The sequence below is a fragment of the Vombatus ursinus genome, unplaced genomic scaffold (assembly GCF_900497805.2).
Source record: "Vombatus ursinus unplaced genomic scaffold, bare-nosed wombat genome assembly UNPS02008961.1, whole genome shotgun sequence".
Taxonomy (NCBI): domain Eukaryota; kingdom Metazoa; phylum Chordata; class Mammalia; order Diprotodontia; family Vombatidae; genus Vombatus; species Vombatus ursinus.
The window spans coordinates 11281137-11353225 of record NW_020948739.1 but is presented as its reverse complement, the minus strand read 5'-3'; the positions used below and the strand labels follow the sequence as shown (position 1 = coordinate 11353225).

The 72089-nt window shown below is 38.7% G+C and overlaps 1 protein-coding gene across 1 annotated transcript; it reads right to left on the bottom strand.

Moving 5' to 3' along the window:
• Positions 1 to 21518: 21518 nt before the first annotated feature.
• DCSTAMP (dendrocyte expressed seven transmembrane protein) lies at positions 21519 to 58778 on the bottom strand. The gene is made up of 4 exons (XM_027850034.1): positions 58718 to 58778; positions 33672 to 34737; positions 27897 to 28205; positions 21519 to 21939 (listed from the first exon to the last, which is right to left on the bottom strand). Exons 2-4 carry the CDS (start codon positions 34713 to 34715, stop codon positions 21865 to 21867), a joined length of 1428 nt encoding a protein of 475 aa, XP_027705835.1. The 5' UTR covers positions 34716 to 34737; positions 58718 to 58778; the 3' UTR covers positions 21519 to 21864.
• Positions 58779 to 72089: the final 13311 nt, after the last annotated feature.

The window sequence follows — 72089 nt, the reverse complement described above, 5'->3', positions numbered from 1 at the left end:
TGCCTTCCTTGGGCTCCACTATTTTTCATATATCATTGATGGTGGCTAAGTAGTCCCATCCTTTAGTTCTTTTACTAGGTGACTATACAGTTCACCTAGACTAGGTGTTCTAAAACTAATGAAAAGCAAATTTTTTTTTAAACTAACTCCTTATTCAATTTGGTATCCATTCCCTGTTAAAGTCCATGAAGGGAGAAAAGACTTCCTGTAAAAAAAGAGCTGTGAGTTTACCCTTTGATCATATTTCTTCTCAAAATGAGTCCATTATTCCCAGGGACCTGGTTTGTACAAGGAAGACTCTGCCCCCAGTTTGGGCACAGGTTTCTTTAAAAACCAGGGGAGGGTTGATAAATAATTAACAACTGCCTTTCCCCCCAAAAAAATCCCAAAGCAAACTTTTAATTTTAATCTGTATTATTAACATTTTACATCACTTTCTTAATTCTAGACAATCTACAAAACAATAAATCAATCCCAAATTTACAGTGTTTTGTTTTTTTTTTTAATTTCCAGGGTATAAGTGTTTACAATGAAAGTTTAATAATAGACCCTCTGAAAGTCAGGTTGAATTGATTCCAGTATACTCATGGTAACAACTATCCTTACTATACCTGCTTAGTAAATATTTTTCTAAAAACAAACTGTCTGATTGATAATCAGTGGAGAGCATATGAATGGGAACTCATAAGTGACATATTTGAAATCCCAGTTCCCTTGGGTTAGGTATAGAATACTTAGGGGAGAAACAATTAGCAACTCTCTAAGAAACCAGCCCCTCTGGCTCAAATAGAAGTTGGAGTATTAGCCCAGAAATATGATTACACTATTTTCCCTCTTCATGAGAATTATTTCTTTTTGTGTTCAGAATGTCATTCTTGAGAGTTTGGTATTTCTGCCTCCTTTCAAAACTCAACTTTCAAAAACTCAACTGTCTTCTTCTTTAAGAGAATTATTTTTTTTTTTTATTTCTCCTGGCTGCTACTGTTGCCTCATATTACCTTGTATTTATTTTGTATTTACTTATCTCTGTACATGTATCTTTTCAGTAGAATGGACTTGAAGGCAGATGCGCTTGTGTTTCTGTCTTTGTGTCTCTAGCACATAGCTTAAGGCCTGGTACACAGTAGGAACTTAATAAATGCTTATTAAATTGACTCTAAATGAGTCAAAAAGGACAGCTCATAACTATTTTAGGATTATAGATTTAGAGCTAGAAGGCAACCTAGAAGTCATCGAATCCAACCCTGTCATTTTATGGATGAGGAAACTGAGGCCCAGAGAAGTGAAATAAGTTCCATAGGGTCACAGAGGTCATAAATGTCTGAGATGGTATTCAAATCCCAGTCTTCTGGACTTAGATTCCATCTTCTCATTTTTATTCTCCTAATTTGATGCTGCTTTGGTTCTTTGCTTTAATAAATCAATAATGTGACAGAATACAAACATGTAATTCAGAAAATACCCTTAGCTTGGGAAATTGTTGTTTCCTGTTTGTTGAAATATATTTTATTTTCTTGTGAAGTTGTTTGCATGTCCAGTGTCTCCTGTTACTCTTCTTATAGGAAATATGCATCCAACCGATGTGTGAGGTCTTTGTATAGTCTATAAGCCTTTGGCTCCTTTCATTTCTTAGGCTCATGGGATCCTAGCTTTAGATCAGTAAGGATCCTGATAGGTCCTTTAGTCCAACACCTTTATTTCATGAAGATGAAGATACAAAGGTCCTGGTTGGTGAAATGGGATTAAAACTAAACCTCTTTGACTCCCAATACAGTTGCTTTTTCCATTTTATCCCCCTTGATTCTGAGCCATATTTTGTGAATTTTTTTTTACCATCCTCCTCCATGTTGATTTTTTCAATGAAGTCACCAATGAAATAGCTTTTCCCATTATTTTATATGTATGATAAAGCCAGCCCAGTCAACTCCTTTATTTATCTTTCCATGGAATATGTGCTGTGAGCTAATTTTTCATATTACAACTACTTTTTTGCCTTCTAGTTACATTTGTAACCAAAATGTCCAGATTTATATGATTTAGCTCCTCCAAAGGGGGGTCGGGGATTCACTTATTGTCCATTAGATGATGACTTCATGTTTAGGATACTAACAATTAAGATAATATTTATAGTATAAAAACTGTCAGTCATAGCACCTTCTCTTTCTTTTTAAAAAATTTTTTATTATCAACTTAAAAAAAAGTCGACAAGCGTGAACATTTCCATATACAAAGAATATGAAATGAAAGGATAGTACATAAAACCATAAATAGATATATACATATATGTGTGTGCATATATGTGCATGTATGTGTATATATGTGTGTGCATATACATACATACATATATATGTAACATGTTAGTTCCAAAGCTGTCCCATTTGTTTTTCTCCCTCCAAACCTCTTCCTGTTCTTCTCTATGAATTTTTAAAAAATATTTCATTTCTATTCTTTTCTTCTCTATTTTGTCATCATAATCATAATTCTTTTTCTCCCTCAATTTCCCCAGCCAGAAAATCCCCCTATTGAAACATGTAAACACAATCAAGCAAAATAAATCCACAAATTGGCCGTAACTGAACATGTATGTCTCATTCAACACCCCTAATACATCACCCCTTTTCCAAGAGCTGGGAAGCATGGTTCATCATTGATCTTCTAGTATTGTGCTTGGTCACTGCATTGATCAGAGTTCTTAAGTCTTTCAAAAATGGTGGATGAAGATAGAAATGAGGGCTAGTAGTCTAAGTGGGAAAAGCTAGACAAGCAGAAATGAATATCAATTTCATTAAGTGAGCCTCTACAAGGAACGAAAGGCTGGCAAAGTTCTATAGGAGTTGATAAGTTATTGAGCCAAAGGGAACTTGGAATATGGAACTCCCAGAGGAGGAAATTCCTCCCATCAATATAATCTAGCACCTTCTCTGTAACTTGCAAAGAGAAATTGTCACTTGTAGAGACTTATGACAATGAAGTTAAATGACCTGTCCAGTGTCACACTGATTACATTCAGACAATATTTGAATTACTGTTAGCAGTAGTTTTAAATACCATTTATGACATGAGTTCAAGGGCAGATGTGAGAGCTGAAGTATTTTTGATAGTGACTCATAAGGTAAGTTATTTCTATTTCCTTCCCAGCTTATAACATATGGATAAACCGGATGGGCCATTTAGCCTGCATCTCTGAGCCGAATGAAAAGTTAATACAAACCTAATGGAATATACCAGACTTATAGTTATGGCCCAATAACTTATCAACCCTCAAATAATTTTACCAGCCCTCTCTCCCCTATGAAGGCTCACTTAGAATAAAATTAATGAAATCAATATTCATCTCTCCCTGTCCATTTATTCTCCATGACACCTCCATGACACTACAGTCCTCATTACTACTTCTATCAACCATTCATTCATTCAACAAACATTTATTAGGTACATACAATGTGCACATAAAACTGAAAAACTAGTGAGGCAGCTAGAGGTGCAGAGGATAGATGGCGGGGTCTGGAGTCAGGAAGATCTGAGTTCTGATTTAGTCTCAGAAACTTACTAGTTGTGTAACCCTAGTTAAGTTACTTAACCTCTATTTGCCTCAGTTTCCTCAACTGTAAAATGGAGATAATAATAGCATTTATCTCCTAGGATTATTATGAGAATCAAATGAGATGTTATTTGTAAAAAAGAGCTTAGCACAATGCTTGACATACAGTTGTTCAATCATGTCTGAATCTTCATGATCCTGTGAACCATAGCGTCCATGGCATTTTCTTGGCTAAGGTACTGGGGTGGTTTGTCATTTCATCTCCAGTGGATTAAGGCAAGCAGAGGTATTTATAAAATGCCTACTATGTGATAGGAGACAAAAGTAAAACACTTCCTGACCTCAAGGAACTTACACTCTAATGAAGATCCAAGCAAGCATACACATCTGTAGGGATACGCAAAACACAAAGGAAATACAAGGAGACCTCATGGGGAGGCACAACAAAACAGAGGAGAATAGCTAGACTGGAAAGCCTCTCAAAAGAATAGGTGGGAGGAGAGGGAGGGGAAAGGTCTTGTTTACCCTGCCCCTTCTTTGGTGGTTACCCCAAGTTGGAAGCAGTTTTAATAGAGGCATATCTGAGTGCTTGCCCAGGATCACACAGCTAGTAAGTGTCCAAGGATAGATTTGAGCACAGGATTATCCTGACTCTAGGCTTAATGCTCTATCCACTGAGACACCTAGTTGCCTTCTGAGAAGAAGGCTATGTGGAACATTAACAGGGAAATTTCGTAGCTGACATATAGTAAATACTATATAAAGGTTTATTCTCTTCCACTTCCTTTCCCTTTGCCCTTCCCCCTTTCCCTTCTCCTTCTCCTTCTCCTTCCCCTTCCCTGGGGGGCACAAACTTGTAGAAAGCCTTGACTTTTAGGCAAAGAAATTAGAACTATGTAAGCAAAAAGAGCTATTGATATGAGGCGCTTGCCAGCCCAGCTCTTCTTTGCAATACTGTAATTATCTACTACCTGGAGGTAGGAAGATGGTGGTGGCAGGAAGAGATAGTAACATATCCTTCCCCACCCTCTTCAATTTTAGCCAGAACAATAGGCCTTAAGGAAATGGGCAGCAAAGAATCACATTGTTGTTGTGGAAGCTGGCTTTCATTGATATTCTTTTTTTGGGGAAAAAAAGAGTAATATCCCACGATGTGCTCTCTGATCTGGGTGTTTCCTTCAAAACTCTGAAGAACAGATTATAAGGACAGAATTTCTATTAGGAATAGAATACAATTTGGAATAAAAAGAATTTCTATTAGGGATAGAGAGGAAAGTAATTACACATAACCTAACACATGACCTAAGATAAATAGTGGGAGGGACTTTAAGAAGCCCAGGCCTTTAGTTGGGACTTCTTTTTTTTTTGGGGTGGGGAGGGAGTGCTTATTTTTTACTCTTGTCTAGTAGAGTAGAACAATAATTCTCCTCTCTATTTGCAGATGCAGCTATATCTGGCAGCAATGTACTCTTTTGTGTCTTGGGAGGGTAGAACTGCTCTTTCTCCTGTTTCTGTTTCTGTCTTTATCTCTCGCTCTGTCTCCTCAACTCCCATCTCTCGCTCTGTCTCCTCAACCCCCCTCTCTCCCTCTCTTCTCTCTTCTCTTTTTTCTCTCCTTTCCCCTTGCCCCTCTCTTCCGTCTCCCTCTCTCCTTTTCTCTCTCCCTCTCCCTATCTTCTGCCCTCCTTTTTCCTCTTTCCCCTCCCTTTCTCTCTGTTTTTCCCACTCTCTCCCTCATTTTCTCTCCCCTTCTCTTTCCCTCCATCTTTTCCCTTCTTCCCTTCCCTCTCACCCTGTGTTCTCCCCCCTCTCCCTATCTCTTTCTTCGTCTTTCTCCTTCTCTTCCTTTCTTCTCCTCTTCCTCTGCTTTTTCGGGAACGTCTAGGCCTACTTGGACCCAAGAGAGCTAATCGGGGTTGCTATTATGAATTATATCCACAATTTACAGAGGTTGTTCTGGATGAATTTGCCTTTGTAACAAAGCAGAGGGAAGGAGAAAGACACAGACTGATTCTGCCTCCTCCTCAGGCAGCAAGAGTGCTCTGGACCCACATAGACTTCTGAGATTTTGAGTTTTCACTCATCTCCTGAGTCAAGGAGAATAGCTAGACTGGAAAGCCTCTCAAAAGAATAGGTGGGAGGAGAGGGAGGGGAAAGGTCTTGTTTACCCTGCCCAATCTTTGGTGGTTACCCCAAGTCGGAAGCAGTTTTAATAGAGGCATATCTGAGGCTGGTGCCTGAAAAGTGGTAACTCTTCTTAGGCCATTGGAAGATGTATGAAAATGGTTCTATATCATGCACCTCGACAATGTGGGAAGTTCTGGTCAGGGAAGGTATATGTGAAAGAACTAACCTGCCTCTATTCAGCTCTCCTGCCCCTACCACAAGCACAGGGTCGCAGTTGGTCTTCATGTGCTCACCTCACTGTTTCTTCTATCTTGACTTTTGTTCTTTCCATTACACTGTTCAACTCAATCATTTGTATTTCCTTGTATCCCTTTGTTCTCAATATGAGATGGTGGGTGACAGCTCAGGTAGCTTTAGCCAATAGTAGAAACTTCTTCCTAGTTCTGGCATGGGACCCTAATCCCTGGTCCATTTTTTTTTTAGAGAATCTCTTTCTAAACAGAAGCAGATATTCTAAGTCATTTATCAAATATTTCCCTGTAACACTGTATACAGGTGCAGTGGATAGAGTGCTCAGGCCCAGAGTCAGGAAGAAGAGTTCAAACTTGGCCTCAGACACTAACTAGCTGTGTGGCCCTGGGCAAGACACTTAAACTCCATATGCCTCAGTTTTCTAAATTGAGGAAATAGGGACAAGATAACATCAGTAAAGAACAGTTAAATTCTTGTTTCATTCCTTCCTTTTTTTCCTTCCTACCTCCCAGGGTTATTAGTGAGATAATATTTGTAAAGATTGAGTGAGATAATATTTGTAAAGCACTAAAGACTGTGCCTCTCACATAGTAGGTATTCAATAAATGCTTAGTCCTTCTCTCCCCTTACCCTGAGCTCCCCAAAAAGAAACTTTAAAAGGGAACTCCAGGTCATTCCCTTACCTAGATATCAAGAATATATTTTAAAACTTTCATTATTATTATAACACCTAGTATTTATGCCTGGATGTCTTGTACTGAGCTAAGACTTTCTCCAAAAGTCTATATGAACTCAAAGTCTCTTTAAATATTTCCCTCTCTATTGGGCAAAATTATTTTTTTATTCAGTGGGCAAGTTGGCCAGCCTTTTATTCACATTCACTTAAGGATCCTTAGAGCTACTAGCTGGAGTGGGGTGGGTGAGGATGATAATTAGCCTGGAAATCCCTTTCCAGAACTCAGTGATCAGTAATCTGGATGAGAATGAAGGCAAAAAGATTTAACGCTTTTAACTCTGAAGATTGTTTCACCGAACCAATCAGTATTTATCAAATGCCTAATATGTGATAGGAGACAAAAGTAAAACACTTCCTGACCTCAAGGAACTTACACTCTAATGAAGATGCAAGCAAGCATACACATCTATAGGGATACACAAAACACAAAGAAAATACAAGGAGACCTCATGGGGAGGCACAAGCAGCTAGTAGGACCAGAAAAGAGCTAGCTCAAAAGGTAGTGTTTGAGTCAAGTCTCAAACAAACCAAGCATTTAAGAGAGAGAACTGAGGAGGGAGAATGTTATAAATATGGGGGTCAGTCAATATGATAACAGAGATGAGAGATGGTGTGAAGAACAGCAAGAAGGCCAATGTGGCTGGGACGCAGAGAATCAGGAGATAATAGTATCCACTAGAAAGGACATTGGATTAGGACTGAGAATCTGAGTCCAAATCCTGGCTCTGTTACTACTTTGGGCCTCTCTGGATCTCAGTTTCCTCATCTCAAAATGAGGGGTTTGAACTGGATGATCTCTGAGGTCTTCCTCCCCCCTCCCACTATTTTGTATTTCTCCTTCTTCACTAGACATCTTCTTTATGACTTTGACATGCTCCCAGATCAGAAACCACATCCTTTAATCTCTGGCACTTCCACCTTGCCACCTTGATTAGTGATTGTTCATCGTCTTCCCACTCTTCAAGCAGTACCCAGTCATGCTTCATTTTGCTCTCTACTCTTCCGCCATCTTCTTGACAGAATAAAATGACAGAAGTGCCTTACCAGCACTTCACTTCCCTCCTCATTCCAGTTTGAGGAAACCATGGACCCATTAAATAAATAAATGGACACAAATCAACTCAATCATTGTTCCCGGAAGGGTGTGCCAATCTATACCTATGGCCCTGATCCCTTTCCCTTTAACTTTCAGATCAAAATGGCCTTTCCCAATCCTCTTATATGCGTTGCCTTCCTTTCCCAGACTTGTAAGATCCTAATGAAGAGACTGTTTTTTGCTTTTGCATTTGTATCCCCAGCAATTTGGATAGTGCTTGACACAAAATGTTTTTATATAGTGCTTTAAGCATAGTTGTATAGTGCTTTAAGTTTTCATGTTTTTCAGTTATTTTTCACTCACATCTGACTCTTTGTCACCCAATTTGGGGCTTTCTTGGCAAAGATACTGGAGTGGTTTGCCATTTTCTTCTCCTGTTCATTTTACAGATGAGGAAACTGAGGCAAACAAGATTAAGTGACTTGCCCAGGGTCACACAGCTGTAAATGACTGAGGCCAGATTTGAACTCATGAAGATGAGTCTTCCTGATTACAAGGCTAATGCTCTATCCATTGTGCCACCTAGCTGCCTTAAGTTTTCAAAGAGCTTTACAAAAATTAAATCATATGATCCTCACAACAAACTTGTGAGATAACTGCTATTATCTTCATTTTACAAGTGAGGAAACTGAAGCATACAGAGGTTAAGTGATTTTTCCAAGGTCAAACAGCTACTAAGTGTCTGAGACTGGATTTGAGCTCAGATCTTCCTGATTCCAGGTCTTGTGCTCTACCACTGTGCTACCTAGCTACCTACATACTGGTTTTTGTTGTTGATGATGATGTTTTTTTTTCAGTTGTTTTTCAGTTATTCCTGACCTTTTGGAGGTTTTCTTGAAAAAGATACTTGAAGGGTTTGCCATTTCCTTCTCCAGCTCATTTTATAGATGAGGAAATGGAGGTAAACAGGGTTAAGTGACTTGCCCTAGGTCACACAATTATTAAGTGTCTGGGGTCAGATATGAACTCAAATCTTGCTGATTTCAGGCCACACACTCTATCCACTGTACCACCTGTCTTCCCCCAGTACATGCTTGATAAATGCTTTTTTAAAATTGATTCCCCCTACTTCTTGGTTTGAAACCTAAAGAATGAAACAGAATCTCAGAGCTTGAAGAGACCTCCAAAGGCAAGCTATAACTAAAAAGATGCTGCCAAAACAATACAAAAGAAATATTGTTTTGGTAGCAGTGTGATGTATGACTTGTAGACAGGGAAGAGAGTGGAGGCAGGGAGACCTTTAAGGAAGCTATTACAATTTATTCCAAGTGGATGTGGGGGACATTGCAGCAATGGAACTGACCAGACTAGGTAAGTGATTGGAGCTGAGAGAGGAAAAGGGAATAGTCAAAGATAACCCTAAAGTTACAAACTGCCTTGATTATAAAACCTGGGCCTTTCCTTGTTTTCCTAGGCATATTTGTGTCAGAGGTCACAGTCAAGAAAATAAGGAAAGACTCCAAAGGTGTTATCAAAAGGAAAGAATATTTTGTTGACCTTATGATAAAGTATGTTGACCTTGGGTCTCTTCTCTGTGCTGCAGATGGAATTCCTGTTCATGTGTGTTACAGGGGATTAGATGAAATCTGGGGATTTGCAGTTCAGAGAGACAAGATCTAAGCCAAAAGATGAACTTGAGTCATTCCCAGGAGCTTTTAAATGGGCTTTAATGGTCATGGTCAGTTGTCTTGACTTTTTACTTGCGCTCTGGAGGAGACAGTGAGGCTGACAACTTCATGCAGTTCTGCCTCACTTAAATCCAAATTATTCACAAGTCATGACACCAACCCATGATGCCCATTAGTCCTCTTGGAAAATGAAGGACAAACAACAATGGTCTGTGAGAGGAGAGCCTGAGAGGATGGATTAGAGCATCTCAACTCATGTAAGCATTGGAGAAGACAGCATCTCTAGCCCTACCTGGGATTTAATGACTAGAGATGGAAAAAAAAATTGGTGCAACACAATTCTTGTATCTTCCCTCTATTGAACACCCCCAAAACATCCTGTATTTGTTTGTACATAGTTGTTTGCTGTTGTCTGCCTCATTAGATTGTAAACTTCCTTGTGAGTAAGGACTGTCTTGCCTCTCCTCAAAACTTAGCACAGTGCCTGGCATACAGTGGGTATTTAATAAATTGTAAAGTCAAATAAATATTATTCTTACTGTCTAATGCTGGGTCAGTAAGGGAAAGGAGAAACTCAAAGGAAAACTAAATTTCAAAAGAAAAGGGAGATATTAAAGTGAGCTATCAAGTCCTCCCATCCCCTCCCCCCCCACATCTAAGAAAAGAAGATTCAGACTACCCTGCAATTTATTCTCACTTCTTTATGGACCGAAGGAAGTTCCAAAAGGCTTCTTCCCCACACCCCCACCCCCAAATTCCCTACTCTATTGCTGTCTAGGAAAAAACACTGTGATATATTCTACTTGCTACTTTTACCTAAGTGTTTCATATCTCTAGGACCCTGGATTTGGATAGGTAAGTGTTCACCTTATCTTATCTGGAACAGGGCCACATTCCAGTCATTTTCCAAACCATGTTGCTACATGCATACTCTCTCCTCTTTTTGGTTCTTTCTGTGTTGCCTTCCACTATTAGAATATAAACTCCTTGAGAGCAGGGACTGCCTTGCTTGCCTCTATTTGTATCACTTAGCATGGTGGGTGACACATATCAAGCACTTAGTAAATGTGTTTTCATTCATTCATTCATTCATTCATTCATTCATTCATTCATTCATTTTGGCTTAAATACATAGGAACTGTGCACAGGGTTAGCTGGAAATGCTCAGAGGGCAGAGAACCAAACACCAATCTGAATTCCAGGGATTTTCCTAACTGAACGTTTTGAGCTATTGTTATTGTATTAATAACCTTTCCTCTTATATCAAGTCTATAAAATAGCAAAGAAAGGCACCTTATAGCCATTATATATAGTGCAAAGTGAAAGTAAAGCTAAAAGTTCTAGGTGATTAAATCTAGTGAGTGAGGCAGGGAGAAGAGGGTGGTGATCAAAGAAAATGCCCTAAGCCTCTCATCAGGAGGAGATAGATGAGGAGATCTGCAAAGAATTCAGCTTTGCTCATTTCCAGAAGGGAGGAGGCAGAAGAAAGGATCAAATACCAGCCAACCAATTCCTCACCGCATGGAGGCACCCACCACTAATACATATGGTTTTAACTCCATAGCCTCTGAGCTCACTTTCAACTCTGAGATTCTGTGACAGAACCTTTATTGCCAAAACCTTTTGATGTTCTCTGTGCCCAAGACCTCAGGTAGCTTGCAGCATGGCCCGTAAGTAAAATTGCTTCACAGACATATACAATATAGGGGAAAATAAACACAGGTACCTAGAAATACCTGACTCTTGCCTCTGTACTGTATTGTCACAGAAAAGTCCCAACTGATTCTCTCCCTTTCTCTCCTGCAGAGATGACAAACTGTGAAAGCAATAGCAGGTCAGCACCACCCTACAGGTTTTGTCTCTCCCTGGTTTGATTTGCTACCTGAAAATAGCCTTAGGGTGGGAAAGAGTCTGGTGTAGAGCTCAGGGCTTCTACCCATAACTCTTGCTTTCTGGTTCCACAGTTCAGCTGCCCTGGCTTTCTTTATGTGATATTAATTGCACCAACAGACTATTTGCTATCCCTCTTATGTATTCTGAACCATTCTACCTGTGAACTTTTGCTCACACTAATTTCTGATTTCAGAATACCATTTTGGAGGGTCTCAACATCTTTGCCTATTAAAATATAACCCAACCTTTAAGGTCCAATTCAAAAGCTTACTCTTTATGAAATTTTCCCTGATTTAGTATCAATTCTTTCCTTCCAACCCACAGCCCCCTGGAACTCACATAGTGGTTGGTTTGTACCTTTCTTATACATATAACATGGACCATTTCATATTAGAGTTATGTATCCCCTTGCTAGATTGTAACTTCCATAGGACTATAGATCTAGTTCCATAAGAGACTGTAGAGGTCATATAGTCTTATGTTCTCATATAATATGAGATAATTGAGTCCCAAAGATATTGTGACTTGCCCAAGGTCAAATATATAGTATCAGAGATGCCATGGCATAGGAAGACCTGGGATTCAAGTGTTACTTCTGATATATACTGGCTATATGCCACTGGCTTATAGGGCAAGTCGTTTAACCTGTCTCAATTCTAGGCAACTCTCTAAGACTATCAGTTTCGGAGAAGGTGCCAACTTTGCATTGGTAGAAGGAATTTCCGCACATGGGAGTTCCTTATGAAATTACAAATCCAGTTTCCATCTCTACCCTTAAATGTGTGAATGGCAGACCTGGGATTCAAACTCATTTTCTCTGACTCTAAATCCAACACTCTCCCTACAGACAGGAGAGCAGGGACTATATGGCTTAGCTAAACTTTGTGTTTTCTCTCCTTCCACAAGATGTACTCAATAAATGTTTGCTGATTTTGTATGTTGTTTGTCTCATGTCTTCTCAAAAGAGGAAAAGACTTTGTGGTAAATTATATTTTTTATCTCTCCCAACATCTAACACTGTGCTCTGACCATAGGAGATAATAAGTATCTTTCAATTTGGTAAAAAGTCCTTGTCTTGAGTGGGAAGATGTCCTCATTTACAAGGTAGGGATACAGATCTCCTCTCTACTGCCTACTTAATAGAAGTCAGAAAGAAATAAAATGTATGTAAAGAATACAATAAATAAAAAATTATGATGGATAAGACAATAGAGAAAATGTGATTTAGAGAATCTGACAAGATCAGTTATTTTTCATCACTCCCATTAGAATAACTAGAACCTTACTATTATGAAGGGCTGAGAATAAGTGCCTAAGTCACTTCTAAAGAGAAAATCAACTAAGAGACAAATGCAGGGTTCAATAAGGATGCAGCTGTGACATTTGGGTTATGATAACTAAATATGGTCACCAAATTGTGATAAGTGGGATGAGAAATGGTGAGCTAGACTATAACATAATATACTTTTATAAGACATTAAAATTAGAGGTGGAAAGGAAAGATCTATTAAGTTATCCAGCATGGTCTTTCACTGCCAGTACAAGATTAATATAGCACCTTTCACAAAATGTGTCTCAAGGAATTTTACAACCCATTTTTATAAAGCTTAACGAGATAAGCTATAATTAAATAAGCACTTTATTGTCACAGGGCAGGGTTGATCTAGCCTAGCTGAGGCAAGGTTTTAAAGACCAAATTCTTCTTTTGTATCCACTCTGCCTCTCTGATCTGTCCTTTTTATAAAAAAAAAAGCGAGAGAAAGGAAGACAGTTTAAGATTAGAGGGAAAATGTTCCTAAAGAGGTCTTTATTGTAATCACCAAAGGTTTCCAAACACTTTAAAATGTCACTGAAAAATATAGATAATGTCACTTCAGAAAACTAGTTTTTATGTAAAAGAAAATAAAGAATTCTTCAAGAAATCCATTGATTCCTCTCCTTTTAGGGGGAAGGGAATGGATTTTTAATTTTAAAAAATTTTATGAAACAGAGTGTCAGGTCAAAAATCAGAACCCTTAGAAAGATCCTCCACATTAGTCATTTCAAGTTTACCTTATTCTGCTACCTTGTAACTCTCTTGTTTAGAATAATTCTATTAACTGTATCTCTTTTTCTGAATTCTTTGCTGCTCTACTAACTCTTGACTCTTCTCAGCTTTCTGGATGAACTGCATGGACCTGCCCTGAGTCTCTCAGTTCAGCTAACAACTAATTTATGGCTAGAAATTCATTATAGGATGTATCATATACCTGGCTGAGGTAAATTGCTCTAGGAACCCATTTTGTCAAACAGAAAAGGGATTAAGAGACACTGTTAAGGTATCTACTTCAACCCAGCAGCCACTCTGTTTTATGCAGAAAAGAAGAGGCTGTGTTACAAAAGAAAATTTGAAAAACTGTTCTGTCTGAAGTGGGAGGATTGAGGAGGCGACTCTTGGTCAAGTTTCCCCTCCAGACTGGGAGATGTTTAACAATTGGCTCTTGTGGTGTGGTGGGGGGGGGCCCACAAATTTGTGTGACATACTATAATTTTTAATCTGCACTAACGCTTTCTCCATCATTTTCTTAAGTCTAGGATAATCAACAAAACATTAAGTCAAGCCCTGATTTGTAACATTAGTCGATTTCTGAGCTGTAAATGCTCACACTGAATTTTTTTTTTGCAAGGCAATCAGGGTTAAGTGACTTGCCCAGGGTCACACAGCTAGTGAGTATCATGTGTTTGAGGCTGTATTTGAATTCAGATCCTCCTGACTCCAGAGCCAGTGTTCTTCACACTGAAGTTTTAACAATCCTATCTCAGAGCCAGCATGAACTGGCTCCATCACACTTCTATCCCCAGATTACTTGATTAAATTATAGGATATAAGAAGCAGGAAACAGTGACAATGAGGGAGTATGGTCTTAAAGGAAATGTAAAGAAATATTTTCAATATATTACTACTCTAGGAGGAGTGAAAAAGTTTTTTGATCAATCCCTTGATAGAATATTAGGATGACTAGGCATTGTCTGAATGAATCAGCCATATACCTGGAGGATTTTAAAAAGTAACACTCTCTGGGGCAGCTAGGTGGTGCAGTAGATAGAGCACCAGCCCCGAAGTCTAGAGGACCTGAGTCCAAAACTATACTCAGACCAAACACTTGACACGTACTAGCTGTGTGACCCTGGGCAAGTCACTTAACCTCAATTGCTTTAAAAAAAAATTAACACTCTCTAAGGCAAGGTTTTTAACCATTTTTATGTCATGGACCCCTTGGTAGTCTGGCAAAAGCCTATGAATCTTTTTCTCAGAATAATGTTTTTAAATGAATAAAACAAAATACATAGAATTCCAAAGGAAACCAATATGTTGAAAAGAAGTTATCAAAATATTTTCAAAAACAAGTACATGGACCCCAGGTTAAGAACCTTTCCTCTAAGGAGTAAGTCAAGACAGCCAGCTTTTCATACTATTCTCTCTCTCTCTTTTATTTTTTTCTTTCTCATGTTTTTTTCCCTTTTGTGCTGATTCTTCTTTCACAGCATTAATAATGTGGAAATATATTTAATATGATTGCACATGTACAGTCTATATCAGATTGCTTGCTGTCTTGAGGAGGGGAAAGGGGATGGGAAAGAAGAGAGAAAAAAATTTGGAACTCAAAATCTTATGAAAGTGAATATTGAAAACTATCTTTTCATGCAATTGGAAAAATATTATTAAGTAGAAAAAATAAATAAAATAAATAGCTGGTTTTTAGGATATAAGGGAAATTGGGGAGTGTCTTTCTCCTCCCCTTCTCCTACCACAATAGAATCCAGATAAGTAGAATTGAAATGTGAGTCAAGCAAGTTAAGAAGAGGAATTGAGAGAGCCCTGGGCATCAAGAATTGAACTGTGGAGAGAAGGCCCAGGGAGCCTAGCTGGGACCTGCCCAGCAGAGATGCTGCATCCAGGGAAGTACCACGATGACATAATTACAAGAGAAGGGAAAGCATTGGGAGAAAGAGTTGCTTTGGCCACCTTTTTCCTAAATGTGTGCCAATCTTCAAAAATGCTGTGTGTATCTGTGGGAGGGTACATTTCACATTTGGGAGGATGGGGAGGTTTTGTTACCACTGCTTATGCTATGACATTTCAATAAATGCTTTTCCTTTGAGTTAATTCTATGGCTGATTATTAAAGGTGAACTCACTGGTAGAGGCTCATGAGCAACTGTCTTAGAACAATAGATTCAACTTGAATCTAAAGTTGTCAACTTGTGGGAGACCCAACCTGTACATGCAAGTTGGGGTTATAATTATGCTGGCTAGAAATTGCAAGAAAAACAATTGACTTTTTTCTGACTTTATCAACATGTCACAATTTTCTGTCTCTCTGTAACTCTCTCTTTTTCTGTTTCTTACTGTCTCTGTCTCACCTTTTTTTTTTTATTTTTAGGCAGTTGGGGTTAAGTGACTTGCCCAGGGTCACACAGCTAGTAAGTGTTAAGTGTCTGGTCTGAGTCTGGATTTGAACTCAGGTCCTCCTGACTCCACTGTGCCACCTAGCTGCCCCACTCTCACCTTTCTTTATCAAAGCACTAGAGAGCAAGGCAATTTGGAGTCAGGAAGAGTTAAGGAGTAACAGGTAAGCAAAGCTGAAAGGAATTCAGAAGAAAAATAGTTAACAGAAAAATTCTAGGAAGAAGTCAAATGGCATAACTATAATCAATCATCCAACAAGTATTTATTAAGTACCTACTATGAACCAAGCACTGTTAGGCACTGGGGATACAAATGTAAAGAATGAACCAATTACTATTTGTGATAAGCTTACATTGTTAGGGAAAATACAAGTACACATGAAAATATGCATAATATAAATATAAAGTTTATATATAGGTATAATTGTATCATATATGTTTATATATTAACATGTATATACACACATATACATATACAACATTGTTAAATACAAGATATTTGGGGGACAGTAAAGCCTTAATACAAAAGATGGTGCCTGCATTGCATCTTATAGGAAAAGAGGGCCTCTGAGGCAGAGGTAAGGAGGGAGAAAGGCAATGAGATGAGAGATGGAATATCATGATTGAGAAACAGCAAAAAGCCTTGTTTGAATGGATCACAACATGCAGAAGAGGGAGGAATATCCAATGAGGCTGGAAAGTTAGGTTGGGATCTACATCCCAAGGCTTTAAAAACTAAACATATTTCTTGGTATAGCATGTCATTGCAATTGGTTAAGAAAACCAAATAGACTACGTAAAGTTTCATAGTTATTGGATGAGAATGCTGGCTTGAGAAGAGCCATGGGATTTCTAAGTCAATGAGAACATTACAAAGCACAACCCTTCACTCAATGCAGTTACAAGTAGCTCACCTCAGCTATGGATTGACTAATACCAAAAAGGGAGATGAATGGAAAAGTTAACAGGAAAGACAGAAGAGGCTTATTAATGAGAAAGAACAGGATTTTGAATATCTCAAAGGACCAAGTTGCATTCATTGATGTAGTACATTTTTTAAAATCCATATAGAAAATAGAGATAGTAGGATGGATGTTTTTATTTCAAAGTAAAAAAAAGTTTGTGTCTATTGATGTGCCTATCTGTTCTAGTATTAACCACAATATACCTTTCCCCATCCAAATTCTCACCCTACCAATTGAGGAAAATTGAGGAAATTGAGGGGACTAGGACAGCAAGGGGTTTATTGTGGGAATTGAGTGAACTACACTGATTCCGTCCTGTGACTCAATTCTGGAGCTAACTCAGTTTCATTTCTATTCAATTATAGGTCTAGTTCAATGAGAGAATGTGAGAAACTTTATTCAATTATGGGAACTAGGAAAAAACCTTATTGCATTTTTTGAACCTAGCCTTACATGGCTGGGAAACTGGAACACCTCTATCCATGGTTTAGAGACCCTTAACTAAGGACCTAGGTTATATTGACCAGAAACCTAATCAGACCCAAAGATTGATGCAATGAGTTTTCTTACAATTGTATAGCTTAAGCAACCCATATGTCTTATCTGAAAACTGGCCTTGTAGTGATCAATCAGTTACTGTTTCCATGCTCCTTTGATTGTTTACAGATACTTGGGGGAGTGGGCCACCTCCTTTTCTGAATTCAGAGAATTGTGCCTGTTTGCTGTTCCCCTCCCAACTTGGAAAGTCCCTAATCTTTCATCCAACTAGAAATTAGATTAACTAATGTTGTATTGTTTCCTTTTAATTAATTGGCCTTAATTGATTGTTTTTAATGTACAAAGGTCTGTCTACCCCAGTATTTGGGGTTCAGCTGAGGAGGTCTGGTCTCAGTTTGTTGGGCAATTGGCATGCATTGCTTTAATAAATTAATAAGCTCAGAAGATCAGACCTTAGGACCAGTCATCCTGAAATGACCTCAGTCATTTCATCTTTCACCTGCCACACAATGGAAGAGGGATGTGTCTTTTAAAAGCTGGTGAAAGAGTTGTAACCTGGCCTCCCTAGTAGCTGTTGTAAAGAATTTTACACAATCCTGAAAAGTCAAGTCAACAAGAATTATTAAACATCTGGTATTTGCCGAGCACTGTGTTAAGTATTGGTGGTTCAAAGGAAGGCAAAAGACAGTTCCTGCTCTCAAAGAGTTCATACTCTAAAGTGGGAAATAATGTGCAAATAAACATATACAGTGTATATAGAGATGTGCATATATATACACACATATATACACATTTACATAGAGATGTATATATGTATATATTTATATACATACATATACACATGTGTATTTAGATAGCTAGATATAGATGTATATATATTTACACATATACATACACACATGTGTGTTTAGGTAAATGATAGATAGATAGATAGATAGATAGATAGATAGATAGATAGATAATCAATAGAGGGAATGCAATTGAATTAAGAACAATTGATAAAGACTTCCTGTAGAGGGTGAGAACTTAGATGGGACTTCAAGAAAGCTGGTGAGGCCAGGAGAAGCAAATGAGGATGAGAATTCCAGGCATGGTGGGTGGGTGGGAATTCAGCCAGAAAAAAAAAATTCATAGAATAGGGAATTAGAGTTGATGAACAGAGAGCAATGGACAGTAATTGCTGAAATAGAAAGCAATGCATTGTGGGGAAATAAGTTGAACAGTTCAATCAGTTAAAGATAATGCAAGCTTTTGAAAATTCTCTATGCATGTGATCTTGTCACATATGCCCCCTGTTTGTGCATGTCTTCATATGGAAACACTTCCTTTATCTCCATGTGGAAATATCCCATATAAAATTCCTATGAGCTGGTATAGTGGATAAAGTGCTAGAATTGGAGTTATGTCTGCCTTTGTTATTACTGAGTATATCACCTGGCTGACTAGTGAAAAACAAAACACTTTGAAGGAAGCTTATGAGCTATGGTCTGGAAGATTCTGCCCTCCAAATTATCTAGAACCTGGGAAATGGGACACCAGAGGGCCACAAGGGGTCAACTGAAAGCTTCTTTTTTGTTTTTAAACATATGAGGGAGGTTTGGGCATTTTTGTGAGCAGTGTGGAAAAAGCCAGTGGATAAAGAGATACTGAAGATTAGAAAGAGAATGGGGATGATGAAAGAGGCAGACTACTTGAGGGTTCTTAGAAGTTTCAAGTGAGATACAAAGTTAGTAACCCATTTGTGACTTAATATAGAAGTTCTGAGGAGGTGCTTGAAGGTCAAAGAGAATAGATAACTTGCAAGTAGTTACATAGTTAGTAAGGGCCAGATTTGAACCCTGGTGTTGCAGATTCTAAGCCCAGCTCCCTGTCTGCTATACTATGTTGCCTCTAGAAATTGCTACTCATTGGATTTAATGGATCCATAGTGTTAAGAGGTAAAGGAAACTTAAAGAACATCTAGTCCAATTCATTAATTTTTACAGATAAAGCAACTGAGGATCAGGATGGCAAAGTTACAAAGGTGGTAAGTAGCAAAGTTAGGATCCCTGCTCAGGATTTGGTTTGTTACCTAATGCTTGTGTGTCTTTGGACATTAGTGTACTCATCTGTAAAATGTACAGGTGGGACAAGATGGCATAAAATGAAACATTCAGTTTCAAATCTATGGTCCTATGATATACTGACAAACCCAAAAAAAATTAATGTAAATTAAAAATGACTAATCATTTCTCATAGGCAGAGAATCACCACCCCCACCTCCACCTTGGTTGGGTAATGTTCAATCAAAAAGGTAAATGCAAACAATTTTACACAATTTTCTTTTATTAGCAATTTTCCTTTATTATTTATTACAAGTTTATTTCTTTGAAAACACATTAAAGTACAAGATAATTAAAATTATTGACTGACCTAGATTGCACAGACCATAATCTCCTTTTCAGGAGGTAGTGTGGTATAGTAGAGTAAGTATTAAACTTGGAGTCAGGAAGACCTAGGTTCCAATCACACCTCAGAAACTTACTAACCTTGTGGCCCTGGGTAAATCAGCTAAAATTTCTTAGCTTCAGTTTCCTTATCTATAAAGTCATAAGATCATTGATACAGATTTGGAAGGGCCTTCAGCACTCATGTATCAAAGAGCCCAAAAGCCTTCACTTCACAGATGAAGAAACTGAGATCCGAAGAAGTGGTCCCTTTTCCAAGGTCAGACAGACAGCGAATGGAAGACAGAGCAAGGATTGCGACCTGAGTTATTCGATTCCAGAACCAGAACCTCTTCCCTCCTCACCCTCCAAGCTGCCTCTATAGCACTTAGTCTCGAGGTTGTTGTAAGCATCAAATGAGATTAAGTGTCATGCAGATCTGGTGGATATGCAGACCCACTCGTTTTGCTCAGACCCCTATTTTATTACATGTGTAAAATAGTCCTGCAAACCTTGGAGCACCCCATAAATGTCAGTCACTATTTTAATTCCCACATTTTTATGTGCTCTTTTACTATCATGAATGGGACTAAAAATATTGTAATATGAACACATGACTTGCTATAGCGTTGGGCTCTTCTGCAAACAGCCTTGACGGGTTCCCATTACATTAAGCCAGGAGGCAATGTTTCTAGGGGAAGGTAGGTCACTAAGGCTTCATCTCAGGTTCTATAGATGTACCAACTCACTCATTTACTGACCCATTCATTGAGTTTGCAGGTTCCTTCCTCTCCTACTATGTTCAAGGCTATGGATAAAAAGATGAAAAGCAGTCCTTGCCCTCAAGGGGTTTACATTCCACAGGGTAGGAAACCACTTTCACACAGTTAAATAAGTGGAAGATCTTTTGTGGAGAATAGGAGCTCTAACACTTGGGGGCAGTGGGCGACTTATCTGTTGTTAGATTGGAGGCATTTAGCAAGTGAAAAATTTCACTCTCTCTGCTTTAAAAGAGCCTCTCAAACATAATGTTTTTCTGGCTGTTGCCTCCTGGGACATCTACTGCCACTTTTATAAGTTTGTTAAATGAATTATTTCTTTTTTGGCATTTCACCCTTAATTATGGTAATTTACCACCAGAAGAACAGCTATGCCTTGGTTATATGTCCAGAGTTGGAACAAGGCATGTGCTTTAATCCAAAAGTTTGACTCAAATCAAATGCCTTACTATTAATACCACAGACTACATTATTAATAATGATACCTGTCATTTATTTTTAGTGCTGAAGGTTTAAAAAGTGCTTTACATATACACTATTTCATTCGATCCTCAGAACAACCCTGTGAGTTAGGTTGTTGTTCAATCATATCCGATTCTCCATGACCTCATTTTGGGGTTTTCTTGGCAAAGATACTGGAGTGGTTTGCCATTTCCTTCTCTAGCTCATTTTACAAATAGGAATTGAGGCAGAGTTAGATGACTTGCCCAGGGTCACACAGCTAGTAAGCATCTGAGGCTGGATTTGAACTCATGAAGATGAGTCTTCCTGATTCCAAGGCCAGTGCTTTATCCATTGTGCTACCTAATATTGTCTATTTTGCAGATGAGAAAACTGAGGCAAAGTAACTTTCTGATAGCCTGTCTGATAGATGTCAAAGGCAGGATTTAGACCCAATTTTCTCCTGATTCCAAGTCCAGCTTGGAATCTACCAAGTAGCTAGGTGGCACAGTGGATAGAGCATTTAGCCTGTAGGCAGGATGCTTTCAAATCCATCCTCAGATACTTAACTGTGTGACCCTAGATAAATCACTTAACCTGCCTCAGTTTCCTCAACTATAAAATGAGGGTAACAACCTTTCAGGCTGTTGTAATAGGATCAAATAAGATCATATTTGTAAAAGGCTTAGCACAGTGCCTGACACATAGTAGGTGCTATATAAATGCTTATTTCCTTTTCTCCACATCACCATGCTCCTCATTACAAAGTTACAATCAGACTCCTCCTCTGCTTGACCCTCTCCCTTCTGCCAAACCAGTGGCAGCCCAGGCTAGTTGCACATAATATGTACCCTGGAGGAAATAAGCAGCCCCTAGAGTTCTGGAGTGCTGGCCCTGAAAATTCTAAGCCTATAAAATGAAAGCAAATGTCACATTTCCATACAGTTGAGAATGAACCATGACATGTGCCAACCATCCATAAATCTGAGGGGAGCTGCTGAGATAAATTTAGCTGAAGAGCTGCTTGGAATTTTTCAAGGATTGTTTTCATTTTCAGAGGATGCTTTGCTCTCCCCAAACATTTTCAGGATGGGAAACCAGAAATGTAGCTGAAAAAGACAGGAAAGGCAAATTGGAATCGAATTAGCCCCAAATATCAGGTATTTGTGTTAGCTACTTATTGCACAGTCCATGAACCTATAAGGAGTCTTTGAAGGCTCTTACTTTCCTTCTTGGGAGGGAAAGGGGCAGTAGAGGACAATTCAATTTAATTCTCTGAACATTTATTAAATTGTCAACTTAGTATAAGGCATTGTGGGAGGTGCTAAGAACACAAAGATTTATTTGTTTGGTTGTTTGTTTAAATAGCCTCTACCCGCAATGAACTTACATTTGGGGGGGAAGGGTAAAGGGAATGGAAAGGATATTCCTAAAGCAAATGCCCATCCTGGAGGTGGACTCATGCATCAACACCTCACTGATTGGGTTTTGTGGACTGGAATTGCCTTCTAATGATTTATTAACTAAAGCTCTGAAGATGTACTCTGGTATATCCTATCAGGGTACAGCTTCTCCTGTGAAAGTACCACAGTTTCCATTCTCACAGGATCAATCAAGAAACATTTACTAAGTCCATGATGTGTGCCAAGCACTGTGCTAAGTGCTAGAGATATAAAAAGAGGCAAAAAACAATCCTTGTCCTCAAGAAACTTACAATCTAATGGAGGAGACAACATGCAAACAAATGTGTACAAACCAGTTACCTACAGGATAAATAGGAAATGATTAACAGAGGGAAGGCACTGGAATTAAGAGGGGTTGGGGAAGGCTTCCTGTAGAAGGTGGGAATTTAAAGGAAGCCAGGGAGGTCAGTAGTCAGAATGGAGTAGGGAGAGCATTCCAGCCAAGGGGTACAGTCAGAGAAAATGCCCAGAGCCAATAGAGATGGAGTCTCTTGTTCCTGGAACAGCCAAGAGGCCAGTGTCACTATACTGAAAGTACATGTCCAGGGGGTAAGGTGTAAGACTGGAAAGGTAGGAGAGGGCTAGGTTATGAAGGGTTTTGAATGCCAAATGGATAATTTTGTATTTGATCCTGAAACCAAGAGGAAGTCACTACAAGTGTGGTTGGGGGTAGTGGAGGTAAGAGGGGTGGAGTGTGTGTGTGTGTGTGTGTGTGTGTGTGTGTGTGTGTGAGTGTGTGTGTGTGTGTGTGTGTGTGTGACATGATAAACTTGTGCTTTAGGAAAGTCTTTTGTGGCTGAATGGAGGGTGGATTGGAATGGTGAGAGATATGGGCCAGGAAGACCCACCAGCAGTCTTTTGCAATAATCCAGGAATGAGGTGTTGAAAGAATGGTGGCATTGTAAGAGAGAGAAGGAGGTGTATTTGAGAGATGTTGCAAAAGTGAAATTGGTAGGCCTTGGATATGGGGGGGTAAGAGATAGTGGGGAATCCAGGATGACTACTAGGTTTTGAGCCTGAAGGACTAGGAGGGTGGTGTTACCTTCTACAGTAATAGGGAAGGTAAGAGTGGGAGAATGTGGGGGAAAGGGGGATGATGATGAGTTCTGCTTTGGAGATATTGAGTTTATTGAGCCTATTGATATTGAGATATTGAGTCTATTGGACATTTGGTCTGAGGCAGTTGAAAATGTGAGATTGGAGGTCCAAGAGAGAAAGAGGCAGGAAAGGTAGATAAGAGAATCATTAGCATAGAGATGGTAATTAAATCCCTAGGAGTTGATGAGATCATCAAAGTGAAAAAGTACTACTGAATAGAGAAGAGAAAAGGTCCCTGGACAGAACACTGAGGGATACCTATCATTAGAGGGCATGATTTGAAGGAAGAGCCAGCAAATAAGACAGAGGCTAGATAAGATAGATAGGAAAAAAAATAAACCCAGGAAATAGTGATTTCCCAAACTTAGACAAGAGAGTATCAAAGATGACAGAATGATCAACAGTATCAAGGGCCACAGAGAAGTAAAGGAGAATGAGGATAGAGAAAAGGTCATTGGATCTGGCAAATAAGAAATCATTAGTAACTTTGGAGAGAGCAGTTTTGGTGGATTTATAAGGTCAGAAGCTAGATTGTAAGAGGTTAAGAAAAGAGGGAGAGGAGAGAAAGTGAAGGCACCTATTGTACACTGTCTTTCTGAGTTTAGCTACAATGGGTAGAAGAAATAGAAGATGATAATGGGAGTGGAAGGATCAAGTGGGGATTTTTTCAGAATAGGGGAAACATGGCCCTGTTTGTAGGCTGTAGGAAATGAGCCAGAAGAGAGGGAGAGATTGAAATTAAATGAAAGAGTGGGAATGACAGAGAGGGCAATTTGTATGAGGAGACAGATGGAATGGGATCAGAATATCATAGCTGTAAAGGACCTTAAAAATGATCAAATCCAACCTCATTTGACAGATGATGAATCTGAGGCTTTCCTGGTTCCTTCCTACATTTCTAGTCTTCTTACATCTTGTTCCCTTCTGGGTATTACACTCCTCTGAACTTGTCCACCATGCCCCCCAGTAACCTCTTCATCCTGAAAGATCACTTCAGCCCTGGAATTCACATGTCTACCCTCTACCCTTGTGGCTTTTTTCTCTGATTCCATGGCTCTTCTTAGAACCTCCATTTAAGTACGGCACCCAGGCCACAAATCTCTTCATTTCTCACCAACCTGAAATCCTCCAGAATTCTCTGTCATGCCCAAGCCTAGTAAAATCTTAATCTCCTCCGTCACCCCTCTTTTCAGCTTCCTTTTGTGTTTGTACTCCCTCATTAGAATGTAAGCTCCTTGTGGTTACTTTTTTGCTTGTATTTTTATCCCCAGGGCTTCATACATTATCTAGCACAAAGAAAGCACTTAATAAATAGTTGTTGACTGCCTGATATCCTGACTACCTTCTGATACAGAGGTGATTGACTCAGTGTAAAGAATAAGACACACAATTTTTGGACATAGACGATGCAGGAATTTGTTTTGTTTGACTTTGCATATTTGTTATGAGTTTCATTTGGCTTTTTTTTGAGGGGGGGTGGCATGGAAAGGAAAGAAAATAGATATTTGTATATTCAAAAATAATTTTAAAAATAATTCCTTTATATGGGGGAATTTTTTTCTCCCTTTGACTTCCAGGCAGCAGTATAGCAAGGAAGATTTCTAAATCTCTCTTCCCTTCTACACCCAGGGTTTCAGCTTACAGAAGAAGCACATGATGGTTAGTTCATGGACCTCCACCCCCTGGTTGCCTTCTGCCTTTCTGTTTCCTTTTCTGAGTGAAGGTCAAAGACTATCAGTCCTAGGAATAGATGTTTACAATTTGGGGGGTTACATTGTGGATAATTCTGAGTTCTAGAGACCCCATATTCTAGAGTCCCCAATGCATTAAAGTTTCTAATGTCTAGAGTCAGTCATTGGCCTTCAGAGGACTTCCCTGGAACTGAAGGACTACAGCCACATGATGAAAATCATGAAATATAGGCTTTTCAATCCTCCTTGATATTACTGTGAATTTGGACAGTACATGTGAAAGGTGGATGGGAAACATTTATTCAGCAGTCCCACAGAGTGTTTTTTGCCATCTGAAGTAAGAATCTAGTAGATTACTTGAATGCTTTATACTTCTATACTTGTACATAGACTCTTGGAAGTCCTTAGCATCTTATTCATTTTGCATGAGTTGTCCTGACCTATGTCTTGCCACTGGATTCAGATGACTCAGCTGCCCCACTAGGAACCCAACTAAAGTTCCAGTTCGGCAATGCTGCTATTCCTTCCTTCCTTCCTTCTTTCTCCCTCTGCCACATGGGGAATCATACCCTTACAGGTGGGTACTTTGTCCAAAGGAATATAAATTTTGATTGCTTAAACCTCACAAGGTATCTCAGGGTTTTGAGGGCTAGATGTTTTTTATTTTCTTCCCTACTTATTTATTCTATCTTTAAAAAAAAAAAAACTGTGACAACTCTTTTGTTTCATGTAGTTTCATTTATGATTTTTTGAAATAGAGCTCTGGAGCACCAGGCTTTGATAAAGTCTATTGGGATTCAAATAGAGTTACTTGACCATGCCTTTAAACCCAAATCACTCTAGATCTCACTGGTTGGCCAATAACAGGTCCCAGCCCAAGCCTCCTTTGCTCATTGCTTGGGTTTTGATGGCTCAGAAGTAAGAAACCCTGAGGACCTTCCCTTCCCAGATTGATTCTTTTGAGCAGGCAAACTAGGTCATCTTTTGCCTCAATTCTTATCTAGTCTTAAATCACTGAATGGGTGTTGCCTCAAACTGAGACCTGGAAAAGACCCTAGCTTAAAAAGGCCAAGGTCTGCCACAGCATCTAGGGCCATCTCCAGTCTTCCGAACCTTATATCTTGCCACTGGACTCAGATGACTCTAGAGGACAAAGTGAGGCTGATGACTTTGCACAGCCCTGCCTCACCTAAATCCAATTCACTTGCAAACCAAGACACCACCCTCCTGATGTCATTGGTCCTCTTTGAGAACAAAGGATGAATAACAACATTTTGCATGGTAAGTAAATAAAGACACCTCTATCTTACATCCATAGTGTACAATGAGTACCTATATGGGAGGTAAGAAACTTGTAACCCACATTTGGGGAGCTAGGTGGCCCGTTTGATAGAAATATTGGCCCTGGAGTCAGGAAGACTCATCTTCCCGAGTTCAAATCTGGCCTCACACTTACTAGCTGTGGGATGCCGGACAAGTTACTTAACCCTGTTTGCCTCAGTTCTTCATCTGTAAAATGAGTTAGAGAAGGAAATGGCAAACCACTCCAAATCTTTGCCAAGAAAACTGAAATAGAGTCACAGAGAGTCAGACACAACTGAAATGACTCAACAACAATAACAAGATAGAAGCTCTACCAAAGCTTGAGTCAGATTTCCCATGAGCTTTAATTCAGGCTGGGGATAATGAGCCAAAGATATTCTGACACTCCTCCCTCCCTCCCCTCTTGGAGACAGATTCCAGGGTTAGCCTGGGATCCATGTAAGCTCAGGGTATTCTTGGGGGCAGGCAGCCAGGGTGCTATTCATGCACAAGTTGTTTCCCCCCACTGAATGTAAGCTCCCTGAGGGATTTTTGTCTTTGCATCCCCAACACCTAGTACAGTACCTGGCACATAGTAAATACTTAATACACGCTCACTGATTAATTAATTCCTTAGTTAACATACACTAAAGGAGGAGAGCAAAGAGGGCACGATTGAGTGGGCCCTTCAAAAAAAAAATCAGGAAACCTCCCTTTAGTATGGCAACAATCAGGTTCGAAACAAATTTTAATGAGACATTTTGTAGGTCTCAACTGTTTTCTGAGTTGAATAAAACAAAAGAAAACAAAATCCTAATAACTGTGCTTCTAATGCACAAATTCATGATGCCCCCAAAGATTTGTCTGCTGTGGAATAGGGACTAGACCCATTAATTCATTGGTATAGGGAACTTCCAGGTGATAAAGCTCTCTCTACCAATTTCCTAGAGTACTCAGAGGTTACAGGGCCATCTCTAGTCCTCCTGATCTATGTCTTGCCAGATGGCTCTGGAGGAGAAAGTGAGGCTGGTGATCTTGCACAGCCCTCCCTCACTCAAATCCAATAGATTTGCAAGTCAAGGCTTCTCTTCCCTGATGTCATGACCTTCTTCAAGAACGAAGGACAAACAACAACAACTTGACTTGTCCAGGATCACAGTCAGTATGTGTCAGAGTCAGGACTTGAATGCAGGTCTTCCTGGCATGGAACCATAAACCTCACTTCCTTTGCATGTACAGTTTTAATGTGGGCCTAGGGCACTGCTTTGATAGGATTCATTGTGGTACAAGGTCTAGAAATATGTTGCTCTTAGAATTAAGAAGATCTGACTTTGAATCCCTCTTTTAACATTTACTGTCAGACTTCAAAGTGCTATATAAATGTCAAAGTGCTAAAAAAAAAATCTGTTACTGTCATTTTTGACACTACACACTGGTAAATGCCATAATCTGATTCTTAGATTAAATTAGAGGTATTGTTGGATTTCTTTTGCCCAGTGCCCTTCCCCTTACCTCTGTGACAAACTGCCTCAGTTTCTTTTTTCCTTTCCTCAGTGGCTGCTTGGATCTTCTCCTGAGGATCTTGGCATGCAGATATTGTATCCGGTCCCTCTCTATGTCAGGGTAGAATGACCCAGACACTAGGATTTTAAATTGCATCAGGATGGAGGACAGCAGACCCAGCACAACCAACACCAGGATGATGACACTTAGTGGGATCCATGTTTTAGACATAAAGAGTTCAGGTTTGGGGATGCAGTTGGGCTCAAACAGGGATATATTAAAGTAAGAGTCACTTATGATGTCATGATTTCCCTTCACCTAAAACACAAGCAAAGTCAAGTTAAATCTATTAGCCTTTATTAAACACCTACTGTATGTCAGACCCTGTACTAAATTCTAGGTTTACAAAGAAAGGCAAAAACAGTCCCTGTTCTCAAGGAGCTCGAAGTCTAACAGGGGAGCCAACTTGTAAATAATTATGAACCAAAAGACATATACAGGATAATTTGAAGATAATATCAGAGGGGAAGCACTGGCATTGAGGAGACTTGGGAAAATGTTTTGCAGAAGGTAGGACTTTAGAAGGTAGGACCAGAAAGTGTGGGGGAGGGGGTGATTCTAGGCATGGAGAACAACTAGTGAAAATGTGTAGAGTTGGGAGATGAAGTGTGTAGGGGGGAACAGAAAGAGTCCAGTGTCACTAGATCGTAAAGTATGTGGAGGGAAATAAGACTGGAAAAGAAGAAATAAGCCGTGTTATGAAGGGCCAAAAAGTCAAAACAGGGTTTTAGTGGAGAGTGCTGAATTTAGAGTTAGGTTAGGCCTCAATTTGAATCCCACTTTTTGTTAATTAATATTAACTACAGGCAAGCCATTTAATCCTTCTGAGGCTCTGCTTCCTCATCTGTAAAATGGATTTAATAATACCTACAGTGCCTACCTTACAGTATTGTGAGAATAAAAAGATATAACATATATGTTATATCATATTTATGTTTACAGTACTTTTAAAATTTCAAAGCACTATATAAATATAACAATAAATGGGGTTTTATTAATCAAACCTAGTTTTGCTATCCATATCTCTTCTTTTTCTTTTTAGGCAATTGGGGTTAAGTGACTTGCCCAGGGTCATACAGGTAGTAAGTGTCAAGTGTTTGGTTTGAGGCCGGATTTGAACTCAGGTCTTCCTGACTTCAGGGCTGGTGCTCTATCCGTTGTGCCACCTACCTGCCCCCATCTCTTCTTTTTCAATGCTGCAATTTCATACAGTTCTGCCTTTCTTAGCTTTTACATATTTCTCATGCTTAGTTAAAAACTTGATCCAAGAAGAAGAGATTTTTCTCATGTGAGTCTAATTCCAATAAAAGATGGGGTTATATTCTATGTAAGCCATCCTTTTGGAACCAGCCTTTCCATCCTGACAGGAGCATTCTAGTCTGATATAAATGATAAGAGACTAAAAACTCTTTTGAAACAACATTCTGTGACCACAGACCATGTTTATTGCTAGACATTAAAAGGTGCTCCACAACAGAAACTACTTTTCTTCCACATTTTTTTTGGAGGTCTTTAAAAATAGAATAATGTTTTGTTTCTGGGGTGTATTCTGGGCTAGGAATATTCGCCTTCCTGATTGAAGCAAAAAAAAAAATGGATGAAATAGGTACCATCCCAAGGTCAATGTGAACTGCTTAAGATTGACCCAGAATTAAGGAATTGACATTGATAGTCATGTAATGAAGCCAATAAGGATAGCCAGGTTTGTTGATTCAGCTTTCTCTCCTGACCTAGGAAAGTCATTTAATCTCCCTGTGGATTAGTTTTCTCATTTGGAAAACAGGAACTAATGGACCAGATCCTACCCACGAATAACATATTCTAGTTTAAATGAGGTACCTTGGGGCTTGAGAATTAATCTCAGGGTAGTGTGATATTTAGTGAGATCCTGGATTACTATCCCAGCACCTCAACACTCTTGTGACCATAGACCTAGAGTGCTATCCCGATCATACCCAGGGATCAATTTATTCTCCTTCCCCATGTTTAGACATAATGGAGACACTGCAGGACCATAGAAATGTGGTAGAGAGGATTACTAGCTTGTTGTCTAGGGAAGAAAGCAAAGGAAACAATTTTAGGGGCCTATCCCTAGCTAACAAATTAAAAATGAACCTCTGCAACTGAATAGGTAAATTTAGTTCTCCTGAGCAAATGTGCTGATTCTTTCCTACTATTGAAATTGCCAAAACACTCCTACTTAATGGCTGATGAGAAATCCTGCAATAACAAACCAGCATGTGGCCAATTTCGTGGTAGTGCAGTAGGCATTTCATCAAGGCATCTAAGCAGGGATCTGAGGGTTGGGAAGTTACGTTATAAATGCAGTGATTAAACAGTTTTGTATTTAACTCTTTCAAGAAGGCAGAATGATTCGTCAAATCTTCCTCAGTCACTATCCTAGTTTAGACCATCGTTTTTCACTCTTGGGCCAATGGGGCAGGCTTCTAGCTTGTCTCACTGACTCAGATCTGTCTCCACTTCAATCCATCCTACAGACCTGGGACATTTCATCTTTCAGAAGCATAGTGTGGATGGTGTCCTTAGCGTGGTGTCCTTGGGCAAGTCACTTTCCCTATTGGGGCCTTCATTTTCTCGTCTGTAAAATGAGGGGGGTTGAACTAGATGACCTCTGAGGTTTTTTTTCCGAACTTTCAGCCTATGATCCTATTAATTGTTTTTAGCCAACCAACATGCTTGAAAAATCTAAGGGACCTGCTCACATAGACCATGTGAACAAACCACTCAAATAATAGATTCAGACATTTGGCACCTATGGAGAATCCAATGGCAAAATAAAAATAATTTTAACAAGCTCTGTCTTGCTACCCCATTGGGAAATGTCCCATTTCCCAATTATTTCCATTCTCTGCCCCCTCGTTGTCACTCCCTATCATTCCCTGTCCTATCTTGTTTATCCTCTGACCTGCTTTATAATGCCTTGCCTTCTCACTCCTCCTTGCATTGAAGTCTTGAAACCTTTTAGACTTTGAGCTCCCACCTTTTCTATTTTCTTTCTGTATCCATCAGGGAGTGTGTGTGTGTGTGTGTGTGTGTGTGTGTGTGTGTGGGGGGGGGGGGGGGGGGGGAGAGAGAGTGAGTGTTAGTTTGTATGTACTTTGGGGGTAAGGAAAACATTAACCACCAATGGAAAATATCACTGGATTCATAAACATTCCTGAATTTCACTAATTTAGCAAACAATAAATGAATCTGGTCATAGGCTGAAAAATGTAGGAGAGAATAATAGAAATGGTACTTTATCTCTCATTTTCAATTCTATTATGTAGGCTAGTATCTATATTAATCTGCTGTATAGCAAGCATTTTAAAGAGCATTAGATTTTTCTTGCTTAAATCCAAACAGTCCCTCCTCGCAGATTCATTCCTTACTGCTCAGCAGGTACATTTTGCTTGTTCTCTCATTTACTTAGCTTTTCAAGCTGATTACACTGAACACCACCCCACCCCCTTTCCCAGGCCCAAGGAATTAGTTAATTATAAGGCACCCCAGGGCTCCAGGTTCTTAGAGTAATCTCTAGGAATGACAGAGCCCCTGTTTCAACTTGCAACTAACAAAATAAAAATTCAAAAGAATTTAAAATAGGTGTATTTGGTCTGGCAAAAAATAAGACTCCTCTCTTACCTATTCTACTTCTATCTCCCTTTCCTCTTTTAATTTTGTTCCCTCTTCCCTTCCTTCCTTCCTTCCTTCTTTCCTTCCTTTCTTTCTTTTTCTTTTTCTTTCTTTCTTTCTTTCTTTCTTTCTTTCTTTCTTTCTTTCTTTCTTTCTTTCTTTCTTTCTTTCTCTCTCTCTCTTTCTCTCTTTCTTTCTTTCTTTCATTCTTTCCCACTCTTCTCACTATTCTTTCTTTTTCTTCTTTCTCCTTTCCATTCGCATGGTTTTAATGGATCCTCTCTCCAAAGAAACCATGTGGAATTTCCCTTTCCCATGTGGGGTCCCAAAATTTTACTCCTAGGTTTAAGGTACTGTGTGGTTCTGCAAACCATAGCTCATGAATTCTCACCTTTATATGTACTTTTACTAAAACAACCAGAAGGTACATTGAGTTCAAAGCAAAGGCAATTGAGAAGTAGCATAATAGTAATAGTAACAATAGAACATTTTCTACCATGGGATTTGAACCCAGCTTCTCTAACTCCAAATCCCGTGTTTCCTCCAACATACTATACTGCCTCTAAATACAACTCAGAAGTCAAATGCTATCCAAAAGGAAAATTCCATCTCCTGTTTGAAAAGTGAAAGATAATCTACTTCCAAATTGATCGCAGAATCACAGATTTGATTTGGAAGGGCCTTGGCACAAACTTCTCATTATTTCATCTAAGCTTCCTCCTTTTAGATCACAGGATTATAAATCTAGAGTTGCAAGGGGCTTCAGAGGTCACTTTGTTCAATCACTTCATTTTAGAAATGAGGAAACTGAGGCACAGAGAGGTTAACTGACTTACCCAAATAGTTATTGTTTATTATTCCTGACCACTTTACTTACAAACTGTAAACTGCTAACTGTGTGATCATAGACAGGTCACTTAAACTCTAGCCTGAGTTTCCTTATCTGTAAAATGAACATTGATCAATCAGTCAACAAGTGTTTATTAAGCTACTACTACCTACACTGGAGATATAAGTACAAAGAATGAAACAATCTCTACTCACTATTTGGATGGGGAAGATAACAAGGACCTATGAAATATATATGCAGCATAAATACAAAATGAATAAACTCAAATATATACAGAGTAGCTAAATGCAAGGTTGTTTAGGAAGGAGAACTCTAGTGGTTCAAGTATCAGGCAAGTCTTCATGCAGAAGATGATTCTCAAGTCATGTCGTAAGGGAAGAAAAGTAAGGCAGAGGTAAAGTAGTACATTCTAGGCATGTACCCTTAACCTTCCTCAGCCTCAGTTTCTTCATCTACAAAATGGGGATAATAATAGCATCTACTTCTCAACGTTGTGTAAAGATAAAATGAGATAACATTTTTAAAGCATTTAGCAAACCTTAAAACACTATATGAATGCTAAGCTATAATTATTATTATATCCTATAGAGATGTGTTACTACCATTAATAAGAATCTATTCATTAGAATTCCTTCTTACAATGATAGGTACAATTATCATCTGAAACCCTGGAAGGACTTAACTTGAGAACTTGTTTATTTGTTTGTTTGTTTTAATAAAAATGGTGTGTGTTTTTTTTTAAAGGAAACTAATTTAAAGGAGCTGTGACTGGTCTAAAGTCACACAAAGCTAGCTCAAAACCTAAGAGTCCTTGTATTCTCATTCCCTATCATTTCTCTATATCTCTGGGTCCAAAGTAGTAAGAATGTAACTTAGTGGAAAGCACATTAGGTCTAGGCTCTGAGGATCTGGATTCAAATGTGGCCTCTCTTACTATCTGGGCAAGCCACTTATTTCCCTTCCCTTCAGTTTCCTCATCCGTAAAACAAAATGGTTGTACTAGATGGCCTCTGAGACCCCTTCCAGTTCTTTTCTTCTTTCTTTCTTCTTTTTTTTTTTTTTTTGCTGAGGCAATTGGGGTTGACTTGTCCAGGGTCACATAGCTAGTACGTGTCAAGTGTCTGAGGCCACATTTGAACTCAGGTCTTCCTGACTCCAAGGCTAGAGCTCTATCCACTGCACCACCTAGCTGCCCCCCCTTTCAGTTCTAAATTTATGATCCTATGATCCTCACTTACCTCATTGTACAGTTTCAAGTGAACCTCCATTCCTGGCAAGTTTTGGAGATGTTTGTTTACTGAAGAAATGAGCTGATACAGTCCATAATCCATGGCTGCAAACATGGCCCAGACATAGAGATTAGTCAGTATGGGGAGGAAAAACAGTCCAAGGCTTCTCTTCTCCTTAGGAGCCAAGCAGATGGAAGGAATAATAATGTATTTTTCTCTTTCCCGCTTACTAAGTGGAAGGACACAGGGCCTTTTGTGATGCCTCTCACTTTCATCAAACTGAATGAAATGCCTGGTGATGTAGATGTTTTCAAATCTACAGTTATGAGAGCCCAAGAAGCGTTTCATGAAGAGTCCTGTGCTGAGTAGGACTAGAGCAAACCCAGTGATAGTCAATAGCCCTTGGCCCAGAGAAGACGCCACCTCTGTGACAGTGGTTACATGATCTATCACACTTAGGATTTCTCGTTTGGTGTCATTTAGCTTAATCTCAAAGGCTTTGCTGGGACTTAGAATAGACATGGCCAAAGTGTGATTCCAAGAGACAATCTCTTCAAACAGATTGATATCTGTGACAAGACTATAAAGCCATTGAATTGCTTCAATGTATTTGTTTAAGAGAGGGAAATGGATAGCAAAGCATTTGATACTGAGGTTGCAGGTTATCCCTTCCAGCAGGCCTTTCAGATTATGGAAGATATTTTTCACATGGCCAAATGTCACGATCCCTGTTCCAGCAGCAATCAGAGCATTTCTGCCTTCACGTAGTCCACAGGAGAGAAAGAAGAGAATAGCAAAGCAGCGTATATGCTTGGACCAACACAGTAGGATTGACATAATAATCCAGAAAGGAATGAAGAAGATTGCCGAGGATGACAGGAACCAATACAAGCCAAGATATAACAGCACAGTTGAGATGAAACCAACCACACAGCACACTCCAAAATGCTGCAACAAACCCTTCCATCCAGTGCTCCTTGGAGACAAATAAAATCCCCAAAGACATAAGAAGACTTCAATAACTGAGGCCCTGACATTCATGCTGCTCATCATGGTGTTGTCACTGATGTGCCAGCTGGAAGTAAGAGGGAACAAAGGTCATCAGTTGCTTTTGATTGTAGGCTGCGGCTGTAGCGTTTTTATACTTAACATCCCCAACATCCAGAATGATCTTAACATCCCTGACATCCCCAACCAAGCAATCCTCCAGCCTCTTCATGACTATTTCCAATGTTTATCCATCATGGTTATTGCTGCCAGTTCAATTTTATTCAGTTAGAATCAATTTAGCAAATATTTATTTAATCACAGACTATGTACAAGATAAGGAGGTATTATTGCATGGAAGAGACAAGACTGGCCTAGGAGTCAGAAAAATCTGGGTTCAAGTCCCATCTCTGACGAATATACTAGCCACATGAAGAGTCAGAGTTAAATAAGTCATTTAATGTCTCAGTTCTATAGGTAATGCTTTATAATAATAAGCTAAAGAATAATTTGCTTTGATAGAGGAAGTTTCCTCATAGGGAGTTTCTTACACCAATGAAATCACAAATTTGTACCAAAAAATGTTCAAGGCACTATTCTAGGCATTAGGGAAACAAAATAAAAACAAAACAAAACAAAACAAAACAGTGGCCTTCCCCAAGGAATTTACATTCTGTTAAGTGGGAGGAAGTAGAGATTACATGTACATAAATACTAAGTACATAGAAAATAACTTCAAGAAGGAGACAATGTTTGTAATTGAGAGGTTAAACACAGATGCTAGGCCTGAGCTGTGCTTTGAAGAAAACTAGGGATTCCAAGAGCAGGCGGTAAGGAGGGTGTGCATTCTAGGAATAGGAAACCACCTCTAAAAGGCATAGAGTGATCAATTGGGCAATGACTAAAGAAATTCTGGTATGTAAATGTAATTTAATATTACATGAAATAAGAAACAACAAATGTGAAAACTACAGAGAAATATGGGAAGACTTAAATGTACTGATGAGAGTGAAGTATGTGCCAGGCACTATGCTAAGCGCTTTACAAATACTATCTCATTTGATCCTCACAACAATCCTGGGAGGTAGGTGATATTATTTTCTCCTTTTTACAACTGAGAAAACTGAGGCACACAAACTATGTGACTTGCCCATGGTTACACAGCTAGGAAGTATCAGAAATTGAACTCAGGACTTTCTGAGTCCAGGCCCAGAGCTCTATCCATTGTACCTGACTCCAGGAAAAAACAATGACTACAATGCAAACAGAAGAAAAAAATGAAACAAGAATGTTGAATAATTATAATAGTAAAACTTAATCCTGGAGAGGTATTGGTAAAATATACCATCCTTGCTGATGTGGAAGATCATGGATGTGGGCTATTACATATACATATTATTGTGTTTGTTGGGATTGTTCATTTTTTTTCCTTTTTAATTTTTGTTGCAAGAGATAGCCTGGCAAATAAGGGAGAGGGAGTGAAGTATCCAGAAATGAAGATAAAAACAAAAGATAGTAATAAAAATAAGAATGGGAAGGTACAATGTCATATATGAGAGTATATAGCAGGACAATTGAACTAGATTAGAGAGTGTGAGGAAGATAATGTGAAATAAAACAGGAAAAATGGGAACCAAATCATAGACGACTTTAAATTTCAGCTTGAGGATTTTATATTTTTGTCTTAGAAGATATAGGGAGGCAATTGATACTTGTCCATGATGTTTTAGCCAATACTCCTGTAATGGGTAAGGATGTTGGAGGGGATGGTCTCTGAATCCTTCCCAAATGCATAATTAATGATGATGTTGATAATGATGATAACAAAAATAATAGCTATCATTTAGATAGTGTTTCAAGGTTTGCAAAGTACTTTACATATTTTATCTCTTTTGATCCTCACAACAATCTGGTAAGGTAGGTGCTAATATAATTCCCATTTCCCAGGTGAGGAAACTGAGGAGGAGCACAGTTAAATGACTTGTTCAGAATTACATAGCAAATTCCATGTCTAAGACAGGATTTGAACTCAGGTCTTTCTGACTCCAAGTTGAGTGTTCTAGCCCCCGCACTCCCTAGCTATGATTCTAAACTATAAGAGCTGTGACAAACCCAAGGTGGGTTGCAAAGATGAATTTTCCATATTGAGCATGATTTTGTCTTTGATAGTGTTCCAGTTGGGTAGTCTATCCATTCATATGGAAAATCATATAAAGAGTATCTAAGCACAAATGTGGGATTTGGATCATGGCCATTTTAGCTGTTCCACCTAACTAACTTGTCTCCTCCTTTTACCTTCCCCTCCCCCAGACTGCTGCAGTGACCTCCTGAGAATGCTACAAGGAAAACATGAACCTTTCTGTCATTGAGTCTCTACTGTCTTTTCCTGGAGCTGGAATATGCATTATGAATGTGCTCTGGGCTGCTGCCATTCTGTCAGTCAGGCAGATTTGGTTTTGTGGTGCATTTAAATAGCCTTGGGGCTAATTTGGAGCAGAACAAAATAAATTGTGAGATTATTCTCTCTAGATTGACACTGAAAATATCTAATGAGAAATGTACCATATGTACCAGTATTTTAATGAGGGTTTTGATCAATTTTTAAATGCTCTTAAATAAATCTCATTTCACATCAAATCTGGTGGAGCTGGATTTTACACAAAGATTCTGACTTCTTCGGCCAGAGTGTGGGGATGGGGTGGGGCAGGGAGAAGAATCTAGTCAGCAGCTGGAGGGAATAAACTGTTAACCTTCAGGGTGAGATCCTAATTTTTTTCTCAATATGCTCAGGCTGAATGAGAATAATGAGGAAAGCAGTAAGAAATACGAAAAAGTTTTAGGAGCAATTGTGTAGAAGCTTACCTAAGAATATCTGCATAGGACCAGATATTCCAGCTGTGTTACACTGAATAGAAGTTTCATTTCATTAGCTATTAAGCTCATGGACTGTGCAAGGCACTATGCTAGGCACTGAATTTGGAAGGAAAAAAAAAGGACCCTGACCTTAAAAAGTTTAGAATCTACTGGGATCTACTTCACAACATGTGGCCTGTGAGCTGCCTATGGCCTGCCAAAGGATTTCTGGCAGCTCTGGAAAAAAGTTGGGTTGCCACTGCGCACTCACCTGTTTGTCACATGACCTGTGACCACCAACCATCATTGGTCTATCTCTAGTCTGACCTATCTGAGGCCCAAAGAAGTTTAGCTTATTTTAATTTTGGCCCCTACCTACTGCCGAATTGTGCAGGTCTGGTACAGATTATACTCAGATAAGTAAATATAAGGTAATCTAATGACAGGCTATTAACACCTGGGAGAACTAAGGAAAGCACCAGTTGGTGGTACCTGAGTTGAGGCATGAGGAAAGATAAAGACTCTGAGAGCAGGACACGAGGGAATACACTCCAGACAGCTTGTACAAATATATGGAGGCTGGAGATGTCATACAAAATATGAGTTCAGTTTGGCTGCAATTTAGAATATGTAAAGGAGAGAAATGTGATCTAAAATCCCCTCATATACTCAGTTCTGAATTATAGGAACTGCTAATGGCCAGTTACCAACCTTGGCTTTTAGCTTGTCATGCTAACAAACTCAGTAAGGGAAGCAGCATTGAAACAATAAAACATTTAATTGGGGGCAAAAAGTAAACAGTGATTAACGAGAATTTACACACATTCTGAAATGAGTCCAAAGTTTGTCCCTTTCTCTCTCCCACCCTCCAGACTATCTTGGGAGCTAAGCTTCTCCAAGAGTCGTCATGTGTTGACAGGGGAGGCACACAGCCAAAGCAGATACCTAGATGGCCTTGCTGCTGAAGAGTCCAGCAAAGGGCTGAGGCCGTGTCTAGAATTTCCTGCTTACAGCCTTTTTCTCCTTATATCGCTCTTGGTCATGCCATCTCCATTTAGGTCTTGCTGTCTCTTCTTTCAGGTGCTACTCATAGACACAATTATATGGTATAATGAAGTAACATCAAACTCAACTAGAAACAGATCACTACAGGCTGTACATTTACTTAAAAAAAACACAAATTAACATTACATTGTATTGCATTTTTATTCATTTTGTTAAACATTTCCTAGTTACATTTTAATCTGATTCTTGCTCCAAGGGAGTTTCATGGTTTAACACTTCGAATGTATGGCAGAATGCCAGACCAGACTTGGAGTCAGGAAGACCTGATGGCACATTTTGTATCAGTCACTTACTAGCTGTGTGACTCTGGGCAGGTCACTTAACCTCTCTCAGTGTCAGTATCTTCATTTGTAAAATGGGGAATAATAATAGATCTACTCCACAAGGTTATTGTGAGGACCAAATGAGATTATACACACACATATGATATATAATAATTTCTATGTGTATATAAATTTATATAGTGCTTTCCAAATCTTTAAGTGTTACATAAATGTTAGAGGGGTGACATAATCAGACCTATGTTTTAGGAAAATCATTTAGCTATCATTGTTATCACTGTAGTTTACCCAGCTACTCCTAGGCTCTGATTAACTTCCCAGATTGTCCATCTGTTTTGCCTGGTCAAAAACTCCAGAAGACTCTTCCATCATTCAGACAGTCAGCTGATAAACATTTACTACTATATACCAGGCACTGAGCTAAGGTCTGTGGATATGAAAAGAGGGAAAAAACCCATTCCTGTTCTGAAGAAACTCACGCTCTGATGGGGGAAACAACAAGCCAACAAACATATATGAACAAGCTAAATATAGGATAAATCAGAAATAATTAAGAGAGGGAAAAGCACTAGAATTGAGAGGAGTTGAGAACAGCTTCATATAGAAGATGACATTTTAATCAGGACTTGAAGGAAGTCTCAGAATCCAGCAGGCAGAGAGATGAGGAGGGAGATCCAATCATGGAGGACAACCAGAGAAAATGCCTGGAGACTAGAAATGGAATAACTTGTTTGTGGAACAGCAAGGGGGGCAGTGTCATTGAGTCAAAGAGTACTTGAAGGGGAATAAGATGTAAGAAGACAGGAAAGGTAGGCAGGAACAAGTTTATACCAAACAGGATTTTGCATTTGATTTTGGAGGTGATAGCAAGCCACTGAAGTTTATTGAGGAGAGGAGATGACATAGTTGGTCCTTTAGGAAAATCACTTAAGTGGCTAAATGGAGTATATATTAGAGTAGGAAGAGTCTTGAGGTGGTCAGACCCACCTGGAGACTATTACAATATGCAGACTATTACAATATCATGCATGAGGTGATTAAGGCCTGCACCAAAGTGGTAACAGTGTCAGAGGAGAGAAGTGGACATATTGCAGAGACATAATGGCAATGGATTGAATATATGGGGTTGAGAGATAGTGAGGAGTCAAGGATAACACCTAGGTCTCCAGCCAGACTGGGAGGATTGTGGTAGACAGTTTTGGGGGAAAAGATAATGAATTCCACTTTGGACATGTTGAGTTTAAGATGACTACTAGATAGCCAGTTTGGGATGTCTGAAAAGTAATTGGAGATGCAAAGATTTGAGGTCAGCAGATTGGTTGGGGAAGATAAGGTAGAATTGAGAATTATCAGCATAGAGATGGTAATTAAATCCATGGGAGCTGATGAGATTGCCAAGTGAAGTAGTATAGAGGAAGAAAAAAAGAGGGCTCAGAATAGAACTAGGACATCAAACTGCCATTTTCTTGGCAAGAGAAATTTCTTCCTCCAACAGTTTTACCAATAGGAGGGACAAAAGAGCAACCTTCGTTAGCTGTTGATGGGAAAATGTCTTCCCAACTCCTTCATGCACTACTGCCCACCTTTCAAAAAGATCTTCTTGTTCTTCGTGGAATAAAAAAAAAAACAAAGGTGGGGTGAAGGAGAGGGAGGGAGCTACAGAAAGCCTGGTTCTTGAGCAGCAAAAGCTGGAGCCTTCTGTTAGGTTGGAGTCAGACTGTAGAGGACCTTAAACACCAAGCTGAGTTTTGTATTTCACTCTATAGACAAAAGGGCCCCACTGAAGTCCCTTGAGCAGAAAATTGTCTTTGTCAGACTTGAACCTGAAAGCCTATTAGCAACCTTGTAGAGAATAGATTAGGAAGGAGGGAAACTGGGAGTAAGGAGACAAATCAGGAAGCTACTGCAATAGTCCAGGGAGAAGTGAAAAGGGCCTGAACTAAGGCAGTGGCTGTGAGAAGTAGGCAGATGGGAGAGTTATTATGTAGGTAAGATATGCAAGAATCATCCAGTGTTTGAATGTGGGGGAGGAAGGAAGTGGGATAAAGGTAAGGATGACTCAAGTTATGGAAGTGAGTGATTGGAAGAAGGGTGGTGAAAGAAAAGGAAACTTGACAGAGGGGTGGGTGTAAACAATAAACATTTCTTAGGAACCTACTGTGTGCCAGGCATTGTGCTAACTGAGAATACAAGCAAGAAAAGAAAGGCAATCTTTGCACTCAGAGAGTTTACAATCTGATTGGCCAGGGGAGGCAGGAAGGGGAACAGGCTGAGAAAGACAATAGACAAAAGGAAGCTGAAAAGGAGAGGGGATGTAGGTAGAAAGATGTTAAGTTCTGTTTTCAACATCTTGAGTTTGAGGTACCAACTGGACCCTCAGCTGTGGAAGCTAGCAGGCAAGTTGTGATATGAGACTGGAGATCAGGAGGGATTATGGCTGGCACTATAGATTGTGGAATCTTATGCAACAAGATCATAATTGAACCTATGAGACCTAATGAGATTACCAAGGAAGAGAATATGGAGTGAGAAGAGGGCCCAGGATGGATCCTTGAGGAACACCCAGGTTTAAGAAGAGGGATATAGATAATGAACCACTGCAGAAACAAGAGTGTGTGAGAATGTGTGTGTGTGTGTGTGTGTGTGTGTGTGTTATGTGGCCCTACTGGAGTTTTCAGAGGATTGACTTGACAGTTTAGAGGAGAATCGATTGGAATGGAGAGAGACTTTAGTTACGAAGACCAACCAGCAGGCTATTGCAGGAGTCCAGGCATAAGGTGGTGAGGGTCTACACCAGTGTGGTGGCAGTGTCAGAGAAGAGAAAGAGGAGTGTTCAGAAAGATTTTCAAAAGGTAGAACCAATGGCTTTTGACAAATGATTGGATATTGGGGAGATTGGATATTGGACAGAGAGAGAGAGAGAGAGAGAGAGAGAGAGAGAGGAGTTAAGAATGAAGCCTAGTTGCAAGCTTGGGCAACTGGGATAATGACGGTATCCAACAGCAATGGGGAAGTTAATATCCTTCCCAACCCATTCTTAATGCTTGAGTGGGAAACCAAGGTTTCATATAGATAGTCGATTTCAAATAGATTTATTTAAGGCATAAGCTCATGTCCTAGTCCTTCCACTACTAGCTGGATAGGGAGAGGTACTAGACCTATAATTTCTTTTCTACAGGGGCCTTCCAAGTGAAAATATTCCCTATGTCAATGCAGATCGGAAATCTCTTTACATTTTGTCTTCTTGTAGAGTTGACTGGGGGCACTGAGCACTTGGTTGAGTTGCCCATAGTCAGGACTCAAACCTGCATTTTCCTGGTTCCAAAACCTGCTCCTTATCCGTTATGACACACTGCTTCTTGCCAGTAGGAGCTATTCTAAATAGGTAATCCTGTATAGGACTTTGTCTAGAATCCAAGAATTTTCCTTTGAGAAGGACCAGAATTCCCAGGCACTCATATTTTTACCAAGAAACAAAATTTCTGAGAATAAATCACACAATTTTACTTGTTTGCTGGGAAATTAATAATACATGTTCTGGCTTCCTTTTTCCCTCTATTGCTTTCATTTATTTTAACAATATGCCATAATATAGACATTTCTCAGAGAGCTTGAAGCAGATTTATGTGCACATTAACACTTTAACATTCTGCAATAAAATCTAATAACAATTAAATAAGATATACTGTTGTAATTTTGTTCTATAATTGGCACATGCTGTCTTAACAAGCATCAACTTCAACTTTATATTCCTTTTCTTCACACAGAAAACAGCATGTCCCAAATGATAGGTAAGATATTTCCTGCAAAAACACATCCTTTCCCATCTTGGTCTTAAGTCTATGCTGTGGTCTAAAAGGCAGAGCCTTGGACTCTCTTCCCCCACCCCAGCCCCTTTCTCTAACCCATAGGCAGCTCTTCTCATCTGCTTTTAGCATTAACATTCTTGTTTTCTTTCCACCTCTTCATTCATTCATTCAATAAGCAATTATGAAATACATTATGAATTATGAAATACCTGTGTTAGGCACTGTGCTTGTCCCTGGTGGGGGAAAGACAAAAAAATGAAATAGCCCCTGCCCTCAAGGAGCTTATATTCTTTTGAGGCAAAATAAGCTGTATACAGATAAAATATATACTAAGTAAAGGCAAAGCAATGTGGAGTGGGGTACTAATAATTGGGGTAACAAGGAAAGACCTCAGGCTGGAGATAGTGCTTGAGCTGAGCCTTGAAGGGAGCTAGAATTTGTAGAGGATGCAAGAAAGGAATATGTTCCATACTTAGAGGACAACTTGTGTAAAGACATGGAAACTAGAGAAAAAATTTCATGTAAGGGGAAGAGGAACAAAGAGGAAATGAAAGAAAGTAATGGGCAATAAATGTGGAAAGATAAGCTGGATGCATATTTTAGAAGGGTTTTAAATGCCAAACAGTGGGGGACCTCTGTTCCTCATTTCGCTGGTTTCAACTGTAGTGGAGATTAGATTGGTCTGTAGGATGTTCCCTGGAAATTTCCAGGGATTTCAGTAACCTGTTGATTCATTATGTGGGTCCTAGGAAATGGCAAACTTCCTGGCTGCTTCCAAAGGACTTGTACCTTTCATATGTTGCAGAAAACCCTGAGTGGTCCCTTGGTCATCACTTCCCCAGGGACAGTGACAAGGAGGTGGGGTTCTTAGTCAATTAAAAGGAGAGAGAGCTTTCAATGGGTTTTTTCTTCCTTGAAATCTGCTGTGTAACAGGTAGTGCACTTTCTCTAGACTCCCTGTGAAGGAAGTGAGGAGGCTGCCTCCCTCTCCCAGGCACCCACCATCCCACCACTGTTATGGCGTGTACTATGGATTCAACTACTTGAACTTGGACCTACAGCTTGGGCTGCCTTTTCTGCTTTGTGTTTTCTTTCCACGAATAAGAACAAGCTTAGGCTGGATATGTCCAAGCTTTGAGGTGTTCTCATTAATTCCAGAAGTCTGAAGGTCCTGGATCCAATGATTGCATTCCCCTGCTACCAGCAGGGGAAACTTCTGGGTTGGAGAATATGGCCCTGACAAGTGGATTCACCCAAGCCTGGCTGGATTTGTTTGTTCATTTGTTTTTACCAGCAGACATGTTCTTTGAGTTGTTTCAACAGTGAAGAGTCAAGGAAAAATAAATGTAAAATGTCTAATTAGCAGTCCTGGAAACAGCTGTATGGTCCAATGTGGTTTAAGTTTTAACCTCCCAGCAGATTGTATCAGTAATTGTAAGTTAAATTACTGAATCCTATTTTTAGCAGTACTGTTAATGTACACTATAAAATTTTTGTATTTAATCTTTCTTTCATATAGGACTAAATTTCCTGCTTCATACTTGATTTATATTGTGCACTGAGTACCTTTTTACCACCACCACACCCCCTTTCTTTTAGGACATCCTAGAAATGAGCCTTGACCTGAACTAAAAGTATAATTGTCCTTGGGGCACCATGATGGGAGTTTACTGAGCCAAAGAATGTGAGAATAGGGAACCTAGTAAATCACATGCCTAAATGCAGAATAGGAAATGGGCATGGTACCCCACCGCCCCCAGTCCACTCCCCTCCTGTCAGCCCGGCGTCTGTTTCTCCATGTTGCACAATAGTAGACTTGAAGTGCCCATGACACTGCTCTATTCTTTAGAGATATTAATGAAAAGATATTGGGAAAGCACTTCTGGAAATCAAAGTGTCCAGTAAATCTAGTCCTCAGTTTATGGTTGTTTTGGAGGCTTTGGACTATTTCCCTGGAGAACTTCACCAATAGAGAAGATGCTGAGTCCTTTCTCCCCATGCATAGTAGGCCTTTGGATCAGCCTAGCATCAGGACTAAAGGCTAAGTTGGATTATCTTCTCTATACAGTCCTAAAATTCTGTACATTCCTCTCTTAGAAATTCATTTTTGCTGACTGATCAGTTCTGAGGATAGCATAATGTAATAATAATCATAATAGCTGTCAATTTAGATAGCATTTTAAAATTTTCAAACTGCTTTACAAACATTATCTCATTTGATTACATGACTATTTTTTTTTCTCCAGATACCTTCCTAAACTCTTCTTTTAGGAAAAATCCCCAGCCAAAGCATTGACAGGCTTGTGAACCCTAATATTATTATTTCACTAGTTCCTTTCCAAGAAACTTTGTCAACAGATACATACATGACAAATATTCAGGACTTTTATTTACTTCCCCATAAGAAATTTGGGAGAATGAACTTCTCTGAGCTCCTTTAAACTACAAATTAACTTTTACTTATCTTACATATGTACCTCAACTAATTTCTTTCTCTCTATACATTCAAATATAGTTAAAATTCCTTTGCTTAATTCTTTTCCAGTCATCACTAAAGATGTGGTTTTAGAGAGGGCAAATCTCTAAGTTTGATAGAGCAGTCTATATCCTATATGGAGAGGAGGTGTGGGTGGAAGTAGGGGAACAGGGGAACCCCAGATCTTCTCAATATTACCCATGGCTTCTTGGTTTGATTCCAAATGGACTCCCAGGACATTAACACATACAACAAGTGCAATAATAATTTATTTTTATAATAATAACAATAATAATAGCTAACATTTATATAATATTTATTAACATCTACTATGTGCCAGGCACCATGCTAAGCATTTTACAAATACTATCTTATTTGATCTTCACAACCTCCCTGGGAAGTAGGTGCTATTATCAGCATCTCCGTTTAATAGATGAGGAAACTGAGGTAAAGACAGGTTAATTGACTTGCTCAGAGCTACACAGCTAGTAAGGGTCTGAGGCTGGATTTGAACTCAGGTCTTCCTGACTCTGGGCTTAGTGCTCTATCTATTTCACCACCTACATGGCTGCTTCAAGTGCTTTAAAAGTTTCAAGTGCTTTACAAAACACTACATTCACACACATTACATATATGTATATATACATATATAATGTATATGTGTGTGTATATACATACATATATAAAATCTCATTTGACTTTTTCAAAGATTTGCAAAGCAATTCCCCACAGTTGCTCTATGATATATGTTGTATAATATCATTATACACATTTTATAGAGGAGGAAACTGAGGCTCAGAGAGGAGAAATTCTGGTGAGGCTATATCACACAGATAGTCAGCTTCAGGACCAGGATTTGAATCTAATCTCTCCATGTATTTTCTACTATACTAAGTTGCTTCTTAAAAACATAAATCAATTATAAATGTATTTTTTAAAATTTCCACTGTTTTGTAGTATCCATATATCTGTTGGGCCCCTTTAATGAAGTTGACTGTGAAGAAAAGAACCTCAGTTCTATATTTTTCTTAGCTCTTCATAAATACAAATGCTTTTGCTGATTTGTCCTTTCTTTTATCTATCAGCTTACGCATTTACTCAGGCCCACTGCTTTAAATGCATGTTTAGATGCCTCCAAATTGAACTTTATCCTCTGGAAAGGTGGGAAGTACGGAGAAAGGGAGGGTATGTAAGGTTTATGTTAAGGTTAGAAACCAACAGATAGCAGCGGTTTCCAAGTACACCTTACATTGTGGGGAAAGGCTGTAAGTCACATAAAAATACAATATAGTTTTATTTGAAGATAAGGAACAAAAATGGTGTATGTGTGTGTATGTGTGTGTGTATACACACACATATAGATGTACACACACACATACACACACACATACACACACACACACACTCCAAGTTCTCTTTCTCTCTCCCTCTCTCCCTTTCTCTCTCTCTCTCTCTATGTATATATGTGTGTATATATGTATATGTGTGTATGTATTTTTTTTCCTTTTGGCCCTGAAAGAAAAGAGTTTATTCAAGACTATTATTCCTTTTTCCTGGTCTCCTTTTTTAAGTTCTTTCTTTCTTTCCCCCCTACTCTCAAACTTCCTCCTACATCCATCTTCTTTTATCCCTTCTGATTTCTTAAGACCTTAAAAAAAAAAAAAGCAGATGAGGCACAGTCAGTTGTTTCTCTGACTACCAGCCTTTCCAACTTCCCTTTGTTCCCTTACCTCTTCCCCAAATTTGTAATGTTTATTTTATTGTTTCTTCAGCCACAGTGGTTTTAGCCGGAACCTCCCTTACTCATTTCACCCTTTGACTCTTCCTGTTCCTAGAATCATAGCATTTCAGAGTTGGAGGGGCCTCCAAGGTCATGTAAGCCAACATCAGCTTGGCCTTCCTTTTTGTTTTTTTGGATAGGCAATGGGGTTAAGCAACTTGCCCAGGGCCACACAGCTAACAAGTGTTACGTGTCTAAGGCCAGATTTGAACCCAGGTCCTCCGGAATCCAGGGCCGGTGCTCTATCCACTGCCACCTGGCTGCCCCTGGGCTTCCTTTTTGACTCTTCCTTCCCTCGGAGATAGGCCTTACTGCTGCATCCCCTTTAGTCACTGCTAATCAGGAATATTCACCAACTCAACCCTCTTGCCTTTGTCCTGGGAAAGCAAGAAGCAGTGATGCCTCCTTTTTGCTCCTCTCAACCTCAATCTCAAGAGGCCAGCTGTTGGCTTCTCTAGAATAGCCTTAGTTTGACACAGGAAATGATTACCTCACAACATCTGTGCAGTCCTTCAAGCCAGCGTCAAAGTTAGCTGACAATTTCATTTTTCTTTCAAGGCTAGATGACTACTGGACAAAGAGAGAAAAAAGTGTCTCATCACTCCGTGTGCAAAAGGTAGGAAGGAACAAAAAAAGAGAACAGTGAGAAGAGCACAGGCCATAGATGAGAGGCATTCAAAGCCCTGAAATATGTAGTTGTGCAGAGCTCACATGGATTGGAGGCTTTATCTCTTTTCAGGCAAGGATGTGCAGTTGCTAGGGGTAGAAAAATGGGCAGGCTTTGTGCCTCTGTTCAGTGCACTTGAGCAAATAAAAGAAAGTTGCCAGCTCTGGATCTCTGATTGTTTTCCTTGCGAGGCTAAAAATGTTGGTACCAAGAGTCCATGCTTACTGCAGAGGGCACTAGGGATTCAGAGTTCCTCCAGAGCCCTATTCAGACGCTTTCTGATAAACAAGCAGGGCCAAAAACTCTTTGGCAACGTACCACCTACCTGCTAAGCTGAGCAGCTGAGAATTCTTAAGGTGAGGACAAAATGCCTTAGTTATAGGATCAAGTTGGTGGCTGAAACGAGTCTTTTTTTTTTTAATAATTAAAGTGCCCAGATAAATGACTGCCTCTTAAGTACTTTGTAGAATTTGGAATATTGAAGAAGTAAATCAAGGAGGCTGCCCCTGAGCTGTCACCCATAAAAGCCATGTACTCCCTTTTAATGAAAGAGCCAAATGAACAAATCCTTCTTTCTGGAAAATTACTGGGTCAAGTGACCTTGCAAGAATTCAACTTATCCCCCTCTCCTTCTTCTCTGGGAACTGTATTTGCAGATTCATTATAAAATAATAAAAATAAAAATCAGTTCTGTTTGCCACTTATCCCAATGTGGAAGCTAGTGGCTTCTATGGATAGTGCCATAGACTTAGAGCTGAAAGGGGACATTGAGTCCAATTCTTTCATTTGGTAGATGAGGTGCAGAAAGATGAAGTAACTTGCCTAATGTCATATGGCTAGTAAATTATAGAATGATGATACAAACTCAGGCATTTTGAATTCAAATCCAGTACCTTGTACACTGTACCATGCTATCTCTAAACAGGAACATATTCTGTTGTGACTCTTAGGAAACAGACATTACCCATGCCTGAAACTATTTCCCTCCTCACCTTTACCTTCTGGCTTCCTCTATATGTCAGCTAAAATACCGTCCCCTGAAAGAAGTCTTTCCCAGTCCTCCTTTATTTTAGTGTCTTCACTCTCAGATTATCTACAATTTATCTTGGCATATAATAGGCATTTAATAAATGCTAGTATGGGGCAGTTAGGTGGCGCAGTGAATAGAGAACCAGCCCTGGAGTCAGGAGAACCTGAGTTCAAATTTGGCCTCACACACTGGACACTTACTAGCTGTGTGACCCTGGGCAAGTCACTTAACCCCAATTGCCTCAAAAAAAAAATGTTAGTTGATTAACTAGTCACTGGCTGCCTGACAGAAATCAGAACTTGTGATCCTGTCAAGACAATTATACTGGTGGGGCAGCTAGGTGGCACAGTGGATAGAGCACTGGCCTTTGGATTCAGGAGGACCTGAGTTCAAATCTGATCTCAGACACAACACTTACTAGCTGTGTGACCCTGGGCAAGTCACTTGACCCCATTGTCTAGTCAAAAAAAAAAGATAATTATACTGAACAAAAGAGAAAGTCATCACTCCCTTCAAAAAAAAAAGAAAACCTATTAATCTTATAGAATTGTTTGTCCACTTGGTTCTAATTTGAGCCAACTATCTTCTTTAAATATACATACATAGGTGTGTGTGTATATATATATATATATATATATATATATATATACACACACACACACATACATATATATGGAAAATGATCCACATCCAAAGAAAGAACTATGGAGTTTGAATGCAGATTGAAGCATACTATTTGCTATTTTTTTTCTTCTATTTTGTTTTTTTTTTCCTCTTTCTGATGGTTCCTCCTATTGGTTCTAATTCTTCCTTACAACATCACTAATGTGAAAATATGTTTAATAGGAATGTATATGTATAGCCTACATCAGATTGCGAGCCGTCTTGGGGAGAGGGGGGGAGGAAGAGGAAGAAAAATTTAAAACTCAGAAACTCTTGGATAGTATCTTGGACTCCCCTCCCTTTTTTTTTCTTTTTAAAAAAGTTTTAGGGGCAGCTAGGTGGCACAGTGGATAGAACACCAGCCCTGAAGTCAGGGGGACCTGCGTTCAAATCTGGCCTCAGACCAAACACTTGACACGTACTAGCTGTGTGACTCTGGGCAAGTCATTTAACCCCAATTGCCTCAGCAAATATCTATATCTATTTTCACTGGGAGCCCCATCCCTAGAATATACTCAGTATGCTTGGCCTGCCTCTCAAACTACATGGAGAAACTGAGTGAGCCACCTCCTAGAAGTGTGTGATAGTCTGAGTGCCCTGTTCTCTACTTCAGAGTTTGTAGAGTTACTCCATATGTTTTTGATTGACTAACCACATAGTGAAGAAATGGACTTTTGATTGGCTGAAGAGCCAGAACTGGGCATGCAATTTAAAAGGTACTAACCATCATTAGATTGTCTCTTTTCTGTCTGGCTTTGTTCCAGTGAGGAAGTGCTGTTTGAATGTGGACTACTGTAAGCTTCCTAATAGGGAGAGGGGACTAGCTCCAATAGCCTACTTTCCCCACTCATGTTGAAATGAAGCCATGAAAACATGGACTTCTGGTTGCTTCTTTTCCTGTCATGTTTCTTCTTTTCTGCTGGAGGTGAAGCAGTGTTGAAGATGAAATGGACTAGGCTTTGACCTTGTGATCTTCAAAATGTTGGAAGAGTGAGCTGTCAGAGGTCCAGTGATGAGTCCATGCCAGAGTTTGCTGGCAGCTGAGACCAGTGAAGAGCAAAGCACCAAGAAACCTGTTTGGCCCAATGTATGCAGTCAAGAGGGAGAAACTTCATCTATTGTTATGCATTATTTAGAATTAATTTTTGTGGGGGGAGAGGGCAAATGCTTTGACATGACTACTTTGATTTTGAGGCTGCTCGAGTCAGGTATCAAGGTGATATAGGGTGGAGTGTGGCTACAGGTACTGGGAATAAATGTTTGTGCTTTTGTTCTTGATATATCTTCTCAGCAAATATCCCTTCATAGCAGCTAATTGATGTTAATTGTTTAAATGAAACTTTGACAATCATCTGAACATACTTGAAAGAATTACTGGAATGGGAGATCAAACATTAAAAATACCCCAACCCCTCAGAGATACCTCTAGGACCCTTGGGGGAGATGGAATCCTGATCTAGGAGATCTGACTTGTTAATGTGAGTGTGAACTGCGATTAGGAAGCTGAGCTTATACAGGCTGCAAAAGTTTTGGGTTTATTTTTTTTATATGCATATACTACAGTCATTTACTTATAGTCATTGAAATTAATCATAATGATTGTAATTAATCTCAATTCTACTGCCTTTTAACTTTTGTTTACATGACTGTAATCATATCATGTGTACTGTATTTGTTTTTCTTCTGGTCCTACTTTCTTTATTGGATACTCATGAAAGTCTTTTCTTTGTTCCCCAAATTAATCAGTAATTATTCAACAAGTCTTTATGAAGTAACTTTATGTGCCTGACACTGTGCTAGGTGTACTCTCAGTGAGCTTTCATTCTAATGGAAGAGATGACAAGTAAATCTAAAAATATATACACCATACTACAAAGTTAAAATGTACAAATATATATGAAGTAGTTAAATACAAGATAATTTGAGAGAAAGGACAGTAGCAATTGGGGACCTGGTACCCAAGCTACATCTTAAAGGAAGGGAGGGATTTAATGGGGCAAAAGTAAAAAGGGAATGCATTCCAGGTAGGAGGATGGATAGTGTAAAGGCAGTTGCATGAGAGATTGGAGTGCCATGTGTGAGGAACAGAGAAAAGACCAGTTTGGCTGGAATACAGAGTGCAGGAGGGGGTATAATGTGCAATGAGGCTGGAAAGATAGATTGGGGACAGGTTGTATATGTCTTTAAAAGCTTTATTGAGGAGTTTATATTTTATCCAAGAGGCAGTAGGAAGCTGGAATTGGTTGAGTTGGCCTGGTTTGTGCTTAATGAAAATTACTTTTGTAACATATCAGATGGATTGGATGGTGAGAGATCTGAAGCAGAGAGATCATTTAAGAAACTGTGGCAATAATCTAAGCAAGAGGTGATGAGGGCCTGAACTAAGTGAGTGAAAAGGAGACAGATTTGAGAGACATTGTGAATATAGAAAAGACAAGATTTGGAGACTAATTGGATAGAGGGTGTAAGGAAGAGTGAGGATTCCAGGACAATAATGCTAAGATTACAAAACTGGAAGTTTTGGAAAACGGTGGTGCCTTCCACAGAAATAAGGAATCTTAGAAGATGGGAGGTTTAGAAGGCAAGAAGACAAATTAAAGTTTTAGATACACGGGGTTTAAGATATTGACAAGATACCCAATTTGAAATGTCCAGGAGGCAATTAGTGAAGAAGTACCAAAACTATCTGGAAAGATGCAGCTTGTTAGGTTTGGGAGTCATGTGCAAAATCATGTGAGGTTAAGATGGAGATAATAGAGAAGAGAAAAAGGCCCAAATACTTTGGGGAATACTCAAAGTTAAGGAGGATAATGATTAGATAGCAAAGGAGACTGATAACTTACCTGAACTCATTCCTCAATGATTAGCATACTCCCACCCTTTGTTTCTTTCCCCATCCCAGTGATTCTAAACCCCCAGATGCCATTGTGCAAACCCTATTCTTTGTTCTCTGCTGACTGCTCCTTTATTCCCATCCCCATCAACCCAACCTCACAAATATCCCACTCTAAAGCCACAAATCCTTTCCACTATGCTTTCTGGACTGCCTTCTGTGTACATTAAAAAAAAACTAGCTTTCTTCTTAAACCTTTTCCTTTCTTGATTTCTTCATCCTCTTGCACTCCTTGAAACCTGGTTCCCTACTGATGACACAGCTTCTCTGAAACCCTTTTCAGCCCTGTTTCATTTTTTACTCATGTTACACACTAACTTGTCATGGTGGATGAACTGGAATAGTTCTTTCTCCACAGTGCCACTTCCAAGCTTTCTTTCCACCACCATCACTTAGAAACATCTCTTACGTTGAGTTTCATTCAATCCATATTTATCAATCAATCAAGATTCTGGTAGCTGTTGTCTATAGAACTTTAGAACATTCCTTCCTCAAAGAGTTCTGTGCCTGATTCAATCTTTCTCTCCTTCCTCTCCTACAAGGTGATTTCAAGATACATATTGATACTCCCTCAAATGCTCTAACTACCCATTTGCTCAATTTTGTCATTCCCAATGACCTACTCCTCCACCTCACCTCAGCTACTCACAGAGATAGTCATACATTTCATCTTGCCATCACCCACAAATGTACCACTTCCATGTTAATGAACTCTGAAAGTTCCTTATCTAATCAAAATCTGTTGTCATTCATACATTCATCTAATAGTCAAAATAACATTTATTAAGCACCTACTACAGTCCAGGCACTGTACTGAGTTCTGGGGATATAAAAGAGGTAAAAGGCAACTCCTATCCTCAAGGAGCTTACAATTTGATTCCACTTCTCCCTCTGCCTTACAACCCTAAACCCTGTTTTTCATTGTCACCATGACCTCTAATCTTTCAATTCTTGGTCTATCATTGCTGTACTGGTTATACTTTCTTCCCTTTTCCATCTTGAATCATTAGTGAACCAATTCTACTCTCCACCAGCCTCTTCTCTTGAGTCTCTTGTCTCTCTCACCTCCCCCCACCCCAATCCAATCAGCATGTTGTTTATACCTTCAAAATATCTCTCATATATACCTCCTTCTCTCCTCTGACCTAAAGTGCAGGTCAGATCATATCACCACTCCTACCCTTCTTTATTCAATAAATTCCAGTTGCCCCCCTATTAACTCCAGGGTCAAGTATAAAATCCTCTGACTTTTAAGAACATTTATACCTGATCCCTTTCTTCTTGTCCAGTCTTCCTAAACTACAGTCCCTTCCATTTGCTGTTATCCAGTGACACTGGCCTACTTTCTGTTCCCACACATTTCATTTTCTGACATTTTCATTGGTTGTCCCTCATGCTCTACCTCTTCATCTCTGCCTCCTGGCATTCCTGGCTTCCTTCAAGTCACATCCCTAAAGTCCCACCTTCTACAAGTCCTTTTATAATTTTAGTGCCTTTCCTCTGAAATTATCTCTAAAATATCCAGTATTTATCCTGTTTGTACATAATTATTTGCATGGTGAACAGTTTCAGTTGAGTGATTAAATTAGAAGCCAGAATGAAAAGGATTGAGGAGTAAGTAAGAAAAGAGAAAGTGGAGACAGAAGATGTAGAAAGTTTTTTCAAAGAGTTTGGCTGAGCATGGAAGGGGAGTTTTAGCATGATAGTTTAAGGAAGAAGTAGGTTCTAGGATGGGGGAGACTTGTGTGAGGGTAGTAGGGAAGAAATCAATTGATAGAAAGAGGTTAAAGATTTGTGGGGGAGATGATTGAGAACATAATCTACTGGAGAAGACTGGAGGGGATGAAATAAAATACACATTTAGAAGGGTTGGCCATGGCAAGGAGAAAGTCCACTTATTTGTTAGAGAATGGAGAAAGGAGAGAGTAGGAGATGATGTCAAGAGATTTTGAGATGAAGTGAATGAGAGAAGTAGGAGCTCAAGTCCAATGACCTCAATTCTTTCCGTAAAATAAGCAGTATGACTCAGAGAGAGAGAGAGAGAGAGAGAGAGAGAGAGAGAGAGAGAGAGAGGAGGTTTAGAATACCTTCTGTGAGGAATAATATGGGGAATCAATTAGGGAGGACTAAAAAGACTACCTTACTGTAGTGAGGGCCCAGTTGAAGTTGGATAATGTGAATTTGTAATGTAACTAATCTGCATAGTTTTGAGACTTCCTTCAGCTTTGTTCAGCATCTCATGTGGAGGAGTGGAGGAGGTGGATGGTATGAGTAATCTAGGGCTTAGATTTGGCAAAGGAAGAGCACTGATTGGACAAGGGGGTAAGCAATTCAAGAACAGAAAGCAGTGTAAAGCCTAAATGCTAATAAGTGGGTTAAGGTTGGAGAGGGAGAAACTAGAAGTCAGAGTATGAGTAACTATCTGAGAAAATACTGAAGGGTGGATGGAATGGAGGTCTCAGAGTATGAAGAATAGGTGTTTGAGAGTTGAAACACAGTGAGAAGTGGGATGATAGGAGGTTATGGTTATGGAAGTGAATGTCAATGTTTCTAAATTGTCAAGTGTAATACTCATAGGTAACAGTGAGATCTACTGTGTGATCATTCTTATATATGGCTAAATTAGAGTGAAGAAGTAGGTCACAGGACTTGAAAAGATTGAGGAAATGAGATGTTAGGGAATTTGAAGCATATCTACATGGATATTAAAAATCTTTAGTATAGACTCTTGATGGAAAGTGCTATCCACATCCTGAGAAAGAACTACAGAGTCTGAATGCAAATTGAAGCATACTATTTTCTCTTTTTGTTGTTGTTTTTTGTTCTTTCTTTCTCAAGGTTTTTCCCTTTTGTTCTGATTCTTTTTTCACAATATGACTAATGTGGAAATATGTTTAAGATGATTGTACATGTATAGCCTATGTCAGATTGCACACCGTCTTAGGGAGGGGAGGAAGAGGGGAAAATTTAGAATTAAAAATCTTATAAAAGTGAATGTTAAAAACTAAAAATTAATTAAGAATTTTTTTTAAAAGTCTTTAGTATGAAGACAGAAGTAGGAGAGTGTAGAAAGATGTGAACTAACTGAAAAAGGAGAGAGAATGACCTGGGGGTTGATATATTTGAACTACTATAATTTTGACTGGGTGGAAATTTTTAATTGAGTAGCTTTCAAAAGAAGAAAAATTACTGTGGAAAAGGCAAAGTATAAGTCTGGAAGTAACAGTGATGAGGAAGGAGTATTCTGACTACCCCTCCAGGACCAGTATGATTTTGGGTTGTGAGTGAAGGTACAGCCATTGCTGGAAAGGATGAACAAAGATGCAGGGTCATCAGAGGGGAGACAGGTCTCAGCAAATGCTAATAAATGGAAAGATTGCAAAAGAAATAGGTCTAAAATGAAGCAGAGTTTGTTCACTATGGAACAGGAATTCCAGAGGGCACTGTGGAAATGGTGGACAGAGCTGGATTGGGACTAAGAAAGATAGGATTGAGAGGGATAGGGATGAGAGTACATGAGAAAGAACAGGGGATAACAGGGGGCATCATTGATCAGTGTTTATATATAGACAGAGAGAGAGAAATAGGAGAACTCTAGTGGGTAGTAGATGAGTAGCGAAGTTCATAGGCTACAAGGGCTGTTTCAGAAGGAGCAAGATGAGTCTTTTTCTTTACTTGGAAGACTAGTGGAGAGGTATGGGATGCTGGCGGGGGGGGGAGGGATTGTTATGGTTATATTCCATTCCATTCATATAGTCAAAATTTATTCACCCATTCCCTAATGAATAGACTCCATTTTGTTTCTAATTTCTAGGTACCTTTTCGTGTCCTTCACACATTTTATTTGCGTCTCATTTTTAAATGAAAAATAAGAGGGAAGAGATAAAAATAAACTGTGATTTGGCATTTTGCATTCATTTTTTGAGAAAGAATATCAGAGCCCTGAACCTGTTAAGTTGGACAAAAAGATGGAGATAATTTCTGCAAACTTGGGCAAACTTTTGTAATTTGAGTTTGTAAATCCTTTTCTTTCTTCAGGCCAAGATAACTAAAGCAGTCTCATAGATTGATTGAGTTCTCCAAAACTTTTTTTTTAAATCATTTTTGCCTTGGGAAAGTCAGCAAATCTCTTACCTTGTGAAAGTGACTTTCATACAGAGAAGAAAGATTAATGGGAGCTCCTGGATAAACAGAACAGTATTTGCTCAACAATTTGGCTGATGGTTATAAATTGTAAAGCAATGTGATGTGGTGCTGTTGGCACAATTTGGAAGATATTCTTTAGAAAAGTATATAAGGTTTTTATCTTTCTTCCTTTGAGGCCAGCAGGCATGGAACAAGTGATTGTCTCTGAGTCTCAGAGGGCTTGCATGTAAGACCTGATTCTGGTCCTAACTAGCTGTATGATATTAGACAAGTCACTCTGACTCCCCAAGCCTCAGATTCCTCAGCTATAAAAAAAGGATTAAGACCTCTTAAGCCATGTACTTCTAAGGGCTGTGAAGAAAGAATATTATAAAGTGCCTTCTGAATGTGAGCATGCACCCATTGGCTCAGAGTGAATGTAAATAGTAACTGTTTCTCTTTTGGCCAGCAACCCTGAGGGTCTTCCCCTCCCAGTTTGATTGTTTTTTTTAATTAAAGGGGCCATCCATTGACTTACTTCTCAGAGAGTCCTATTCACTGAATGGGTGTGGCCTCACTCAAAGTGAGAACCTGAAAAGACCTTAGCTTAAAAAAGCCAAGGTCTCCCACTGCATCCTGGGCTACCTCCAGTCATCATGATATATATCTGGCCACTGGACTCAGAAGGCTCTGGAGGATAAAGTAAGGATGGTGACTTTTCACAGTCCTCTGTCACTCAAATCAAAATCAATTGCAAATCATGTCATCCTCTCCCTGATGTTATGGTCCTCTTCGAGAATGAAGGACAAACCACAACCATATATTATAACAGTAAACATAAAGAAATAGGGTCAACTGGTTAAGGACAGTGCTTGTAGTTAATAGTAACCATTCAATTAAAGGAATACCTGCTGCAAGTCTATAGGTAAATAGGCAAATGAGAGTTATTTGTACTATTTAAATAGTACAGGTCAATAAGAAAAATGCTTTTGTTTGATAGTTGAGTCCAGAAGTCTTGGGGTTTGGATTTTCTAGTTAATAATAGAAATGAGTCATACTAATAACTAAAATGCTATTCTTATTATTGTAAAGGGCCTTCAATGCCAAAGAGAGGAGTTTATATTTTATCCTGGAGGTGATAAGAACCATCAAAGCTTCTCAAGCAAGAGAGTGACATGCTTAGACTAGTGTTTCCAAGTTTTTACAGGGCTTTACAGACATCATCTCATCACAGGTCTGGACTTCCCTCCTAAGAAGCTTCAGTGGCTCCCTCTTGTCTCTAGGATAAAATATAAATTCCACTGTTTGGCACTTAAAACCCCTCGTAATCTGATTGCAATTTAGCAATCTTTCCAAGATGATTACCCACTACGCTCCCTCATGCACTCTTGGTTCCAATGAAACTTATCTATTTGCCATTTCCCCATAAACAACATTTCATTTCCTGCCTCCATGCCTTCGCCAAGGCTGTTTCCCACACCTAGAATGCTCTCATTTCTTACCTCTGCCTATTAGAACACCCTAGAAGGCTCAACTCAAGTGCTCTTTCCTACATAAGATCTTTTCTGTTTTCATTCAGTTGTTAGTCCTCTAACCTCCCCTCAAATGACTTTCCATTACTTTATATAGTGTCCATACTTTCTTAGTTCTCTGGTGTCTTGTCTCTTCTGGGTAGAATATAAACTTTTTGAGGGCAGAGATCGCTTTGCGTTTGCCTTTGAATCCCTGCTGCTAGTAAATAGGTGTTTAATAAATAGTTTTTAATTGAATTGAAGGTAAGCATTATATTTATTATGTCCATTTTATAGATAAGAAAATTGAGGATCAGAGAGGTTAAATTACTTTTTCTCAATTATACTTCTAGTATCAAAGGCAGGAATTAAAACTAATTTCATTAGCTTTGCTAATGAAAACCCAACTTAAGCCTTTGGTTCTTCTCCTCTTATTAATGTGTATTCTTCCTCCTTCCAGAAACTGATACCGTTAGCAAGTGAAATAAAAAAAAAAATCTGGCTGTGAGTTGTCAATGCTTAGTCTTTTAATAGGTCCATAATATATGTGTTCATTTGTCCCCTTGGTGTTAACTATTAATTTCAATGGATTCCAAGATGATGTATGTTGAGCAACACTGACTTAACTAGTTTTTGGATTGACTTGACTGGTCACATTAATCAAGAGGCTAAATTGTGTGTGTGTGTGTGTGTGTGTGTGTGTGTGTGTGTGTGTGTAGATGTAGCCTAAGTATATCATGATGAAAACACTCAACATTTCAAATAAATGAAGAATTCCTCTAAACTAGTGAATTTTTGCTGGCAAAACTGGTGGCCTCTTTTAAAGGGGAGGTTAGTTGATATTGTGTATTCAAGTTTTCAAGATACAAGACAGAACACAATCAGGGACAAATATTCTATTGAAGTTGTACTTACAGCTTCTTCTTTGTGCCACACAGTGGCACAGTGGATCTGGAGGCAGAGTTCTTGGCTTCAGATCCTGGCTTGGCTTAGTTACAGGGCCTCAGTTTCTTCATCTGTAAAATGAAGGAGTTGGATGAGGTGATCTCTAAATTTCATTCCAGCTTGAAATCTTATCGCATACCTATTATCCTTCCAAGTCCCTGTGCCTCTTGATATAGTACTGGAAAAAGGAACTACGTATGATCACAAATTCACATCACCATGAATCAACCTCTCGATTTCCCCAACCAAGTGACTAAGTCATTTTGGTTTTAACAAGAAACATTAGAGTATAACTCATTCAGAGGAGCCCCAAGTCATTTACTCCCTAGCATCTTCCTCCACCTGGAACAGATGAGTTATGCAAACCCAAGGAATAGATAATACAGAAACCTGAGTTCTGAAAATTTTTAACTACAGAATCCTAGAATTAGAAGATGCCTCAGAAGTCATATTCTATGCAAGGCAGGAATTGGAGATATTATTGGAAAATTACAGAATAGACCAAAATGAGAAGATAAGTGCATACGAATACACACATAAAGATAGACATAGATGACATATTATATTCACACACATACATGTATATACATACACATATATACATATACACACATACACACACACACACACACATTTTGGAGGGAGAGGCAGACCTACAATTTTACAATAGAGGGAATTCCCAATGAAGAGAGTCTTTCTACTAATGCATATTGGTAATTCCTCTGAAATTTATGGTCTTGGACAGTTGCCTGAGGCCCTGAGGGGTTAAGTGATTTAGTCAGCATGTGTCAGAAGCAGGACTTAAATGAAGTTACCCCAATAATGAGGGCAGATCTTCATTCATCTTACCACACTGCCTAACTGTAATCAAACTGCAAATTGTCTTTTTTTTTAAAGGTTAGTAAGTTTAAGAGGTGAAATTCAAACTTAAAGTCTCTCCTAACTCCAATTCAAGCACCTTTTCATCACACCTCTGACATTCCTGAATAATTTACAACTTGAGGAGAATGAAGGATCTGTCAGCAATAGGGAATTTGAGAAAGAGGACTCCCAACCCAGGGGTTAGGGAGTGGGGGTAGGAGGGAGTTTTACTGAGAGTCATATATAATGGGAAGACTGGTGCCAAAATGACTTTGTATATTTCTAAATTTTGCCTAAGGCTGGTCTTGGCTAGGGAAAAATCTTACAATGATTTTTAAATTTGTTTTATTTTGTTTTTAGTAGATCTTAATCATTATCTTTTCCTTTTCCATCACCTACATTTTGACCTGTATTTTTTTTTCTACCACTGTCATAGCAGCCACTTCACACTGGAAATGTCTCTGCCTTTGGGCCCCCTTCTCTGAAGGGTAAGTTCCTGCCCAGGACCACCATTTAAGGAAGTACTCTGGGCCATGCATAGTCACTTCTTACTCTTTGGTTTCTGTTGACTTTTCCATCTTGCCCCCACATACGTGCCTCTCCCTGACCTTTGCTTTCCAGTTTTCCTTTATGCATTATCTTCCTCTATTAGAATATAAACTTCTTGAAGGTAAGAACTATCTTGTTTTTTCCTTCAATTTCTATTTCCAGAGCTGAGCATTGTACAAGACCTGATAAGTGATTCATATTTGATCTATCAAATAATATAATCCATCCAATTAGCTCTCTATCTCTCTATATTTTCCTCCTAGAGCCTTCTCTTAAAATAATTTTTGAAACAAAAAGGAAAAAAAGTTCCATCAAAGTCATATTGAAATTTAAATATTACATGCAATTTTCCTTATACCTCATCTCCACATCATCAAAGGAAGTAGTAGGGGTGTCTTGTCATATCCCTCCTTTGTATTATAATTTCACAATATTCAGTTTCATTTTTTTCACTTATTCTATGCACTTACACTGTTGTAGTAATTGTGTATATTGCTTTTCTGATTCTGCTAGTTTAAACATCAGCCCCTGATAATTAAACTCTGAACACCTCCCTATGTAACGAATCCTAAAGTCATTGTTCATTCCCTTGCATTGAACATTTGTACATTTATATACATGTGCAATATACATAGCCATATATATGACAATATTAAGTTTGAAAATGTGGGAATTTTTTATTATTTTAAAACTGAATGGCCAGTAGGAAAAAGCCACAGCTCTGACATTTAAAACATGTATGCCCTTGGGTAAGTCACTTCATCTTTTTGGGCCTCAGTTTCTTCCTTTGTAAAATGATAGGGGTGGACTAGATCCTCTGAAAAGTTGTGATCATTGTATTGTAAAATAGAAGGGGGTGTCATGTAATAGAGCTATTCAGACAGAGGGAAGTGCCACCCTCTGAAGGTAAGGAGACACTGGTGCTGATATGTAAATCAATCACTCAAGCATTTATTAAATTTTACTATGTGCCAAGCATTGGGCTAAGCCCTAGAGACACAACTAAAACAAACAAACAAACAGAAAAAAACCCAACAACAACAAAACAAAACAAACAAACAAATAACAACAAAAGACAGTCTGCCCTCAATATATCCTATATTTTAATATAGGATAATGGCATATATAGGGGAGTGATCTGGATGGAGCGTTTTGTTCTTGGAAATCACAGGGGATGGTGAATGGCATCATAGAATAGTCAACTGGTCAATAAACATTTATTAAGCATCTAGTATTGCCATGCACAGTGCTAAATGCTGGGGATACAAAAAGAGGCAAAATACAGTCCCTGCCCTCAACAAATTTACAATTGAATGGGAAAGACAAGAGGCAAGCAAACATACACAAAGCAAGTTATATATAAGAGAAATAGGAAATAAATAAAAGAGGGAAAGCACTGGAGCTAAGAGGGGTTGAGGAAGGCTTTCTGTTGGAGGTGAGATTTTAGTTGGGATTTAAAGGAAACCAGAGAGGCCAGTAATCTGAGCAGAGGAGGGAAAGCATTTCAGGCATGGGGGTGGGGGGGGAGGGAAGGAGCATCCAGAGAAAATGCCTAGAGCAGAGAGATGGAGTATTTCTTCTCAGCAACATTGTGAGGAGTTGATATAAATATGATCATCTGCGTTTCATAGGTAAGAAAACTGAGACTTAGAAGTAATATACACAATAATAATAGTATTATATAGTGTTTTAAGGTTTGTGAGGTGCTTTACAAATATTATTTCATTTTATTCTCACAACAACCACAGGGAGTAAGTGCTTTCATTATCTTCATTTTGCAGTTGAAGAAACTGAGGCAGACAATAAAATGATTTGTCCAGGGTCACACAGCTACCAAGTATCTGAGGCTGGATTTGAACTCAGATATTCCTGATTCCAGGGCCACTGATGGAGTGTTGGAGAGTAAGGTATAAGAAGACTGGAAAGTTAAGAGTGGGCTAGATTACGAAGGACTTTGAATGCCCAAAAATCATTTTGTATTTGCTAAATGGTAAGCCACTGGAGTTTATTGAGTAGAGGAGTAACATGAATGGACTTACATTTTAGTAAAATCACTTTGATGGCTTAATGGAAGATGGATTAGGGTGGGGAGAGACTTGAGACAGGTAAACCCCCATCACCAGACAATAAAAATAGTCCAAGTGTGAGGTGATAAGGGTCTATACCAGGGTCATGGCAATAGCAGAGGAGAGGAGTAAAGGGGTATATTTGAGAGAGAAAGGTGGAGTTGACAAGCCTTGGCAAGAGATTGCCAAGTATATGTGGAGTGAGATGTGGTGAGGAGTTGAAGGTAACACCTAGGTTACAAGCCTTGTTGACTGGGTAAATAGTGATGTCCTGAACAGCAATAGGAAAGTTTCGGAGGGGGTGGATGGGTATAGTAGAAAAGATAATGAATTCCATTTTGGATATGTTTTGTTGGCCATCCAATTAAAGATGTCTAAAAGGCTGTCAGAGAAGTGAGACGAGGACAGCAGAGAGCTTAGGGCAGGATAGGTTGATTTGAGAATCATCAGCATAGAGATGGAAATTAAGTCCATGGGAGTTGATGAGATCACCAAGTGAAATAGTATAGAAGAAGAGAAAAGGGGCCTGGACAGAACCCTGAGGGACACACGTGGTTAGATGGAGTGGTCTGGCTGAAGATACAGCAGAGGAGACTGAGAGAGAGTACATGGATAAGTAGGAGGAGAATTAGGAGAAAGTGTGTCCTGAAAATCTAGAAAGAATATCAAAGAGAAGGGGCAGCTAGATGGTGCAGTGGATAGAGCTCCAGCCTTAGAGTCAGGAGGACCTGAGTTCAAATCCAGCCTCAGACACTTGACACTTACTAGCTGTGTGACCCTGGGCAAGTCACTTAACCCTGAGAGCCTCACCAAAAAGCAAAAAAAAAATATCAAGGTGGAAAGGGTGATCAACAGTGTCAAAGGCGACAGGGAGGTCAAGAAAAATGAGGATTAAGAGAAGGCCATTGGATTTGACAGTTATTGTTAACTTTGGAGAGAGCAGGTTTGGTGGTATGATGAGGTCAGAAGATGGATTGTAAAAGGTTAAGAAGAGAGTTGAGAGGAGAGAAAGTATATGGCCTTATTCATCTTCCATCCAGGTGTTTAGCCACAAGAAGTAGAATTCTAGTATTTGAATCCAGATCCTCAGACTTTAAGTCACTCTATTGCCTGAATCTGAGAAATCTTGGTTTTCTTTTTAATGGATAAATTGCTTTTTTCTTCCCTTGAGGCAGGCCACAATTTCCCTTTTGAAGATCATTTTGAAATGAATTTTTTTCCCATTAAAGTTGTATGGGTAAAGGAGAAAAAGTTGAGTAAGAAAAAAAGAGATATTAAAGACACAAAATATTTTCTTGCGAACTAAGTCAGACAAATTATTTACCAAGTGAATAGCTTTTCTTCCCAACATGCCTCTCCTCTCCTTCGCTCAGTGGCTAAACCCTGGAATATCCCAGTAAGCCACATCATTAGCCTATGAACAACACGAATATATTTCATCCAGAGTTATTTAAAAAGTCACATTTTGTTGTTTTTGTTATTTTCTGTTGTTATTGTTGCTGACAGGCAGATATAACAAAGGCAGAGATTTAGAACTGCAGGGTAGAGGTAATGATTTTGCTTCATTCCCCTAGCTTTTGTTCTTACTCAATTAAAGAATTTGCCAATAAAAGAGGATATTGGAAGTGAAGAGGGCCCTGTAGTATTAGCTGCCATAATTTCTATGGCTATCTTTGAGTCAGAGTCCCTGGAATTTGTGGAGGTGGGGGAGTGGAAGAGCAGGATGCCCATCAAGAAACCCATTTGTTAGAAAATCTGACCTTAAATAGAGCCTTAAGACTTCCCATCAAGAAGATTTTCTAGGGGCATATTTGTGAGAAAGGGTAATCCAGGTGCTGCACTAAAATTAGAACTTGCACAAAACTGGAATATATTAGTTGGGGAGGTACTTAGTATGTTCTCCATCACTGAAGATCTTCATTTAGGGGCTAGATGATCATTTATATGGACTACTGAAGATAGAATTCAGTCTTTGGTAGAGGTTGGGCTATATTATCTCTGAGTCTATGATTGTTATTGTTGTTGTTTAGCCGTAATTCCCTCGCCTTTGGTCCGTGGGATTTTCTTGGCAAAGATACTGGAGTGGTTCAACATTTCCTTCTCCAATGTGTCCGCATTTTACAGATGAGGAACTGAGGAAAGTAGGAGTTAAGTGACTTGGCCATGGTCACACAGCTAGTAAGTGTTTGAGGCCAGATTTGAATTAATATCTTCTAGGCTCAGTGTTCTATCTACTGCACCACCTACCTACCTTAGTGTAGTCAGCAGGATACCCCTATATAATTATGTAATTACAGTTATTCCAATAACATTTGAATATCCACTATGCTTTGTATGGGATAATAATAGTTCACATTTCCATTAGTATTTCTTCTCAGCAACATTGTGAGGGGTTGATATAAATATGATCATCTCCATTTCATAGGCAAGAAAACTGAGGCTTAGAAGTAATTTATACACAATAATAATAGTATTTATATAGTGTTTTAAGGTTTGTGAGGTGCTTTACAAATATTATTTCATTTTATTCTCACAACAACCACAGGGAGTAAGTGCTTTCATTATCTTCATTTTACAGTTGAGGAAATTGAGGCAGACAATGAAGTGACTTGTCCAGGGTCACACAGCTACCAAATATCTGAGGCTGGATTTGAACTCAGATACTCCTGATTCCAGGGCCACTGAGCCACCTAGCTGCCTATGATACTCATAACAGCTGGTAAAAGCTGACCTGACATGTGAACCCAGACCTTCTTACTATGTCTAATCATCTTCCCACTTAACGACACTGTAAATAACAGACAAAGTTTAAACCCCGTCATTAGTCTCTGCCTCTTCCTCCATGGACCTGTAGAGGAAACAGCTGTCATGGAAGATATACACATACATACACACACATATATATATACATACATGTACATAGTCTCACTGTCTGGGTTCTGTGTTTCACTGAAGTTCTCCTTCCTTTGGCATCTTCTTAGCATGAAGTTCTACCCTTCAAGATATATCTAGAGTTCTCAGGTACCCACAGCATGATCCTGGCTTATCTTTAGTTCCATCTTGCCCCAGGTTCCCCAGTCATTTGGACTGAGTAATTTTTTTTTTATCTCTATAAATGAAATATAAAAAGACAAAAGACAATGAACAGCTATTGAGTTCAGGATTGGTTGCATTCTCAGATGGCCCCCTGGTGGCCCAACCCTGACTTATGGGCAAAAAGAGATTTATAAGTAGATCTTTTAGATAAAATGTATTAAACACAGTACTAGGTACTGAAGATGTAAACACTACTCTCAAAGAATTTACAAGGTGAAAATATCAAATAACATATGTAAATCAATACCATACAAGGGAGGCTATGATTACTGCAACAGAGCTCCAGGTAAAATGCAAAATATCAGGAAGGAAAGATTAATTACAACTGGAACCTCAAGGAGAGTTTTATGAAGGGTGGGTCAACTGAATTGGGCCTTGAAGGAAGAGGAACTTTAAGAAAAGGAGACTGATTCCTTTCTAGGCAGATGAGAGAAAGAGAGTTGAAGCCCAGAGAGGGAAGAGAGCAGCACATGAGTGAGAAAAGAGAAAATTAGGTTGTCTGGAATATAAAGTTGTATAATATGAGGCTAAAGTCAATAGAAATTCCATGAAGGTTTTGAGGTAATAATAGCTAATTCTCTCTCCCTCTCTCCCTCTCTCTCTCTCTCTCTCTCTCTCTCTCTCTCTCCATAAGTGTGTGTGTGTGTATAATATGCATACATATATATGCATATACACATATGCATACATATATATCATTTAAGGTTTGAAAAATGCTTTACAAATATCCTTTCATTTTATCTTTTCAATTACACTGGGAAGTAGGTGCTATTATTTTCCTCAACTTACAGATGAGGAAACTGAGGCAGATAGCAGTGAAGTGACTTGCCTAGCATCTCTCAGCTAGTAAGTGTCTGAGACTGGATTTGAACACAGTACTTCATGACTCTGTGCTCTACACTCTACCAACTGACACCATCTAGCTGCCTCTAGTAATGGAATAAGGTGATCAAGGTGCTATGTAAAGGTTACATGGGCCATTGGGTGAAGGACCAATTAAGAGAGAGAAAGGGGATGGAACAGAAGGAGGGAGACTAGTTAGGAGACTGTAACAACAGTCCAATAAGATAATGAACAGGGCAGTGGCAACAGGTAGTGTCAACAAGTTTTGGCAATTGAATTGAGAGAAAGAAGTAAAACAAGATGGTGAGGTTTAAAAATATGAATGACAAGAATTAGTATGCTTTTACAAATGAAATAATTTTGCTTTTGATTGCAATATGAGATCTATGCAATTTATTATTAGCACATAGTTTAAAAAAAATAAGGAGTTGTCAGTGGGTTATGGTTAAAATGAACCATGGATAGTATAGAGTATCTTGGAGGTAATAAGGACGGCATAATCCTCTATTGGATTTGTAATGGGGGTGGACTTGGGGAGTAAGAGTGCTGTATTATATTATCATTAAGGCAAGTTGACAAAGCTGCTTTGAATTATGATTGAAAGAATTAATGAATGAATCAATGTACTAACTTTCCCCATCTGCCAGACTTTGTCAATTTTGGTACCTGTTTTATTTCCCTGAATAGTGGTATGCTTTAAATATATATATATATATATATATATATATAGTATTTTATTTTTCCCCAATTACATGAAAAAACAATTTTCAACATTCATTTTTTAAAAATTGAGTTCCAAATTGTCTCCCTCTCTCCCCATCTCCCTCATTAAAAAGACAAGTAATTTAATGTAGGTTATACATATGTTATCATGAAAAACATATTTCCATATTAGTCATGTTGTAAAAGAAAACATAGATCAAAATAAAAACCCAAGAAAAATAATTCAGATTCCATTAGTTCTTTCTTTGGGGATGAATAATATTTTTCATCATAAGTCCTTCAGAGTTGTCTTAGATCACTTTATTTCTGAAAATAGGTAAGTCATTCATAGTCGATCATCTTAAAATATTGCTATTACTTTGTACAAAGTTCTCCTGGTTCTACTTATTTCACTTTGCATCAGTTCATGTAAGTCTTTCCAGGTTTTTCTGAGAATATCTAGCTCATCATTTCTTATAGCACAATAGTATCCCACAGCTTGTTCAATCATTCCCTAATTAATGGACATACCCTCAATTTCCAATTCTTTGCCACCAGAAAAAAAAAACTGCTGTAAATATTTTTGTATATATAGGTCCTTTTCCTTTTTGTGTTTATCTTTTTTGGGATACAGACCTAGTAGTGGAATTGCTAGGTCAAAGGGTATGCACAGTTTTATAGCCCTTTGGGCATAGTTCCAAATTGCTCTACATAATGATTGAATCAGTTCACAACTCCACCAACAGTGTCTCAATTTTCCCACATCTCCTCAACACTTGTCATTTTGCTTTTGTGTCTTATTAGTCAATCTAATAGGTGTGAGATAGTACCTAAGAATTATTATAATTTGCATTTCTCCAATCAATAGTGATTTAGAGCATTTTGTCATATGAATAAAGATAGCTTTGATTTCTTCTGAAGACTTTTCATATTTTTTAATCATTTATCAATTGAGGAATGATTCTTATTTTTACAAATTTGACTCATTTATCTATATATTTGAGAGATGAGGCCTTTATCAAAGAAACTTGCTTCAAAATTTTTTTACAGTTATGATTGCTCACTGTATTTCCCTCCATCATATTTCCCTCCTGTTTATTCTATTTTCTCTCTCCTTTCACTCTCTCCCTTCTCAAAAGTGTTTTGCTTCTCACTACCTCCTTCCCCAATCTGCCCTCCCTTCTATGAACACTCCCCCCCTTCTCTTTTCCCGTCCCCTTTTGATTTTCCTGTAGGATAAGATAGATGTCTATACCCAATTGAATGTGTACGTTATTCCCTCTTTAAGCCAATTCTGATGAGGGTAAGGTTCAAGCATTCCCTGTCATCTCCCCCATCTTCTCATCCACTGTAAAAGCTCTTTCTTTCCTCTTTTATGTGAGGTAATTTACCCCATTCTACCTTCCCCTTTCCCTTTCTCTCAGTACATTCCTCTTTCTCACCCCTTAATTTTTTAATGGATGCCCATTAACTAGGGCTTCCCATCACATTCAACTTACTCTTGTGCCCTCTGTCTATATATCCTCCTTCTAACTGTCTAATAATGAGAAAGTTCTTATGAGTTACAAGTATCATCTTCCCATGTAGGAGTGTAAACAATTTAACTTTATTAAGTCCCTTATGATTTGCTTTTCCTGTTTACCTTTTTATGCTTCTCTTGATTCTTATATTTGAAAGTCAGATTTTCTAATCAGTTTTGATGTTTTCATCAGGAATACTTGAATAGTCCTCTATTTCATTGAATATCTGATATGCTTCTTAAAGACAGAGTTTACATGGTCTTCATCTTTGTATCTTTGCTAGTGCCTAGCTCATAGAAGACACTTAATGATTTTTTAAAGAAAATTGTTGTTGAATTGTTTCAAACACTTACTTCTGACAGATTTAATTGAATTCTATATTTATTGGATACCTACTTTGTGCCAGGCATTACCCTAAGTGCTGAGAATAGAAAGATAAAAAGCAAGTGGTTGTCCTCAAAGAGCTCTCATTCTAGTGATATAAAGGTAAATAAATAAAGCCAGTGGATAAGTAAAGTAAATGGGGACTTAAACAAAGCAGAAATAATAGGTAGCCCACATTCTAGAGAAGTAAAGAAAATGCATATATTCAGAAAATTATGTAAAGTAATTTGGGGAGGAAAGAAGCACTAATATCTGAAAGGATCAGAAAAAAATCTTCTATTGGAAGTGGTACCTGAGCTGTGCAGTAACATATCTTAACCATAATGCTTTGGGCCTTTGTGGGGCCTAGCCCTTGGATTTTGGTCTCCTGCCCACATTACAGTATCCATCTCCTTTATGTTCCCCTGAAATTCCAGTCTTCCCTATATCCTTCCCACTCTGGTTCTGGTCTCGTAGCCCTTGTTTCTTCACTAAATAATCAGAGCTAATTTTCAAGGCAGCCTGATTTTATTTGACTAGAAAACATTGCATTCAAAACACACTTATTTGATATTTGCTGCTGATGTGGGCTCTTGTGACAGATGGGATTCTGCTGTCATTGTGGGTTTTCTTTCCTGGGCTTCAAGTGAACCTCGAGAATGGAAAAGCTGTGTTCAGCTGAGGAGTTTTCCCAACTCAGCTCAGACACTCCTTATCGACTCTGAAAGTGTGCAGTCAGTGAACTGGGCTTCTAGAGAGAGAAGATCTTCCTCAAATAAAGAGCTATTGAAGACAAGTCACCAAGAAGCTTAAGAAACAATGGCTCAAGAAACAAATGGTTCCCTCATAGGTGCCCATTCAGAATTCTTGCTGCAATCTGGAATTCTCCATTTCAGCTGGAAGGCTTCCAATGCCTTCTCATCTCATTGGTCCAACCCAATGGGGGCTATGGGTACCTCCAGAAACAGAATAGAGCTCACATGATGAGGAGGGATTTCTGCAAAGAGAATCATTCCTGTTGCTTTTCCTTCTGCTATTAGTGAAACTCTGCACAACGGAAGTAATTGCAGCACTAAGCAGGATTCCCAAACTGAAAACTAACCAAAAGCAGCCATGATATAGCACATCAGTGAAAAGCAATGAACCTCTGTGAATAAAACATTTGGACCAAGCCATTCAACCATTGGCTGGCTGGCAACCTAGCATCAAATGAAATATGTTTTTGCTAGTTATGAAGCAGAAATGACAGGTAGATTCTGGTGGTTCCTCCTAATGGTTCTAATTCTTACTTACAACATCACTAATGTGAAAATATGTTTAATATGAATGTATATGTATAGCCTATATCAGATTGTACACCATCTTGGGGAGGGTTGTGGGGAGGGAGAGGGAGAAAATTTTTAAACTCAAAAGCATATGGAAGTGATTGTTAATAAATCAAAATAAATTAATTAAAAAAATAAAAATAAAATAATGCCAAAAAAAAAAAGAAATGACAAGTAGAACACACTCAAGCTGTATGTGTCCCGCCCAAGATTCTTTCTCAGAGCCTTAATAAGAGGCATTTTATGAAGGCATTGGAAGCCTTCCAGCTGAAATGGAGAATTCCAGATTTCAGCAAGAATTCTGAATGGGCACCTATGAGGGAACCATTTGTTTCTTGAGAGACCATAAGTGAAGGGGTGTACCCTAAACTGCTTTGAATACCCCTTCACAATGTATTACAAGCTGTGTGACCCTGGGCAAGTCACTTAACCCTGATTGCCTCACCAAAAAAAAGTAAAAAAAAATATATTACAAACCTCCTTGGATTTCTTTATATTTTCTCCCAGGACAACTTGGGGTAATGAGCCCCATATGTTTCTTGCCCTCTGGGTAAAGATTCATTTTCTTTCATTTGTCCTAAAGTGACCTCCTGTATGGGGATTTCTTGAAGAAGGCCATAATTACCACCAATCTATGGCCCATATTTTTTATAGCTTTTCCTTCTCTTGAAGAGTTTTGGTCTTTGTTTCTTTGTATTCAGGTGCTTGTTCCTTCTAGCTCCTTCCTTGGACCCCTCAGATAGGTCTGAGATTGGTCATTTTTTAATTCATTTAGGGTGAGGTGATGGAAGGGTTGGTGATTTGGGGTAAACAGTGGTCAGAAACAAAACAGACTTTTGAGGAGGGACAGGGTAAAAGGAGAGAGAAAGAGGAGAATAAACAGGGAAAAGAATAGGATAAAGGGAAATACATAGTTAGTAATCATAACTTTGAATTTGAATCAGATGGACTTAACCATAAAATGGAAGTTAATAGCAGAGTGGATTAAAAACCAGAATCCAGCAATATTTTGTTACCAAAAAAACACTTGAAGCAGAGAGACACACAGAGAGCAAAGGCAAGAGGCTGGAGAAGAATCTATTATGCTTTAGCTGATGTAAAAAAAAAAAAGCAGAGGTAGTAATCATGATCTTAGACAAAGTAAAAGCAAAAATAGACCTAATTAAAAGAGATAAACAGGGAAACTATATTTTGCTGAGAGGTACCACAGACAATAAAGTAATATCAGTACTTAACACATATGCACCAAATGGTATAGTATCCAAATTCTTAAAGGAAAAGTTAAGTGAGTTGCAGGAGGAAATAGACAGTAAAACTTATACAAGTAGGGGGCCTCAACTTTCCCCTCTCAGAACTAGACAAATCTAGCCAAAAAAAAAAAAAATAAACAAGAAAGAAAATAAAGAAATGAATAGAATTTCAGAAAAGTTAGGTATGTTAGACCTCTGGAGAAAACTGAGTGGGAATATATAAGAATACATAGTACATAGTACAGTACATAGCACCAATGCAAAAACTGACAAATACCTCACAATCAAATGCAGAAAAGCAGAAATATTAAATGTATCCTTTTCAGATCATAATACAATAAAATTACATTCAATAAAGAGCCATGGGTTAAAAATTAATTGGACACTAAATAACTTAATGCTAAAGAATGAGTGAGTAAAAGAAAAAAATCATGGAAACAATAATAATTTCATTAAAGCGAATGACAACAATGAAACAACATACCAAAATTTATGGGATACAGCAAAAGCAGTTCTTAGGGGAAAATTTATACCTCTAAATGCTAACATAAATAAAATAAAGAGCAGATCAATGAATTGGACATGCAACTAAAAAAAAACTAGAAAAAGAACAAATTAAAAATCCCCAATTAAACACCAAATAGGAAATCCTGAAAATCAAAAGCGAGATTAGTGAAGTTGAAAGCAAGGAAGCCATTGAATTAATAAACAAATCCAGAAACTGATTTTATGAAAAAAAATCAATAATACAGATAAACAAAAAAGAG

Coding starts and splice junctions, on each gene's coding strand:
- DCSTAMP (XM_027850034.1), bottom strand. CDS start 34,715: ATGATGAGCAGCATGAATGTCAGGGCCTCAGTTATTGAAGTCTTCTTA. Junction 28,206..33,671: donor ACTTGAAACTGTACAATGAG/GTAAGTGAGGAT, acceptor CTTGTGTTTTAG/GTGAAGGGAAATCATGACAT. Junction 21,940..27,896: donor TGAGGCAGTTTGTCACAGAG/GTAAGGGGAAGG, acceptor TGTCTTTTTCAG/CTACATTTCTGGTTTCCCAT.